The sequence below is a fragment of the Schistocerca cancellata genome, chromosome 1, assembly GCF_023864275.1.
Source record: "Schistocerca cancellata isolate TAMUIC-IGC-003103 chromosome 1, iqSchCanc2.1, whole genome shotgun sequence".
Taxonomy (NCBI): domain Eukaryota; kingdom Metazoa; phylum Arthropoda; class Insecta; order Orthoptera; family Acrididae; genus Schistocerca; species Schistocerca cancellata.
In genome coordinates, this window is record NC_064626.1 from 356,470,156 (window position 1) to 356,542,244 (window position 72,089).

At 40.7% G+C, this 72,089-nt stretch overlaps 1 protein-coding gene across 1 annotated transcript; it reads right to left on the reverse strand.

Moving 5' to 3' along the window:
- Positions 1–380: 380 nt before the first annotated feature.
- On the reverse strand, positions 381–26,460 carry LOC126174233 (ATPase inhibitor, mitochondrial-like). The gene is made up of 4 exons (XM_049921019.1): positions 26,305–26,460; positions 23,173–23,323; positions 5,449–5,593; positions 381–588 (listed from the first exon to the last, which is right to left on the reverse strand). The coding sequence occupies exons 1-3, from the start codon at positions 26,358–26,360 to the stop codon at positions 5,462–5,464; spliced, it is 339 nt and encodes a 112-aa protein (XP_049776976.1). The 5' UTR covers positions 26,361–26,460; the 3' UTR covers positions 381–588; positions 5,449–5,461.
- Between the last annotated feature and the right edge of the window lie 45,629 nt (positions 26,461–72,089).

The window sequence follows — 72,089 nt, forward strand, 5'->3', positions numbered from 1 at the left end:
ACAACAACCATCATCACGATCTGGTACTGATATCGATTAAGTGTTCTGAATGAATGAAGATTTCTGCTGTATGGCTCATCTTATGCTGAAATTTATAAAGGTTACATGCAAGCAAATGAAGAGATGTCAAGTTGGCTCACAATGGGCTGTGAGAAACAAGAATTATTATTTGCAGAAACTGCTAATGGTATTGAGATGACTAACATATTGCCTGTTATCAGGGCATTACTGGACAACAATTCATTCTAAATAGCTATTTGACTTGACAATACACAAAATGTCAACAGCTTCAAATCATTTTCTGCACAAATATGAATGGGCACTACAATGAAATAAGGTCATATTGGGACTTTTCAATGAAGTTAAATACTCAAACAGTGTATCATTCAACATTTAATTAGTTATTGTAGTCAGTCAGTAATGAGTATATACCATTCAAAGTTTAACATCACAACTGTACATTACAATATAGCTATAGTGCCACACTGCTGCCAAGTAAAATTAATAAGTACATAAAAATCTGTACTTTTGATGAGGCTTACTAATGAGTAAAAACTCCAAAATATCCATTCCAGCTAGCCAAGCATTCTGAAAACAAGAAAAGTAACTGTATTCAAAGCACCTGACGTATATTACATTCACAATGAAATACTCTTGGATGCTTTTAAATTCACTTATAATACTGAACTTAAACAGTAGCTTACCTCTTCAAATATAATAATAAATATGAATATTTCATAAATTAAGATTTTTCACAAACTACTTAATGATACTACAGTAAACACTAAAAATTACATAAATAATTGTTTGCATTATTTCATTAGACCCATTATTACTTTAAAACCTGCACGGGGTCTCACTTGTTACACTATGTTACTATTATTACTATCATATGAAAGGAAAAACAACAGAATAGACACTTTATGTGAGTGAACTCAAATGATAATGGCAGCTTTCAATAAATGAAGAAAAAGCAATGTAGATGATATCCAGAACTACAGTGTATGTGAAATCTGATGTTTATTGCAGGTAAGTCATGTTACATTCAGGTCAACAAACTATGAAATCTAACCCATTTCACAGACTAAATTTAAAAAATATTCAGTAATTGTTAGATTACAGCTTTAGCAATGAAAAACACAAAGACCATGAATTATCTAAACTACTAGACAAGACTGCTCATAGCTTGTGATGCATTCCTCGGATTATATTACCATATAAAATTTTGTTTTGTCCAGTGGTGGAGGAAAGACCAATTTGGTGATTCATAACAAAACATGTTTCACATAGTTATGTACTACTTCCTTCACAATGCTTTTCTTCATCATTATATTAAAAATTTCAAGCTACTGGAATACTTTACGGAAAGGGCACATGATTAATACTCTTACCTTTATCTACAGAAGTACTGAAAATATTTAAATAAAATGAAATTGACCATAAAGGCGTGAACAAAAATGCTTCTCTACAGTGTAGGATAGAGGGGAGAATAGGGGGTAGCGTGGGAATCTGAGCACGACTATAGAAAACCCATTCCTAGTGTCTTAGTTACATAAATTCTCAGCCAGTGTAGAATTTTGTGATGAGTGATAAACTGCTGTACTTATGAGGGGGATCGATGATTGGTTGGTTGGTTCAGACAACAGAAAATCTATATGGACATCAGACTGGCACAGTAAATGCACACTGCAATGGCTAACTATCTGCATGCTGAATTAGCATGTAACACACAGTTAACCCAATTATCAATGCTATAAAAGAGGAAGGGTTACAGACAACAATGAGTTACTAGCTTACTAATGGCTCCTTTCTTTTTAAATTCTGTGGAACTTCAATTTTACTTTTTTCACAATTCTTCACTATAAATTCATAGCCCCTGTGCAAACTCTTAAGATAAATGCTAAAAATTCCACGTTTTTACATTAAGGGAATATTTTAGGCTGTTTTGGAGAGGGGAGATTTGAGAGAGGAAAAGATGATGTAATCCAGTATTGGTGTAGCCAACACAACCTGCAAGATTTAGCTTCATCACATAATTATGATACAACTACTGTTGGGTTGCAGTGGTAATGGTTAAAGAAGACTATCGACACCAAGTGTTCCAGATCCAGCCAGTACAAGACGAAAGGGTCCAACCTTCACCTTTTCTTGTGCCACTTATAACTCAGCTTCATCTTTTCGCATGTATTTCCGGTGTGCTGTATTCACCAACAAAATCAATTGTTAATTTTAAATTCAAACACTGAATCTCTAAGAATATGCTCAGTCATAATCAAAGAAACGTCGCCCGTTTCTGCCTAGTGAACTCTTACTGGCTGGTGACTTTTTAAGTCACCCAATAGCCAGCGCAGCCACCGCACAACACTAACACATGTAAAATGAGCTCACCTACTGGATGTGTGGAGAGGAGGAATAGGCCTTGAGTGATGGGAGTGCAGGTAGAAGTGAAAGCATTTTGTGAAGTGCTGAAAATATACTTTTCATGTAGGTGATGTGCTATGACAGATGTCACACAGAAACAGAACAAAGATTTTGCGACATCACATTTTAAAGAACTTTGTATTCTAATCTGACATGATACAGTTGCAACAACTGCACACACTAATCATGTAAATACTTTGAACCACACACTGTAGGTCATAAAGATTAGCAGCGGTGATAGAGGGCATGAAGCCAAATTGTAGCACCTGAGCTTGCTTTCAAATTTACATTTTACGCAGTGTACAGAAATTCACTGAGCTGACTTCTAATAAGCTTGTAACATGAACTGGTGAAGTAAACTCAGTTTTTCGCATCTGTTTCTCCCATAAAGCCTAAAATAACACTGACAGTGGAGAGCATAAGAAATGTGGCTCACGCGAGGTGCGACTATAAAGTAATGAGACTGATTTTCTTTGTAAGATATGGCAACCCTGCAGGCTTGCATAGGCACAATATCTTTGACCTTCGTCTATAAGCTGCTTCTAGTCCAAGCGGCACATCGATGCAACTTCTCAGTCGTGAGTTGTGCTGTAATAAGTTAACATGTGTTTGTGTCTCTCGTCACAGAAATGGAACAGCATAATATTGCACAACGGTATGCCATTTCTTTTTGCCTTAAATTGGGTGAAAACATGACGACAACTTATGGTAAGCTTCAGAAGGCTTTTGGAGAGGGGGTTATGTCAAGAGCTCAAGTTTTTCGGTGGCGTAAAATATTTAGTGAAGGCAGAATGAATGTTGAAGATGAAGACCACAGTGGACGACCATCAACCTCGTGGACGGATGTCAACTTGGCCAGGGTGCATGTACTCTTACAATCTGATCAAAGATTACCTGCAAAAAAGATAGCAGAACTACTGAACGTCAATCGGAGAAATGGTTCATCTAATAATAAAAGATCTTGGTATGAGAAAGATTTGTGCAAAAATGGTGCCCAAAAATCTCACACCACAACAGCGAGAAACACGGAAAAATGTGGCAGGTGATGTGTTAGAGCAAATGGGAATCAATTGAGAATTGTTGAGCTGTGTTATCACTGGTAGTGAAAGTTGGTTTTCTCAGTACAATCCAGAGACAAAAAGCCAAAGTTCGCAATGGTTCTCAAAGGGATCACCTAGACCAAAAAAAGCTTGCATGTCAAAGTCAAAAGTGAAATGAGTGCTTGTGTGCTCCTTTGTTCATAAACAGTGGGTGCCTCCTGGACAAACAGTTAACCAATATTACTACAAAGAAATGTTAGAAAGACTTCGTAAAAGAGTTCTTTGTGTTCGTGCCAACATTGCTGATAACTGGATTCTGCATTAAGATAATGCGCCATCTCATACTGCTCTGTCAGTACAGCAATTTTTAACCTCAAAACAAATTTTAGTACTACCACAGCCACCTTATTCACCAGATATCACTCCGTGCGACTTTTTTCTATTTGCAAGAGTCAAAATGGTGGTCAAGGGACACCATTTTCAAACAACACAAGATGTTCAAAAAGCTGTGACGAGGTCTTTGAAGATATTACAGAAGATGAGTTCCAGAAATGTTACCATCAATGGCAGAAGGGCTGGAAAAAGTGTGTGCAATCAGAAGGGAACTACTTTGAAGGAGACAACACTAAACTTGACTAAAACGGTATGCAACATTTTTTTTTCCACATCAGTCTCATTACTTTAATGTCGCACTTCATAAGAAAGGCATTAAACAATAACAGCAATGGTGACAAAGTATGTCACTAAACATAAGTCTGCATTTATGCTTATGGTTTAACAATTTCACTGCTGCGATGTTTTTGATTTTATTCAATGTGCTCATTAGTTTTTGCTTTTTTCTGAATGAGTACCAAGGATGATCTCTCAAAAAAGCATGTTTTGAACATATAATTTGTAGTCTTAGCACATCAGAAAATAGCTCCATTACCTTGTACCCTTAAACCAATTTCAATTTCTTGATGAGTTTTTACTTGCTGTTACCCATCTGTGATTTTTTAAGAACTAATGAAACCACAAGTTATTGTATAAACATTGTATTGTACATTTAATTTCCTTCACTTGGACAGATTTCATACGAAGTATTGGAGAGGATTGGAATTTTTTAATCATATATACCAATTACATGTGTTTCTGCTCAGATTTATTTTTTTTTTTATTTTTTTTTTTTTGGGGGGGGGGGGGGGTGGTGGGGGTAACATTTTCCTCAATTTTGCATTTTTTAAAGCCTGGACTGCACGAAAATGTAAAATAGGGGCTTCCTTTACAACACTTTTACAGATACTGCATATTCTCCATCTTCTCTGTACACACTTCTCTCTGCCCATAACATCTCAATATTATCCAATTCAATCTCGGGTAACTTTGCTGCACTTAACACCACCCATTTCTAGTTGTTTAATTCTTTGTTCCACGTGCCACGGTAATTCCTTTTAGTAACTCTTCAACAAAAACTAATGTTCTAAGATTAGCTGTCTGCCAGTTCTTACACTAAATATTTATTTCCAGTGAAATATCCAACATTAAGGACACTGTAATTCATTATCTCCCTCACCTCCCGCTCTCTTTTGCAATTCTGAAGCAAACATGAATTCCATTACATGCATGTAGGCACTGAATTTAATTATTATTTTCGATTTTTGGGGAGGAGGGGGGGGGGGGGAAGTATGGTTACAACAGAATGGAATATCACTGATGCCTATATACAGGTGGTTAACGAGGTTGTGGAAACCCGGGAATTAGCTCATAGCCTCTTTTGTAGTGAGGGGTGGTGGTGGTGGTGGTGGTGGTGGTGGTGGTGGTGGTGGTGGTGGTGGAGGAGGAGAGAGAGAGAGAGAACACAAAGCATTCTGGCCAAAGATGACATTTAATAATTTCCTATTTTCCATCTAACAGCAGCTTTGTGTTTCATTATATGACTTAACTGAGTTAGAAGATGGCAAGCGTAGCTTATAAAATACCATTTAAAAACATTTTACATAATACTTACTGCTTGAGGTTTGCTAATTGTCATCAATTCCCTCAACCCTCTTCTTGTGGCGTCTAATTGCCTCCTGATGACGCTTTATTTGTTCTTCGTGGAAACTTATCTCATCCTCAAGGTCTGATTTTAATTTTGTGAGCTGTTCTTTTTGCTGAAGAAAAAAAAATTAATATGGTAAACATACTAAGTATGAAAAAGCAATTTAGCTAAGCAAAACCTCTGAATAGAAGACAGGCTGGCTAAATTATATGTTCAACATATCACAGTTCCATATGCTGAAGAAAACAATTTACATACTAAATATTTTATAATTATGAATTTTAGGAAATACATGGTACATGTAAATTCCATGAACACAACAATGAGATTGTACACAACCTTCAACAGAGCTACTTTTTCGATAAGCTGTGGCTAGTGCCTCAGTAAGTTTCATACTACAAATCCACAGGTAAAGTTACTCATATTTTACATTCAGTTTATTGTAAACCAGCTGTGTGCAGCGTGTGTTGTAGTGACTTTTTCTCTCTCTGTAAGTAACTAGGAACGAACGAACGCACACACGCACGCATGCACGCACGCACGCACACTTGCACAAGTAATTCCCCCATATATACTGAATTTTGCACTGTAATTTCACCAACATTCTGAGAAAATTTATAATTTTGAGATTAACTGGTTGTTTGACAAAGAACAGTCGCTGGCAACTGTCCAATTCTCCAGTGTTTTATATCATGCGACTGTAGAGAAGACATTAAATGTGCCTATAGTATAGAGTCTGGTGGCACAATTTTTGGTCCTGAAAGATGATGTAATTGATGCACTGAACAATGCAAATGAGACAAGTGTACTTCATACTTTTGTAGTATTCCAATTCAACTAATCACACGAAAGATGTTAAAGGACATTTTTGGACATTTCTACATGTCAACCCTTCTCATTGTCACCCCATCTCTAGTGGTAGTAGGGATATCCTACACCAGCAGTATTTTTATGCATTTAGTGTGTCATTTGAAATTGCAGGCATTCCCAAATTAATATTTACTATCAAAAACAGTCTTGATCACAAATTATTTATTCCGGCGACCGGTTTAAACCACAACTGTGGTCAGCTTCAGACCAATGAGGAAGAACCTCCATCTGGTGGCAAATCAATTTGTGATCAAGACTGTTTTTGATAGTAAATATTAGGAATAACACTGATCACTGGTTGCTCCCACAATGTATTCAAAAGTAATTCCCCACCTCTGCAGGTGGTAGGTGGTTCTTACACCAACAGGAACATGTGCAGGTGTGAGTACAACAACTCACTGTAGTTTCATCGTTATTTGATTAATGGCACAGAAACACATAGATGACTGAAAGACAAATATTCATTTTTATGTATTAGATTGTTAAAAAGGCCATAAAATTTCCCAGCAGGTTAAAACTGCGTGCTGGGTCGAGTCTCAAACTCTGAATCTTGCGTTTCACAAACACTGCTCTTATCAACTGAGGAACCGAAGCATTATTCAAGACCCACCCCTCACAGCTTGATTTCTACCAGCATCTCTCTCACTCACAGAAGTTCTACTGCACACCTCATCGGGCTAGCATTCCGGGAGAAAGGACATTACAGAGAAATGGTTAGCTACAACATATGGAACTGGTTCCAGTATGCATCAGGATAGCTACTCAGTTGGTAGATCAAGTCCTTTTATCTTTTGGCCAATTTTAGTGCCAAGATAGTTTCCTGTGACACACAAATGTGTTGTTTTCCTCTAGAAATTCATGGTGGCAGTAGTAGTTTCCCATCAATAGTGAAAAGCAAAAATTCTGAACATGGTGTGTCTCAAGCATTAGGTGCCCATGGTCTGACCACCACCAAATGCACAATGCCATGTGCTTTATCTTTAACTACATATACACTGTTGAAGTCATGTACAGTACATCGAAGAGTGTACTTTGCAGTAATAGTAAAGATTTTCTGTCCTGTTCCAGTAACTTACTGATAAGGGGAAAAATGACAGGTTACAATTCTAAAAACAGTAATACCTCGTCTTACTCTCATGAACCCAAAATTATGCAAACTTCCATAAAATATTGCTTCTCTAATATTATGCAACAGTTATTGCAAGAACATAAACTTCTTCCAAATATTACCATTTCAATTCCACGAATATATCTGTTACACATTCATATGGTCTACAAAAAATGTTAAGATTCTATCAGCTCATCCCTGAATACATCTGATATCTGCTGTGCTGCCTTCTTGCAGGCTTCAAGCAATGGCGCAATACTCTAGAAATGATCACACAATAGTGTTTTACTAATTTCTTCACAGATGCACTGTACTTCCCAAGGAACTTCAAATACATTCAAATCTTACATTCACCTTCCCTATTAGTGGCTTTTTGACAGTACCATTCTTCCTGCTTGTTGGTACTATATGATGTTGTTGTTGTTGTTGTTGTCTTCAGTCCCGAGACTGGTTTGATGCAGCTCTCCATGCTACTCTATCCCGTGCAAGCTTCTTCACCTCCCAGTACCTACTGCAACCTACATCCTTCTGAATCTGCTTAGTATATTCATCTCTTGGTCTCCCCCTACGATTTTTACCCTCCACGCTGCCCTCCAATACTAAATTGGTGATCCCTTGACGCCTCAGAACATGTCCTACCAACCGATCCCTTCTTCTGGTCAAGTTGGGCCACAAACTTCTCTTCTCCCCAATCCTATTCAATACTTCCTCATTAGTTATGTGATCTACCCATCTAATCTTCCGTATTCTTCTGTAGCACCACATTTCGAAAGCTTCTATTCTCTTCTTGTCCAAACTATTTACCGTCCATGTTTCACTTCCATACATGGCTACACTCCATACAAATACTTTCAGAAATGACTTCCTGACACTTAAATCTATACTCAATGTTAACAAATTTCTCTTCTTCAGAAACGCTTTCCTTGCCATTGCCAGTCTACATTTTATATCCTCTCTACTTCTACCATCATCAGTTATTTTGCTCCCCAAATAGCAAAACTCCTTTACTACTTTAAGTGTCTCATTTCCTAATCTAATTCCCTCGGCATCACCTGACTTAATTCGACTACATTCCATTATCCTCGTTTTGCTTTTGTTGATGTTCATCTTATATCCTCCCTTCAAGACACCATCCATTCCGTTCAACTGCTCTTCCAAGTCCTTTGCTGTCTCTGACAGAATTACAATGTGATCGGCGAACCTCAAAGTTTTTATTTCCTCTCCATGGATTTTAATACCTACACCGAATTTTTCAGTTGTTTCCTTTACTGCTTGCTCAATATACAGATTGAATAACATCGGGGAGAGGCTACAACCCTGTCTTACTCCCTTCCCAACAACTGCTTCCCTTTCATGTCCCTCGACTCATAACTGCCATCTGGTTTCTGTACAAATTGTAAATAGCCTTTCGCTCCCTGTATTTTACCCCTGCCACATTTAGAATTTCAAAGAGAGTATTCCAGTCAACATTGTCAAAAGCTTTCTCTAAGTCTACAAATGCTAGAAACGTAGGTTTGCCTTTCCTTAATCTTTTTTCTAAGATAAGTCGTGGGGTCAGTATTGCCTCACGTGTTCCCAAATTTCTACGGAATCCAAACTGATCTTCCCCGAGGTCGGCTTCTACCAGTTTTTCCATTCGTCTGTAAAGAATTCGTGTTAGTATTTTTCAGCTGTGACTTATTAAACTGATAGTTCGGTAATTTTCACATCTGTCAACACCTGCTTTCTTTGGGATTGGAATTATTATATTCTTCTTGAAGTCTGACGGAATTTCGCCTGTCTCATACATCTTGCTCACCAGATGGTAGAGTTTTGTCAGGACTGGTTTTCCCAAGACTGTCAGTAGTTCTAATGGAATGTTGTCTACTCCTGGGGCCTTGTTTCGACTTAGGTCTTTCAGTGCTCTGTCAAACTCTTCACGCAGTATCATAACTCCGATTTCATTTTCATCTACCTCCTCTTCCATTTCCATAATATTGTCCTCAAAAACATCGCCCCTGTATAGACCCTGTGCATACTCCTTCCACCTTTCTGCTTTCCCTTCTTTGCTTAGAACTGGGTTTCCATCTGAGCTCTTCATATTCATGCAAGTGGTTCTCTTTTCTCCAAAGGTCTCTTTAATTTTCCTGTAGGCAGTATCTATCTTACCCCTCGTGAGATAAGCCTCTACTTCCTTAGATTTGTCCTCTAGCCATCCCTGCTTAGCCATTTTGCACTTCCTGTCGATCTCATTTTTGAGACGTTTGTATTCCTTTTTGCCTGCTTCATTTACTGCATTTTTATATTTTTTCCTTTCATCAATTAAATTCAATATTTCTTCTGTTACCCAAGGATTTTTACTAGCCCTCGTCTTTTTACCTACCTGATCCTCTGCTGCCTTCACTACTTCATCCCTCAAAGCTACCCATTCTTCTTCTACTGTATTTCTTTCCCCCATTCCTGTCAATTGTTACCTTATGCTCTCCCTGAAACTCAGAACAACCTCTGGTTCTTTCAGTTTATCCAGGTCCCATCTCCTTAAATTCCCACCTTTTTGCAGTTTCTTCCGTTTTAATCTACAGGTCATAACCAATAGATTGTGGTCAGAGTCCACATCTGCCCCTGGAAATGTCTTACAATTTAAAACCTGGTTCCTAAATCTCTGTCTTACCATTATATAATCTATCTGATACCTTTTAGTATCTCCAGGGTTCTTCCATGTATACAACCTTCTATCATGATTCTTAAACCAAGTGTTAGCTATGATGATGTGCTCTGTGCAAAATTCTACCAGGCGGCTTCCTCTTTCATTTCTTAGCCCCAATCCATATTCACCTACTACGTTTCCTTCTCTCCCTTTTCCTACACTCGAATTCCAGTCGAATTCCAGTCACCCATGACTATTAAATTTTCGTCTCCCTTCACTATCTGAATAATTTCTTTTATTTCATCATACATTTCTTCAATTTCTTCGTCATCTGCAGAGCTAGTTGGCATATAAACTTGTACTACTGTAGTAGGTGTGGGCTTCGTATCTATCTTTGCCACAATAATGCGTTCACTATGCTGTTTGTAGTAGCTTACCTGCATTCCTATTTTCCTATTCATTATTAAAGCTACTCCTGCATTACCCCTATTTGACTGTGTTTATAACACTGTAGTCACCAGACCAGAAGTCTTGGTCCTCCTGCCACCGAACTTCACTAATTCCCACTATATCTAACTTTAACTTATACATTTCCCTTTTTAAATTTTCTAACCTACCTGCCCGATTAAGGGATCTGACATTCCACACTCCGATCCGTAGAATGCCAGTTTTCTTTCTCCTGATAACGACATCCTCTTGAGTAGTCCCTGCCCGGAGATCCGAATGGGGGACTATTTTACCTCCGGAATATTTTACCCAAGAGGATGCCATCATCATTTAATCATACAGTAAGGCTGCATGCCTCGGGAAAAATTACGGCCGTAGTTTCCCCTTGCTTTCAGCCGTTTGCAGTACCAGCACAGCAAGGCCGTTTTGGTTATTGTTACAAGGCCAGATCAGTCAATCATCCAGACTGTTGCCCTTGCAACTACTGAAAAGGCTGCTGCCCCTCTTCAGGAACCACACATTTGTCTGCCCTCTCAACAGATACCCCTCCATTGTGGTTGTACCTACGGTATGGCTATCTGTATCGCTGAGGCACGCAAGCCTCCCCACCAACGGCAAGGTTCATGGTTCATGGGGGGGAGGTATATGATGGGTATACATTTTTACAAACATTCGATATGCGGCCCATGAATGACCTGGCAGACATCAATACGGTAATCTAATTCTTGCCACACCTGTCCCAGCACGGCATCATCGACTGTGGCAGTCACTTCCTGTAATCTCTCCCAGAGCTCTGCTACATCATGTGGTAGAGACAGTACATACATCTCTAATGTGTCCCCATAGAAAAAAGTCATACGGAGTGATATCTGGTGATCAGGAAGGACATTTCATGAAACGGCTGCCCCTTCTGTAGCATGGCTGATCCATCCACATGGCAGCTCCATGTTCAGGTACCCACGGACTTCACAATGAAAATGGGGTGGAGCCCCATCCTCTTGGAAGATGAATGGGTCTCAGCAAAGAAGTATGGCCCATACAGTTTTTGATGTGAAAAGGCACAAAAAACATGTACCTTTGGGGAATCATGCTCAAATTCAATGCATTCGTGTGGATGCTTTGTATCCCAGATTCGACAATTATGCCTGTTCACTTTACCATTAGTGTGAAAAGTGGCTTCATAGCTAAAAAATTAAGCAATCAACAATCCTTGTTCAGTTGTTGCAACTGTGAACAAAACTCGAAATGCTTGCCTTTGTCATAGTCATTGAGCTTCTGCACTAGCTCCAATTTGAATGGTTTCATACACAGCTTCTGTCGTAGGGCTTTCCACACCATCGCTGAAGTCATTTTGAGTTCACGGGATGCATGGCACATCGATTTCTTTGGACTCATTATTAATGTCTCTGGTATGCACTCCACATTCACTTCATTCACACTGGGATGTTCGCTTCTCTTTGCCGGGCACAAGGAAGCCGTTGTAATGAATTTGTTATGCCAGTGGTAAATGGCCTTCCTTGTTGGTGGCTTCTTACCATACTTGGTTCTAAACGTCTGTTGAGCAGCTGTAGCAAACTTGTTTTTGTCAAACTCAAACACACACAAAGCTCACTCCGCACCTGAACTCGCCATGTTTGCGACTAGCGCTGACTATTGGCAAATTACCAAACTGCGCTGTTGCAGTATAATTGGGGGCGTGGGGGTGGGGGGTGGGGGGGAACTTTCAGGGTTTCTCTTCAAAATGACATCTGTATGATATCTGTACAATGTTTGGTTCTCGTGCAATAAATAACTGAAAGTGATTGTGGACTTTATGTACACCCTGTATTTAAATGATGTGACCACACTGATTTTCCTTTCATTGTTTCATCTTTCAGTTGGTTCGTTGGAGGTTAAGTTACTAAACAGAGGTCATTTGTCACTCCGTCAAGAGTTAGTTCATTAGAAGTTAGTAATGTCCACCAGAAATTCTGACTACATTACAGAAGTATGTAGTAGTGGGAAATATGTGACACTGAAAACAATATTTTGCCAGAACAGAGGCATAATTGGAGAAGTAAAAGTATTTGGGTTGGGAAAGTACTTAGGTTAGAGCAAATGAGGGTTCTCCCAGGGTTCATCTGTGGCAGAATAAAATCCACCCACATCTGACCCCTTGCTAGTGCTGTTAAGGCTGACAAGTTACACAGTAACAGTTCAACACAGGAGAGCAATAACAATAAAAAATGATACGGCTGACAACATAACACTTATCAATTGGACCTACAACAATAAAAAAATGTGTGAGAACTAAGCAGGTCAGCGATGGTGTGGGGTCATGTGAGCTTCCTCCAGAGCTCTGCATGTGACGGTTTGTCCCATCCCCAATAGGTTACTGGCAAAGTGTTAAAGACGGGTACAGCATCCACTATTGATTGGAATAGTACCCCTGAAACAGCTAATAAAGTGCAAAAGAAAAAGGGACTACCAATGCAGCTGGTAAAAGAGAGATGCTTGAGGGTTGCCAGTCTTAGCATGCAGTTGGAGACGCCCCAAACCCAAAGAAGCAACCCCCACCTCAAAAGCAGTTTAAAACATTGTATCAGAGAGAGAAAACCTCTTAAGGAGAAAATGACGAACCAATTCAATTGTGCATGACTCGCTTGCCAATATCAGAGGCAAAGAATCTGGAAGGTTATGCTTAGCATGGAGGACCAGGAGGAAGGAATATTCTAGCAGGATGTGAATGATTGCCTGTAACCACAACATAAGGAGCTTCACTGCATAATATAAATGTGTGGGTTAATACAACATGACAAATGTGGAAGCAACACACGCACAGAGAAGCGTATGATAACATGCTGCTTCTGCGAATCTAGAGACATGCCAGCCATGGATCAAATCTGACTGGCGGGTTAACAATGAGGGCATGTGTGCCGGCCAGCCTGGATGTGGCTTTTAAGTGATTTCCCCACATCCAACGAGATGATTCTGGGCTGGTACCTGCATTCCAATGCTCTTATACCATTCACAAATGTTGCAAGAACTCACTCTCACTTTCACATGAGAACACTTGATGCAGACAGATGGAGTACACAAATTCTACGCTGATGTGTAGGAGGGGGAGAACATGGTGATAGGAAGGACATCTGACCATGATCTACCACTAACATTGCCAAATCCATATCAACATTCTGATCACAAGATGATATGAGAAGACGACAGGAAAAAGAAGAAAGGCCACTGCTGAGGTGACGTAGGATTGTGTGTTCCTTCTGGGAGAAATAGGAGGAGGAGTCCCATTCAGCAGTAGTTACCTTGAGAGTATGGAACCGATTAGAGGGCAGCAGCCCACCAGATGCTCCATTTCCAAGTCATAAGAGATGAGGTTTTATTTGAACCTGCAAATCCACACCTGGGGTCATCAAAGAGAATATTGGGTGAATAATTGCTTCTTGGTCCAAATGGTCCACCAGTTCACTCCTTGAATACACAAATGTCTTAAGAAAAGAAACAACTGAACAGGCTGCACAACTAAGGTCAAATAGAAGGTCATGAACAGGCTGCACAACTAAGGTCAAATAGAAGGTCATGAACAGCAGGTATCACACAGTGACAAGAGTAAATAATAGCCTGGAGACTGCTTACTGAGTCACAATAAATTAAAAAGCACTTGAGGGGAATATTTTTAATATAACTAAGGATTCCATCAATGGCTATTAGCTCTTTAGTAAAAAGACTACATGTTCCCAGCAACAGATATTCCTGAAAAGTGGGAGATGTCCTATTCACGATTTTAGAGCCATCAGTGTAAATTATGACAGCACCCTGATCTTTAAGAACAAGAGGAACAGACACTGAAAGGTAATAGGGATGACAAACTTTAGGTCCTTGAAATATATTGATCCAATTTCATTGTCTGGGTACTACCCTAGGGAGCACAGGAGAAGGGGTGTGGGGAACACAGAGAGCACATTCTGAGGTGGTTAGGCAGAGACTTCAGCAAAGGGCCTTGAGGTGCTTACCAACTAGTAATCTCATTGAGGGCAGGTTTTAGTGGTCATTACACCAGGTGTGCAAAAAGAATTTAATAATGCTGACAGCAAAATTGCTGGGTAGTGACTGCATGAGTTGGCACCCCTAATACAGAAGAGAGAAGATGCCTGCTTCAGGAATGAGAGTGTCTACAGGATCGGTCCAGAAAGTGTCAGTGGACTGTCTTACTCTATGATGATGGACTAGGTTCAACAATCTGAAAGCTGAAGTTGCTGCTGAGCCGTATACTCAATCACAGTCCAGTCAACACGAGATCATGGCCTGGTAAATATGGAGGTCAGCAGCCCAATTTGCAACCCAAGAGGTGAGGGCAAGGAAGTAGATAGTGTTAAGCTTCCACACACAGCTAGCCTTTAGTTAATGAATATGAGGCAGCACTGACAGCTTTTTACCAAAGAGAAATCCCAAAAATATGGACTGCAATAATGTCCAAGTGCTGCAGTGGTATCCATGTAGAACTGTGGGTCAGGATGGACCGAGACATGATTATAAATGTTTAATTTGTGTTCTTGCAACAGAGAATTGGAAGCTATGGTAAAGAGCCCACATGGAGACCCTTTGGATAGTACCTTTAAGTTGGCATTCAGTGAGGACCACAGACAGAGCTATATCAAATACAAAAGTCATCAACTTACAGTATGGGGGAAACAGTAGCCTGACAGAGGTCACTAACCAATTTGAGGGGTGACGAAGGGGTGTAACAATCAGCACAGAGCCCTGCGGGTGGCATTTTCTTAGCCTCGCGGGGTGCTGAGTAATGTACCAATTCTAACCTGAAAAAACCAGTGAGATAAAAACTGATGAATAAAAAGTATAGGGAGCCTAAAAGCTCCAGTCATAGAGGGTAAGCAAAACAGGCACAAAGGGGTGTCGTATGCCTTATGTAGGTCCGACAGCAATGAGGTATTGGCATTTAGGAAAAGTCTGTCAGACTGCTGTTTTCAACTTAACCATAGTGTTACTTAAACATCAGTTAATTGATAATACCTGCACTATCATCACAATCGGTCACCTGTTTTTAACTATCCATAGTCTATGCTGTTTATAAATTATGTTGTTAACAGAGTGGTCGCTGTGGGGGGAGGGGATGAGAGAGAATTTTCTTGTTTGTCTTCCAGTAATTACAATTCAAGGGCTGATCCTTATGGTAAAATCTACACATGTAAATAACATGGACTAGTGAATGCGAATTATACAGATTGTCATCTTCAATTGAGAGAGCTTGCTTGCTTGTAGCAAGGAATAAAAATGTAACAAAGACTGGTGTAATAGAACAGTTAGTAAAGAGAAAAAAATGACATTTTTAAGATTTGTTAAGTGTTTGTAATTAGACTGCATAAAGCATTTTAAAATAAATACAATTATTATCAGTGTTAATTAAACAGACCTGCTACTGTTCTCTTCTGTTTCGAGTCCTCATTGTACATCCAAGTATCAGTTGTATAATGGTAATGTATAAGATGATTCGAAAACAAAAAACACGGACAAAATCCTAACACCCCTGTGTCACTTCTGCTTTTTTTTTTTTTTAGAAACACTAATATCATTCATATGTTAATTGCCTGTGTTGTGTTCAGTTAGTGGCACTTGTTCCTTCAAAGACACACTAGCTTCCGCAGAACTGAAGATAGTTAAAAAACAACCTGTCAAGTGTTAAGTTTTTTTTTATTTGTATCGTGGCTGGACATAGTCATTAAAATATACAGCTGTGTTCACATTCTATCTGATTTCACAGTATTTCAGGGCATATTCATAAATAATGCACGCGAAATGTGAGTATTTCAATGGATATGAGACAAAACTAATCTCTTTTGTCAAGAGTAGATGGCGAATGTCTGGGAATGTTTTGTAAAAACTCTTAATCCTACACATATCTTGAGCTCTTGCCCATTGATGGTGAAAACCGTTCCAGAATGAAATTTTCACTCTGCAGTCAAGCGTGTGCTGATATGAAGCTTCCTGGCTGATTGAAACTGTGTGTCGGACGAAGACTAACTCTGGACCTTCGCCTTTCGCGGGACGGTTCATGAGCCATGCTTGGGTAGCTCGGTTGGTAGAGCACTTGCCCGTGAAAGGCAAAGGTCCCGATTTTGAGTATTCATCTGGCACACAGTTTTAATCTGCTGAAAAGTTTCTGAAGCCCCTTGTTTAAAACTTGTGGAGTTGGTGGATTAGCTCACCATAATTTCTTTTTATGTTTTTGAGTTGACATCATTGTGCGACCTGATAAATAATTTTTCAAGCATTATGAGGAAGAATTCTGCCTCTAAAGCTTCTAGCTCTTCTGTTAGAATAACTCTTTAAGAGCTTCTCAATTCTTTCGGTTGCACCTCTTGCACTGTATCTAGATCACAAGTTCGTCAATCACATTTCAAGGCCAGTTCAAAAGTAAAGAAAGAATTTTATTCTCTTTATCCACAAATGATTGCTACTGATACCATTCCATACAGAACTTCCGACCATCTGGGTTTGAAAAAATTTGTTTAGAGAGCAGATATGAGTTGCCAGATAAAACCACACTTAAATGTTCATTGATCTCAATAACAATATGAAGACAGAAAAAATAAATTAGAAAAAGACCTTACAAAAGGTATTTTTTTTAGTGTTACAATGGACATGTAGAAAAGCAATGCAAATGAAGGTATACTGGCACTGGCTTGCCACTTAAGATGATGAAGCTCAATGTAACATTGACAAGTAATATGTTGGCCAAAGTTTTATGTGAATTTTTTAAAAAATATGAAAGTAATTTTTCAGGTTTCAAGGATTGAAACAAACTTGTTTGACAATATTGTGCAAAATTTTGGACATACTGGCAGGTGATTTTAAAATTACATTTTTTCCAGGTCATCATTCAGATCTTAATGGAATACAATACTCATGATAAGACAGTAGTAGTGGTCACAGAAAACTCTACAGTATGACAATGCTGTCGAAATCCTAAGCATTTGACATTCACCTGTTTCGCCCACTGCATCAATTTAACAGTACAAGATTGTTTCAAAGCAGAAATATTTTCCAAAATTTTAATGAAAACAAAGGATATTGTGACTTTCAAAACACTACACTAACCAGCTACAAACTGCGCAATGTTAAAAAAAGAGCAAACAAAAAAGAACCGAGATTGATACAAGTGGTGCTGGCTTGATGGAAAGCTCACACTACATGCTCAAAAGAATTATGAAAGTACGAAGTGAGCTTGCGATCGCGATCAATGAAAGTTCAAAAGCACTGCCTACTCTCACAGCAGAAAATTACTTAGCTATACATGAGATAATAGGTCTTCTGAAACTTTTGAAGCAGCAGCAGCAGCAGCAGCAGCAACAACAACAACAACCTCAGGGGAGCCGTATCACTGCTTCCTTAATTTCCATGAACAATATGAGACTGGAATAGAAGGGGGAACCGATAGAGGTACTCAAAGTACCCTCCGCCACACACCGTCAGGTGGCTTGTGGAGTATGGATATGTATATATGAGGTATTGCTGCAAAGTTGCCAGTCTTGGAAAGCTTGATAACTAATGAAGTGCCACATGTTCTGGATTCCTTGATTAAATTAGTCAAAGAAAGAGTGAAACCATTTAACTGATTGTTAATATGCTTGTGACATTATTAGAGCCCAGGTTTAAGAAACATGTTTCAGATCGTTTCAAGAGGCAGAGACACTGCGCAAGTACTTCAGAAAGAGCATGCTGCTATCATTGTATCAACACCAAGAATATTACCTGAAACAGAAGCATCTTTGAGTAGTGCTAATACATCTACTGATATGTCTAACAGTTCAAAATATGATCTACTTTTTCTGCCCAATTAGCAACAGTGTAACATTGATGTCATTACACCAGCCAGTGATTCTGTAATTGACTTATGTCAGTACTTTGAAAAATCTGTAATAGACAAACATGCTTGTGCATTAGAATATTGTGGAAAATCTAATAGTATGATGTGTGTAATAGCCACTAAATTTTTGTGCTGTCCAGTGACTTCCGTTCCGGTAGAGTGTGCTTTCCCCAGCGCAGCACAAATAATAACTGAAAAATGCAATAAACTAAAGGATAAGAATTTAAATACCTTACCTTTATAAAAACAAAATTTACATATCCTGTATTATTATATTTTAAACAATAAAAATTCTTAGAAAGCTATTTTTCATTTGAAACACCTGCACAAAACAATCAATAGTTAATCAATATATTGACAGTATTTAAGAATACTATTGATAATATCGCAAGAGTCAACTATTGATGTTTAAGTAACATTACCTAACCAGATGGTCAGTTGTGGATTGTCCGTCCCAGAAGCCACGATTTGAGAACCCAGAATAATACTCAAGCTACAATATTTCCAAGGAGTTTGCAGAGGCTAATCGGTCAGTAGCTGTCGAGAGACATTGGGTTTCTACTTGGCTTAAGGACTGGGGCAATTATATCTCACCGTTGCGAAGGGAAGGCATTTTCGAGCCAATTATTGTTGAAGACCCTGAGTGGATGTAGCCTTTGCATAAAATTCACATGTTGACTCATCTGATTATGAAGAGTCTATACCAGTTTCCGGTCAGCAAAAGGTTCATTACATAATTGGTGCAGTGGCAGAGAGGGGGCATTGGCAGCAGGGAGTGAAGGACAGTACGTCCAACTCTTTTATACATTATAAAGGTAGACGTATAACAAGAGGACACCGATGTCATCACAAGTGGGTTGTAAGTTGTTTAAGGAAGGGCAGATGCACCGGTACAAATAACAACATGGAGATCTGCAACAATTGTTCACTTTGTCAACCCCGAAGATTACAGAGCTTGGCCCACACTTGGGATGACAATGGACATGTTCCCAAGGAGGATAAGTAGTGCTTCTTGTACTCATTCTTACTGCATTTACATGGTGTGCTCCAAAACTAAGGTCTGGTAACCAACATTTAACTGATGATAGGCCTGAATGAAGTGTCACACATGCAGTGCTTTCTACAAACTCTTTAGAAAGCTACTGCAGTTTTGGTTTCATTCAGAAGTCATTTGGCAATCAGTGAGCAGATCGCAATGGCCAAGACAATCTTAGATCCTGCCAGTTGTGAGGTGTGCAGTGCAATTAGATTTCTGGAGGCAAAGCGATCTTTAGATGCTGAACTCCATCTTGAGTTATGTCTAACATACAAATCAGAAATAATGAGTGACAAACAAGTTTTAAATTGGTGTCAAGAATTTCAAAATGGCTCTGCGAATGATGAACAGCAGAGGGCGGGCACAGTATTTGGACCAATGACATAGTTTATAAAATGAACCAGAAACTCCAAAGTGATTGACAACTGACAATTAGTGGTCTTGCTAATGAATTCAAAAATGTTGCTCAGACCTTAATTTACTGGTTTGTCATGGAACAGGCTGACTACCATAAATTTTGCCCCGGGTTCCGAAAGTACTCACTGAGCAGCACAATGAACAAAGAATGCTTAGTGTATGCCAGTTTTTCAGTGCTATAGATAAGACAGAGATGGCTTGTTTTCCCACATTGTTACTGGTGACAAGACGTGGATACCATTACACCAACACAGAATCTAAACAACAGTCAATGCAGTGATGCAACTCCAGTTCATCCAAACCAAATAAGTTTATGTAGTCTCCAGTCTAACTGAAAAAATGATGGCTACTGTTTTTTGGGACAAAAATAATGTCCTTTTGATTGATTTCATGGACTGTGGGTCAACAATTACAGCAGAAAGAAATTGTGAAATACTAACCAAACTGAGACATGCGATCCAAAATTGATGCCAAGGGAACTGTCGCCTGGAGTAATTGGCCTCCATGACAATGCACACCCTCACACCTTTGAAAAAACCAAGAACATTCAATATTTTTGTTGTGAACTTTTTGATCACCCTCCATACAGTCTCAACCTTGCACCTAGAGACTATTTCCTTTTCTTGCGTTTGAAAAAGTGTCTGCATGGACAAAGTTTTCAAAACGACAACAAATTCTAGACTTGTGTTACCAACTGGTTCAATTCCCACGCAATACACTTTTATGTGCAGGAGTTAAATGTGTATGAATTCCTAAGGGACCAAACTACTGAGGTCATTGGTCCCTAGACTTACACACTACTTAAACTAACTTATGCTAAGAACAACACACACACACCGATGCTGGAGGGAGGACTCTTAACATCTGGCAGGAGTGGCCATGCAATCACTGACATGGCACCTCTAACAGTGCAGCCACACAGGGGTTAAAAAAGCTGGTGCAGTATTACAGAAAACGTATAGATGTGAATGGCAATTATATGGAGTAAAGTAGATATGTCGTAAAATATTACTGTCAACAGAAACCTTTCCCCCCACAAGTTTTTTTTTTAACCTAATGCACCTCAGTTTTGGAATACACCTCAGCACAAAGCCCCTTAAAAGTGATGACATCAGTCAGTGAAGGATATAGGTTTCGATTTTGGGGGCCCCTTTGACTATTTTGAGTAGCTGTAGCAATGTCCTATGCACCAGCAGGCAGCAGCATGGGATGGGGGCTGTTGAAACAACAACAGTTCCAGCGGCACAGGAGCTTGTGTGGGAGGCACTTGACATCTTCCACAACCTTGCTGATGGAATCTGACTGTAGACAGGGAAGAGGTGGAGCAATATAACTGCATGCCAACTGGCAGTCTGTCCTTTGGAGAGCCAAACATGGTAATTCATTAAGTTCTGACACGGAACTGACAGTATCACTGGAAAGTAGTCACCATCACAAAGCTCATCATGTAGTGACCATTGTAGTGAAGCCGCAAGATTGGTTGTAGAGATCGAAAAGTCGATGGCTGAAAAGGTGCCTTGAACAGTGAGAGGGCAGGAGTACTGTCATTTAAAGACAGAGGTCAAGATAGGGAAGAAGATGGTCAATCAGAAGGCCTCTACCATATGAAGTGGAATTTTGTCACAGGAGGTGGTATGCACTGAAGTCTCCAAGTAGAAGAGGAGTGGGAAACGGTAGTTTGATTAACATGGTGATTCAAAGTTAAGGAAGTGCATAGTCTGGATGAAACTTAACATTACAGATGTTGCTGGCTGGGAGTTTGCACACTCACTGCTACTGCTTCCAATGTGATATGGAGGGGAATGTACTCGTGGACGACATCTGTGGAAACCAAAGTATGGACCATCCTGATACACTTTTGGGGCCAATACAGTTCCAACGTAATGCACAGTAACCTCAATGAGCTGGGAGTTGTCACCAATGAAGTGCACGCCTCGGGGACCAACACAGATTGAAGAACAAGAAGAAATTAGTTGTTGTAGTTCCTGCAAATGACAGTAAATCTAAAACAGTTCCATTGGATCACCACATTGAGGGTTGTCACACAAGAAAGGATCAGGAGGGCAGCAATGTCCTGTCACGAGTAGGGCAAGATCATATCAACATTGGTTCTGAGTACAATGGTGTGGGGACATCTGTGATCTCCAGGGTTACCGGAGTAGTTTTCTCCTGGGATTTCTTCTACTTCTTCTCCTCTTTTACAACTTTTGGTGTTTACAATTATAGTGAGAGCTTGTCCACTGTGAATGTAGGAATGGAAGGAGAGCAGGCTCCCTCAACCAATGACTGGTGTCAAGCCTCTGACCTGCAGGTTTCCAGAGACAGGGTTACTGAGATGGAGCCCTGTCAATGGTAAGATAGAGGAGAAAGCTGCTTCTCTAGATGGGTGCGAGGAGTTGTTCCCAAAGATGGTGTCACAGGAACCATGAGAGGGGAGTGTCTATAACCTAAACAGTAACGTTTATTTGTGCAGCTTTTGAATGTTGATGCAAGGGGAAGAAATACACCAGGTATTGCTGATGACCTGGTCACAGTAATTGCAAGTGTGGGTATCGCTGGTACTGGCTACAAACAATATTTTTCCCAGCTTCAAAATATAACACACTGTCTACAACTTTCAGTTCCTGGATTCAGAATTCCTTGAGTAGGTTAAGTCAGTTGGAGGATTACAGAGCATGGCTCTTCCTGCAACTGAAATACAAGTGGTAGTGCTCTTAGTGAATTTTCATGAGGTGGCTGGCTACAGCCTCCACATATCAACTTGTCTGTACACTAGGATGACAAATGCCCGAAGTGCTGGCATTTAAAACACTGCACACGAGATGGAAAAGTATTCCGATCTTTTGCTTACACTCCATTCATTAGAAATCAAGTGCATATGGATGCCCAAAATCTGTCTCTGATAAATATTCTTTCAGTTTTCATAATGAAAGTATTACTAATAAAAACGGTAACTTCCCTAAGATGTATTAGCTGTTTCTTATTGACCTCCATTTACATCTTTTTTGCACCCTAATGACCACATTCTGAATCGCCAAAGCGTTTACTGCGGTGTTGCTGCAATGTCTCAGTTCCAATGCAGATTTCATGTCCTACTCACAAATGACTTAAACCACATTAAGAATTCTAGTAACTACTAAGAATTCTTAATTGCTTTTTACAAGTACTCAAATTGGTCAGCATTCTAGGATCCAACTCAGTAATGAATCAAAGGCACATTTTGAGGATAGGCTTAGAAATGCTGATAACACTCGCTGCACACTACCATGTAAAAAAAAACATCAGTGTCCATCATAGAAGTGTTTGCATACCTTCCTATAGAAATATTCTTCTTCCTTGGCTGCTTCCCTCTTTCCAAAGGCTCCTCCAGCCTCCCTGATAGCACCTCCACCACCACCACCCTTTCCGGCACCACTGCCCAGGTCACCCAACTGACCACTGCCATTACTGTACTGCAATTGACTGCAACATAAAAATGAAAATCCTTCAGAAAAATACAACACAACCATACAAACAGCAAATCTTCCTACTAGAAAAAATTGTGTAAGAATGTACCTGGTAGACAGTTGTGATAATGTTTCGTTCATTTACAGATTTTGGACAGTCTAGTCACATGCTAGAGTAACCACTTTTGTCAGTCTTTGTAATTAATGGCATCCCAGCAAAAAAATCTTATTCATGTAGAAAAGCACCGGGAACATATTTAGGACATAACTACCAGTTAAGGTTGCACTTCGCTTAAATACTTACCAAGTATTTAGGTGGCAGTATAAAATATTTTGGCATAGTAGAGGCCTTTAAAGTTGATTTGGATCAACCTTCCTTCATGTAGGAAATGACTTGCAACAACTTTTGTAAAGAAAAGTGATGGGAAATTCTTTGTTTGTAGTGAAAATCTATATAAAGAGTACTAAACTACTGATTGTGGCAAGCTGTGTGACTTTCAGGCATACAAAGCAGCAGCCATCTCCAGACAGACAGATAACTAAGCTTCACACTGTTGGTGAAAGAGCTGTACAGACAGCTAATCTTTACAATTATTGATAGTGAAGGGTCAGCTGCACTTACACTAGCATATTCAAATACGACTCTTTGGATTACACCCCACAAACAAACTGGAAACACCTCTGTCTCTGGAGATACGTTATTGGCAATTTCCAGTCTCCTACTGTTTATCAAATGGTTGACAATGGGCATGTAACAATACTATGCTGTCCTGTCCTGGAGTAATTGTCCACATAATACTTATCTCTCTTCAGACTGACTGGCACACCTAGTTGACTTCATGGCTTCAATACAAGTGAGTGTTTTCTAATATGAACAAATCCTCCTGTAGAGGAGATGCTATGTATTAATTTCTACCAAGTGGCAAGCACACACCCATCCTTCTCTGTAAGATGGGGGAGAAGAAATTCACAGTTTAATGCCACACCAACAAAAATGTCATTAGAGGTAGGGCACAAGCTCCAATGGGGGTGGCGAGAGTGGGGGATGAAATTGGCAGTATACTTTTCAAATGAACCATACAGCATTTGTTTTCAGCCATTTATGAAAACCACAGAGAAACCAAATCTGGATGATCAGAAGCAAACTTGAACCACATCCCTCCCAAATAAGAGTCCAGTGTCTCAACAATGGGCCACCAGAGTCTGTATTCTCCACGGAGACAAATTCTGCATTGCGTACATCTCAAGTTTGTGCATCTTCCACAAACACTGTTTCATGGGTTTTAGTACAGAGTTTGACTAGAAACACAGACACTGATGGCAAATTCTTCATCATTTTTGTCATGATCTTCAGACAAACAAATCCTACATTTTTAATAAAACCTACTACACGCAAAATATCACACATTAGAGGAAGGTTGGCGTAAATCCTCTTCTACTTTTGCACAACAGACGTTATACAGCCAGTTCCAATCCTGGTACGTACAGTGGCAAGGGAGAAAATTCAAGTGGTCAATTCTGCTATAGATGTTCAATGAGGTACATTCACTTATATGGAATGTGCACTGGGCTTAGGAACTCTTGTAATGGACCATTATTGTTCTTCCTAAAAACAAGCCCTATGTCTTGACTCAATCCTTTTAGCTGTAGTAGGTTCTCTTGCAGTTTCTGTGAGTACAGATGGTTTCAATTTTGGCATGCAATACAAAAAACCTCCTTTCTTGCCTCTCAGTTATCTAAACCTATCCCTCCACTGGCCACATGAAACTGACATATCGCCATCTACATACCATAGAGGCAAAGTGTCCTGGCTGACATTTTCTTTGGTGATCTTTGGTAGAGAGGTTGCTGTTGCAGTGAGGAAAGTAGGTAGGTTATGAGTTAAACTCACAGACAAGGTATGAGTCTGAGCTGAAGTTTGGATATACCTAAAATGATAACGGAAATTATGTTTCTCTTGTGCAGCAAAATAAACTGAATAATGCAAACCAAAGGAAATCTAAATAATGACATATCAAGAATAATAACTTCTAGTCCTGAATGAGAGTTAGTGCACAAGTTTCCCACATCACTCTGTAGGTGGAACAGTGTGGAGTAAACGTCAGTAACTTATCTGACAGTTTCACACATAATGATTACTATTATGATGTGAACTATGCTAATGTTGCTAGAGATGGCACGGGTTCAGATTCGTATGGAATAATACACCCACCACACACCACTGCACTGATGCAAATTTATTTATGGAAATCACACTTAAGCATAAGATTGGCTGGCCGCTATGTGAATCCCACTGACTCATCGGTATGTATTTCAGTACTGCAACACCTTGCTTCTTTTCAGGAAATAAATCTTCATCTCATCCCTTCCATACAAATGTTGGCTACATGATCCCAATAGGAATTTCTGAATCAGTGCATGAACAGAAGTGTATATTTTATCTTTACATATGCCTCACAACATTCGTCCTTAAAGTAGTGACACCGAATCTGGTGAAACTAATAGCCTACACATTAAATACGCTGTGCGTAATATCTGCTGAAGAGCTTAATGCAGAACATGTAACCGCATAATTTTTTTTTATAGTTTCCACTTGGTAATGAGGATCTTAGACTTTTACTTCATGCAGCTTGTCTCGTTTAGAGCACAAGAAAATAGTAATGACTGTCAACTAATTCTTTGTTCTTTGCTTGGTACACACGCAATTTCCCATTTTTACATCGTCTGCTTCTAATAGTCTACTAAAGATACCCAATTAATATAGAGTTTCATCCCAAAAACTTCGCTCTCCGCAATCTTCTCTAGCTATTCTGAAGCTGTTTCTGCGTCTGTACTGGAACACAGAACTTTGTAAGTACATCGCATGAAAGAAAAATAATGGGGGAACCAATTCTGTACTTGTTTGCTCGTTTTAGAATAATTTTAATCATCTTTTATTGAATACGTTAAAAATAACACGGTGACATACTTAGTGAAGCGTTGAAGTACAGAAATTACCTCATCGCCGACAAAGACGGCTGCAAACGCTTCGAAATCAGTCTTATGGAAAGCATTTCATCCACCTCTTATTTTTAACTACGTATCTGACCGCAAGTACCTTCGGCAGGGATCAAGTAAGTCAAAGATACAAAACGTACAGATATTTCAATTTTGAAGCTTGAGTTTCAAGCTTCGACCATAGATACTATGGTCGAAGGTTTCAAGCGTATATAATAATGGTCAAAGAGCTTGGTTTCCTCAATGCCACTTGACGAAACCACAGTCTGTGTCACGACCGCAGGGGGCCGCCCACCTGCGGGTGTTGGTTTCCTTGTGAAATAAAAGACTGTGCACCTGGGGATGTTAGTTTCCTCTTGAAATATATGCCGAGGACAAACTTTGAAGAGTCTGTATCCGATCACAGGAACATATGTCCAATTTTCAGCAGTTACCAATTAAAACACGCCGATTAGACATTAATGATGTAATTGAACCAATTTAATCACTGACACTCATTTTACTAAGGTTCGAAGCTCCTCTTTTCGTTCTTCCGTGTCTGCGATTTAAAAACTGGGTTGTTTTGGAAATCAGTCTTATGCAAACACAATTAGTGTTAAAATTACTGTGAACTGGAGTTACTTGAGGCACCAGGTATATTTGAACATTAGGGATTATTATTGTCATGAAGGCTACACTTGACATGTATTTGATTTATCGCTTATTTTTACGAGCTGCCCGTTTTCAGAAGCTTCAGGTGACAATCTTCAGTTCATTAATAGTTGCATCTATTTTTTGGTATGCATTTGTCACTTTGAAGTTGACTTAAAAAAACTAAGTAAAAATCTTACTATACTGAGTCAACTATAATACGTGCACAGAGTTTAATTTGTGATGAAAACGTAGGCAAGAACATGCTTTGTAATATCTGAATAAAAAGTTTGAGTAGGAACTATGTTTCAATTATGAATACTTTTTCCTGTGCAAATGAAATATAAAAATTTTGGGTATACTTGAACCACACTGCCAAGTCTAAGACTGTAATATGTTGTTAAATTTTATAAATTAGAAAATGTATTTCCTAGTTAGGTAATTACAGAGTATGGAAACAATGTGGCCAAGCTACAATCTTGGCTGATGTACCTTCATTTCTCCCTTGTATAAAAATCACACACTAAATTTTCTGGACTTACAGACATACTCCATTATTCATCTTCACTGAGGAGGTTATTTGGGCTCCGTATTGAATTATAGCTTTTTGATCTACAACTTAGCGACAATAAATAAATATATATGTTGTCCATATATACTGACAAACGTTAATACTTGAGCTGAATATGTTTTTTAAATCAACAGTATAAATAGCATGTGGTATTAGAGTTTGTATCCCTTTTGGGACAGACCTTTTGTCAAAACATGAGGCCCATTCATTTAGTTATTCTGTTTACAAATATAAGCAATTGGTTTATGATACATAGGAATACATTTGAAATATTTAGAGTGTTCAGTTTCTGGATCAAAATTCGTATGCTGACATTGTCATAAGAACCTGGTATATTTATGGATACAGAAATTCTATATTTATTCAGTAAAAATGTTGTTCCTCTCAACAGCCAACATGGTCACGTTCAACAAGAATGCTTCTGAAATTACAAATGCTGGATCGTGTTTGCAGCAGCAGTTGATAGTGTACTAGCCACCATTCTAGGCATTTTTAAACAGACTTTCAGAAGTTGTGCAGGACAAGAATGTAATTGACTTTTATGTTGTTACTTAGCTGGGTTGTCCTCCCTGATAGCTGAGTGGTCAGCATGACGGACTGCCATCCTACAGGCCCGGGTTCGATTCCCAGATGGGTCAGGGATTTTCTCCGTTCAGGGACTGGGTGTTGTGCTGTCTTCATCATCATTTCATCCCCATTCAGCTCGTAGGTCGCCCAATGTGGCGTCAAATGTAATAAGACCTATATGAAGGCGCCCTGGCCTGCCCTGCAAGGGGCCTTCTGGCCAATGACACCAAACGCTCATTTCATTTCCACTTAGCTGGGATCGTTCCCTGTTTTTAGAAGTGGCACGACGACTTACATTGTCCAGTTTCCTGGGAATGTTATCCAGAGACCAGTGAAAAATTTAAACCAGAATGCTAAGTACTTTTGTGAGATACTGGCAATTATGGTATAATGAATTTGCCTGAAACTGCTGTGTCACATGAGAGCTTCAGAAATTTCTCCAGCTCATTGGTTGTAAATGGGTTAATGAGGACACTTCTTTGTTACGTTATAGCATGAAGGTAATTTGTTCTTATGACAGTGAGATGGAAGATATAATCTTAGCAAATTGTTCATTTCAATTCCGTGGTGTCCTAGGGGGCTTACATTGTCCAGTTTCCTGGGAATGTTATCCAGAGACCAGTGAAAAATTTAAACCAGAATGCTAAGTACTTTTGTGAGATACTGGCAATTATGGTATAATGAATTTGCCTGAAACTGCTGTGTCACATGAGAGCTTCAGAAATTTCTCCAGCTCATTGGTTGTAAATGGGTTAATGAGGACACTTCTTTGTTACGTTATAGCATGAAGGTAATTTGTTCTTATGACAGTGAGATGGAAGATATAATCTTAGCAAATTGTTCATTTCAATTCCGTGGTGTCCTAGGGGGCTTACATTGTCCAGTTTCCTGGGAATGTTATCCAGAGACCAGTGAAAAATTTAAACCAGAATGCTAAGTACTTTTGTGAGATACTGGCAATTATGGTATAATGAATTTGCCTGAAACTGCTGTGTCACATGAGAGCTTCAGAAATTTCTCCAGCTCATTGGTTGTAAATGGGTTAATGAGGACACTTCTTTGTTACGTTATAGCATGAAGGTAATTTGTTCTTATGAGAGTGAGATGGAAGATATAATCTTAGCAAATTGTTCATTTCAATTCCGTGGTGTCCTAGGGGGCTTGAGTTTTCTCTTTAACACATTGACCTCTGATAGAACTATGCTAATATGGGATTTTTTGTCTTTCTAGCATTCTGCTCTATTTTTCACACTCTGAGAAATTGTTTGATGATTGCATTCATCTATCTGTAAGCCAGAGAAGATTTTTTTCCATGGTATGCTTTTTAAAAAGTCTGAATGCCTGTTATCTCCTTAGATCCATTCTAGAGCACTTATAGCCCTACCATGACACTAGTGCGTGTGTGATAGTTGTTAACATTTTTTTCTGTGCGATAGATGCAGTACACATCATTACTGAGATTCAAAAAGATGTATCATTTATCACATGTGTATCAAATGTAGTTTGTAATACACTGATGCACCAAAGAAACTGGTATAGGCATGTGTATTCAAATACAGAGATATGTAAACAGGCATAATACGGCGCTGCGGTCAGCAACGCCTATAAAAGACATCAAATGCCTGGTGCAGTTGTTAGATCGTCTACTGCTGCTACAATCACAGGTTGCCAAGACTTAAGTGAGTTTGAATGTGGTATTACAGTCGGCGATGGGACACAGGATCTCCGAGGTAGGAATGAAGTGGGGATTTTCCTGTACAACCATTTCACGAATGTACCATGAATATGAGGAATCTGGTAAAATATCAAATCTCCCACACCGCTGCAACTGAAATAAGATCCTATTAGAATGGAACCAATGACAACTGAAAAGGATTGTTCAGTGCGACAGAAGTGCAGCCCTTCCACAAATTGCTGCGAATTTCAGTGTTCGGCCATGAACAAGTGACAGCATGCAAACCATTCAACAAAACATCATCGATATGGGCTTTTGGAGCTGAAGGCACACTCGCGTACCCTTGATGACTGCACAACACAAAGTTTTATGCCTCGTGTGGGTTTGTCACACACTGACATCAGACTGTTGATAACTGGAAACATATTGCCTGGTCAGACGAGTCTTATTTCAAATTGTATCGAGTGGATGGACTTGTCCGGGTGTGGAGACAACCTAATGAATCCATAGACCCTGTATGTCAGCGGGGAACTGCCCATGTGTGCTGGGTACCCAGACAAGAACATTATTTGTCATATCTGGAAAGCCTTTCAATGTGATGTTCAGAGGAGATCTCCACCCCTCTCGTTCCCTTACGGCTTTATGGACAGCCCTGTGGGATTCATGGTGTCAGTTCCCTCCACCACTAATTCAGACATTAGTCGAATCCATGTCATGTTATGTTGCGGTACTTCTGTCGCCTCAGGGGGGCCCTACACAATATTAGACACGTGTACCAGTCTCTTTGGCTCTTCAGTATATTATACCTTACTATTTTTGAATCTGACTTTTTAACACTCAGCTTGTCCTGTGGTTTGATACTAATTGTCGAATTTTGTGAAAGGCCTATAGAAATCAATTGCTGTTTATTAGAGCCCACTGTGTTAGGAATTACTGTCCATTAAAATTCCTTGGCTGTAGTTGCTGAGCATGATGTTAAATCTACAGCTGAAGTTCCTTTTCCTTGAGTTGGGTAGAGTTTTGGAGATTCACAATTAAAAACAATTAGGTTGATTTACTATTTGGTATTTACATGAACTTTCAAAATTATGTTACAGCCACAATCTCACTAACATGTGTGGTGCTTCCAGTTGTTACATATGTGGATTTTATACCGGGAAAGGGTGAAACCAAAAAACAATAATGGCAAGGTCAAGGACAAAATCCACTTTATTATTTACAGCGGTACAACCCGATAAACATCCATACAGGCACAAAGCTCAGAACATACTACTCTGCTCTCTAGATATTTCAGTAATGGTCACTGCTGCACTGATCAGAGAGCCTTATCTCCTTCCCTGCCGCTACCACTGGTGAAATCACTACAGAGGACCCCCCCCCTCCCCTCACTCTGGGAGTGCAAAGCACTGGGAAAGGAGCTATTCAGAAGCATTTGATGCTGTGATACTGTCTACACACTTGTATGTGTAACCAACATCTTCTGGGCCGGCTGCTATGGCATGGCTGTGGTAATTCTTCATGAGCAAGGAGAGAGAACACGATGATGTTCACCTGTATTGGTATTGGTTGAGGTTGTTCAGAGTGGATGCCATAGTGGTAATGATGATGACGACCAGGGGCGCCAACTTAGAAAAAATACTGAGGGGGATACTGGAGGTCTTGCCCCAGAAAATTTTCTAAATTTTTGATGAAAAATAGTGAGTTTTAAAGTTTTTTTAAAGCCTTTTAGAGTCATATGATCAACATTAGAACCCCAAAAACTGGACTCTCGTTAACTCGACACTCTGGGAAACTCGACAAGCCTGACACATTTTTTGCCTTTGAAAAAAGAAACTAAACATAAACATGCACGCTATTTTCGTAAAAAGCTAATTTAATTTACTGTAATAATCATGCTTATAGATTATTACAGAGCCATGAATATATAGCTCTGAGAAGACTGAAATTATATTTAAATAAATCCTAAACTATCATTAAAAGAATAAAACATAAAATATTGCTGTGACACAGTAATAGTACTTTGATCAATAAATGAAATAGATAATTTACGCTTACTTTGAGTAAGGATCAGAGTTCATTAAATAAAAACAACATATCAAAGTTAATGCTTTAATATAGTTGATAAAGTCAATTAAGTTTGCTGATTTCTTTCAGTCAAAAAGTATGTAGGTAGCGGGTTTTAATTGGGTCTTATGCCCTAAAAATATTTAAGTATTTGAAAATAACTAATGCAGTACTACAGTAATAATTCAGTACTAAACTAGTACTAATATTTCGAAACTGAAAATTTAACTTGTATATATTTAATTCTCTATTTAATAAAGATTTTTAATATTGCTCTACATGCCATTATTAGGCCTAGAGTGTCTTTAGAATGGAGCAAATTTCGACCGTCTGACTGGAATACTGAATATTAAGTCATTGATGACTGGTCGGCTATCCCGTTCATCCAAAACATCTTGGTGGGCATGAAGAACAGCCAAGTTGTTCAATCACTTCTTTCCCATTGTTGATCAGAGATATCACTTCAGATGTCTAAGGAGGCTAAATGACCCTTCAGCTGTTTGCTGTCATGATTGGAACTACTTGGAGAAGCTTAATGCACTTCACTACTTCACATAACATTTCTCCAACTGCATGCTTGTGTGTAATGTACTTTCTTACATCACACATGTTTTTTGAGACCAGTTGTTTTTTATTAGCGATATCGGCTAACATAGTCAAGTATAAGCGCAGTATCTCGACGTCTATTTCGTTTTTGTAAAAGTCAGTTGATTTTTCCAAATTTGTTCACCTTTGTTTACTAAAAGCAAGCACTCTTGCTCAACTGCAATGACCTGTGTGAGTACAGTCGAAGCAAACCGCTCAGTAGTGCAAGATTGCACCGTTTCACAAACTTCAATGTAAACAGCTTTGTAGTATTCATTTGGGGTTTTGAAAGTGTCTGGTGAGCTGGCTTCATTGTTTTCATACTTCTTTGGTATGCTTCAATTCCGAGGAAGCTAAGGATCATCAACTTGTGAAGGTTTTTCTTTTAAACACAATTCCCAAACTATCACACCTTCCATTCAATATATAAATCAAGCCCTCATATATTTTTCCCAGATCAGCAACACTTAGATGAGGGCACTGAATTTTTTCATCCTCTTCTGGGTTCATTGCATGGCAATAAAGACATAAAAAGAAATATGTCTTGAATTGTAACACTGACTCAAGGTAGCCTGCACATTTGTAACCTGCCTCTGTTTTGTCCTCTGCAGAAAATGTTTCAAAAAACTCTAGAAGTTCTTCAAAGTTTCACAATATTTTCAGCTCACGTAGTCCATTGAGTCAAGCAAAGGGGTTGTAGACCAGCTTGATCGTTGGTGCTCTCACAATGTATGCTTCTGAAAAGTCTCATCCTTTTGTTGGATTCCTTTACAGTGTTTATTAAGTCCTTGGCTAAAGCCCTAATATCCTCCATGTATGATAGATGGTGGAGACTGTCTATAACTGCCAAGTCTAAACTGTGAGCAGTGCAGTGCATATAACGTGCTTCTGGTTGTATATCCAAAACTAGCTTTTTTAGTCCTTTGAACTGACCATTCATATTCGAGGCACCATCATAGCACTGTCGTTTTAAGTTATCCATTGACAAATCAAGAGGAGCAAAAACGTCTTTTAAAATACTAAACAGAGTTTGTGATTCAGTTTTGTGGGTCTAATATAAGCCAATAAAGTCTTCATTGATGATTAAGAAATCATCGACTGTACAAGTACAGAATGACACTTGTTCATGAATGAAAGAATCACTTCTTTCATTAACCATAATAGAAAAATGTTCAGTCTTCTTGACTGAAGCTAATACCTTCCTCAACACAGACTTTCCTAGTAGATCAAAGATCTCATTTTGAATATCGTGGGACGTCTACTTATACCCCAAATGCCCTAACCAATCTTTAAACTCAGTTATGTCATTCTTTCAGAGTTCTAACAATTGAAAAAAAATTGAGTTTACATCTTCGTGCCCTCTTATTGCTAGTCCTTGTTGGCATAGAAATTGCATGGTAGCAAAAATTGTCTCAAGAGCTAAATGGCCTTTCTTTATATCACTATCTAACTGTTCATTGTCTGCCTCCATAGTGCAGCGGTAGCGTTACTGCCTACCGTGCAAGGGGGTCCAGGTTAGATTCCCGGCAGAGGACTGGGTGTTGTGTGTCCTTCACCATCATTGACATGGAAGTAGGCGAAGTTGCTTCAACTAAAAAGCTTGCAATAAGGTGGCCTAACCCCAAAGGGGATATACCGGCCAACAAATGCCATACAATCATTTCATTTCACTGTTAATTCAATTGCGATGCCACACTTCGGTTAGTGACAGAATTTTGTTTCAGAACACCTTCTTTATGCGTAAAAGTATTTTCATGAAAACATAATTTTTCCTAAGCCTTTTTCCAGTTAGAAACCTCAACAGAAGGAAGTGCATCTTCTTTTTTTGAAGAAAATTGTAATAGATTTGTAGCATCTATTTTTTTGCAGGTTTTGCAAAAAACTTTTTCGGTTGATGCTTCATATTCTAGCCACATATATTTGATCAACCAAGGTTTTGCAAAAAACTTTTTCGGTAGATGTTTCATATCAACCAAGACTTCTGAAATGATCTTCCCTCACAGGATTGTCCAGGTTTTGGCAGTGAACCATTCTCGCCTGAAGATGATGAAGCAATTGATGACGCAATAACTGTTGGAGGTTGAATTGCAGTATTATCAACTTCCAAGCGCGCCTTTTTGGTAACAAATTTATCCATTGCAAACTTAATTCACAATACAGTAAGTGACTAAAGTAAATGAATAAAATATAGTCATATAAAATAGTCCACTAGACAGTGAATTCAGAACACTAAACACGTCTGCAGCATGCACCGAACGAAACTATCCACACTGAACGACTGCGACAGCAGTGTGGCGTTTATATAACTGTGGCGTTGTAATGTCTCGAAACGTCAAGGCGACGCAAGGCGGAGGGTTCCTGGCACTTCTGTTCCAGTTCTTTTGATGTTGCGGCGGCCGCAACGCTGGCCCACTGTCGCCAGCCTTTACCTGAATGTTTGCACACCGGGAAAAATTCTAAGTGTGTCTGCAGCACCTTAACACTATTACGATTCACACCACTCGTTTTCAGTTAACCTGCACACTACCGTAATGACTATTTGTTTTAACTCAGTACTGAATGTATTTTAAAAGGTAACTAGTGTCAAACAAGGAAAATAAAAAATTTCAGCATAATTTTGTAATTTTACAAAACATAATATAACTATTAATTATATTTTCTTAAATTAGTGGGGGCTCCGCCCCCCCAAACCAATTTTTGAGGGGGCTCGGGCCCTCTCAGGCCCCATAGAGTCGGCGCCTGTGACGATGATGATGATGTTTGGTTTGTGGGAGGCTGAATTGCAGGGTCATCAATGCCCTTACAAAGTCCCAATCTTTACACAGTCCAATGTAGCCACGTTCACTGATGATGATGATGAAATGGGGAGGACAACACAAACACCTAGTCCCCAGGCATATAAATCCTCAACCCAGCTGGGAATCGAACCCGGGACCTCATGATCCAGAGGCAGCAATGCTAGCTAGTAGACCATGAGCTGTGGACATAGTGAAAATGATCTACAATGGTTGGCACTAACGCAAAACTGATTTCTGTGTGTGGCAAGGAAGGGGAGGGGTGATATCAGCATCCATAGTAATTGTAGTAGCTGCTCATGGTGTTTTGGGGGCTGTAATGGTGAGAAAACCATCAATCGAAAAAATCCATGTTATCATGGCTGAAGTTAGTAACCATGAGTGATATGTCTAGTGGTAAAGCCAGTGTTGACTTCATGTTCCCCATGTTTCCCTTTAACCATGAGGAAGTTTTCTACCAGTTTGACCTGAATATCATCCAGCAGGCATTGTTGTATATCGAGTTTTACTATGAGTGTGTTGTTGATATTTGGAGTGGGGGAAGCGCTGTTGGAGTCTGGAGTGACACATATGGTGACATCAGTTTGTGCAGCTTCCATGTCATCAGTATTTATGATGGTGTACAAGATCCATGTGGGTTTAAAACAGTTGACGGTCATGGTGGTGTGATTCCCTTGGAGAATTGTCTTGGATGTATTGGTACCCCCTTTAACGACTTTGTAAGCTCCAGGGTAAGGTGTCCACAGTAGGAATCAGCTGGTGTCAACCTGTAACATGATGGAGTCACAGTCTGCCAGTGCTTTATGAATAAAAACTTTTGTTGTGCTGTGCACCTGTGATGGTGTTGTTGTTTAGCCCATTTCATGCAGGAAGGAAGCTCTATGGTCTCTTGTGGTTGTACAGGTATCACAGTATCTGTTGGCAGTTTGAGTGCCTCAGTGTATAGAACCTCTGCTATGGACTTGTGGAGATCTTCTTTGTAAGTGGAGCATACACCTAGCAGCACCTAAGCTAATAACTCAGTCCAGTGGCCAGCGTGACTCATTAGTGCAGCCTTAAGTGTATGGTACCACTAATCTGTTCCTTTGTGCTGCACACTACAAAGGTTACACCGCTCATTAAAAGCGCCAATTCAAACTGACATCCTTGGCAGCTGACGTGTAATATCCATATACCAGTTTATGCCATTGCCATCATTTCTGCTGTTATGTCCATCAGGGGTGTGGTTTCTGCCCTATGCATCATGTGGTTGTTGACTGACAGTAAGTAACGAAAGCCCTTGGAAGCTGGGAGACGACCTACCAGATCAAGATGGGCATGCTGAAATCGAATTTTAGAATGTGACTTAGTGGCAGCTGTGTGTGTCAACCAACTTTGCTGTGCTGACAAGCTGCACACGTTTGCATCTGCACTCAGGAGTCTTATTTGACATTGGAACTGGTTTGTTGCAAGTCACATTGATGGTTGTACACCAGAATGAGGCAGATTGTGTAATTGGTCAAATATAGTCTTTCTTATGGGTGTATGCACAAGACATTGGATCTGGTTTTGTGAAACATTGCACAGTACTTGTGCAGTGGATGCAGGGACTGAACAGCATTCTGTATGTAAGATAGTTGCAGTATCGCATAATTTGTTTGTTGTGTTGCTGCACATCCATTAACTGGTCATAGTCGATATGCATGGTAAGGGTGTTTATTCTCGACTAATTGTCTGCCATGATGTTTCCCAGTCTGTGAAAATGTTTGGCGTCCATTGTAAACTGCGTTATATAGTCCAGATGACAGAACTGTCATGGGCAGTTATCTTTCAATGGGTTTCGTGTAGAGTCTGCCAAAAGATGGTAGTCTGTGCAAATGATCTGAGGTCTAACCTCGACATCAGCTGTAAACGGGTGCACACCCTCATACACCACCAATATTTCTCTACCACAGACTGACCGCTTGTGTTGAGAGTGTCAGTTTCTGAGAAAAGAAATGTAGGGGTTGCTGTTTGCCCACCACTCCCTGCTGCAGTATTGCTCCAGTGGAAAAGTCACTCAGTTGTGCATTGGTAGTGGGTGTGCTAATGTCATAGCATGTGTTAAACAGTCCTTGATTTGGTCAGAAGCGGTTGCACTTGTGGAATCCAATCGATATTTTGTTTTCCAGCTGAGTTCTTCACTGCTAGCACATTAGTCAGTCGTGCCAGAAAGGCAGCTGTGTGAGAGAGATGTTGACAGTTAAAGATAATAATATTGAGAAAATGTCATAGTTCATGAGGTCCTGGGGCTGAGGTGGTTGCTTGATGAACTTGGTTCATTGTGCTGTAGGTTTAATACCAGCGGTATTGACCAAATGGATGAGGAAGACTACTTCAGGTTGATGGAGCTGGCACTTGTCATTACTGAAGATTACACCAGAGTCATTAAGAGTATCAAGAACTTGTTTGGGCTATAATTAGAGCTCTTCCAGTAAGCAGAAAAAAATCAAAATGTCATCCAAATGTGCAAAGCAAAAGGAAAATTTGAACAAAGTACCTTCCATAAATCGTCGCCATGTCTGGGCCGCTTTTTTTGGGGCAGAAAGGCATGTACAGAAACTCGTCTAGTTCAAAGGATGCGATAATGGCTGTCTTTTGAATGTCCTTCTGACTCATTGGGATCAGCAGATACGCCTTTTTTTCAATTCAGCAGGCTGAACACTGCTAAATTGTGGGTGAAATCTTGTATGTTAGGGATCTGATAATTATCCAGGATCGTGTGAGATCCCGTCGTTGCATAGTAACTGTACCGTCTTACTTGGGCACCAATTTGATAGGTGAAGTCCGCGGACTATCGGAAGATCCCACAAATCTGGCTTGCAATAGTTCATCAGCAGCTGCTTTGGCTGCACGGAGTTTACCTAGTGCTGGTCTCTGCACCTTGTGTTGGAATGGAGGGGTGCGAGGGATGGGGTGGTGGTAATGTTACTGACAGTAGCATTTTGTACAGCAGTCTGAGTAAACTGCAGTCGTGGATGTACTATGTCGATGCTGAAGGAACATAAACAGGGTGCACTGTACTAAATTGAGTTGGATGTGGTGCAGGTGCTGCTGTGTGCACTCCATTGTAAGTGTCCCTGTCAGATGACACTCTGGGTGCGTTGCCTTGTTGAAGGTGATGGAATCAGAATGTTAAGATTGTTCCATCATAATGTTATCCATGTTGGAAGGCGTAATAGCGAGTTCGTCCATCACTGGACGAATTGTTTGTCATGTGGTACCACTTTCGTCAAGTAGGAATAACGTCTTTAATCTCATGTTGAGATTATGTTGGTTGCGCTGTTGTAATTCCGACACTAATTTAATGCCGTCTTTCAGATCTCATTGGCACTGTTCATGTGAATCACCATATTCATTGCTTTCTGAAAAGCGGTTTGTGGCAGCTTGCTGCAGCAGTGTAGGTATGGAGCCGATGGCACGAGATGGAGTGACTGCTGTCCTGACATTGGAATGAGCTGCTTGTTAAATCCAGAGACAGACAAAAATGGCAATGATAATCTGTCCTGAACACAGGTTTCTTGATGTCTGCAATGAGGAACATGGAAATCTCTTTGAAGCTAAGATCTAAGGTGCAAGCTGAGGATCTGTAGATGGGAATATTGCAGTCATTGACCACTTGGAGTTGAATGAGAGGTATGTCTGTTGTTGCTGGTGAGCCTTTGGAAGGTGAGGTACACGCTTTCAAACCTGTGTCAGTGAGGAAATATTGGATTTGAATGCTGTCAAGGACATAGAACCTGGCACACTGTGGGAAGAATGCATACGAGTTGTTTTGGTGATGTGTGCCTTGAACTCCTGTTAAGATCTGGTGCACCACTGTGGGTGCTTACATTTTGTCCAACAGGTCCATGCTGCATCACGAAATTGCGTGTGAAACCAGCAGAACCATGTTCTTGAAAATAATTCTGTGTGTGATATGTTGTTTTCAGATGTGTGAGGGCTTGTTTTGATTGTCTGGAGGACGCCGACTTATGGGATGGGGTTGACGTTATGCTCTATGGTGTTTGGGTGTGGTCAGATCAGTTCTACCGCTTCTAAATGCTTGGTGCGGCATAGCTGTTGTGTGTACCAGTGCAGGGAACTGGCACTGATACATTGTCTGTGTTGCAGTACTATGAAAATCCCACCTGTATACCGATGTCTCTGCTTTTCTTGTTTCTTGATCCCAGCTTCTCGAGATCTCTTGTGAATAGTCACAATATAAAAGGTTAGTAGTGGCGTGGGACAATCCGTTGTGGGTGAATTCGTTTCCGCTAATAATATGTCCAGTTAAAGTGAAATAATAATGTATGGTAGAAGTGTTCTGATAAACCTTATTACACTTCCACAAGATTTTCATAATTCGACCTGGTACAGTTTATCCTAGAATTGGGAGCTTATTGCTCTGTTTTAATGACATAATGCCCGTTCAGTTATATTGGCATTTATTACTGGTTGTGGTGTGAACTGCTGCTTGGCAGTGTTGGCGAGCATTCAAAATCTACTTGCAATTAATGTTCATTTATCAATAAGAATAGTGTTCGACAGTGAAATGCAGTATCAATGAAGTTACATAACAGTTGGTAATTTAACTTTTGAAACATCCGGTTCATTGGCATTTCTGGAAAACAACACTCTTATATTCTCATTCGATCATTCCATGTAACAGTTTGTATGTGTAATGGGACTTATTATGTCGCAAATCGCTTTAATGAATGAAATGATTTGCATTACAGTGTTCCTAAGCAACATGACCAACAAGGTGATATGTGTCCTAATGAAAACAGAACCTCGATATTTTGAATCAATTTTCGCTTCGTTTTCATCAAAAATCAGTAATTGTCTCTAAGAGTAATTTAGAACTTCGTTCATTAAGTCCAAGCACGTCTGCAATTATTATATGCAATTTAATGGAAAGCTCAATCACACACTAGCGTGTAATGTGCTTCAAATTGAGCGCACAGGTTTCAATTTTCCCTGATGGAGTAAACGACTTTTTGTAATAACATGATGTGTCTACCTCACGTAAAGTCTAAATGAAACTGGATTTGTCTCTATTCGGCTCAACATCACAAAATGCAATTCACCGCATAGGTCAGCGAACTATACATGTGCACTTTTAGCACCCTAAGTGGTAACTCGTCTAAGAGTAAAAGCTACACATAAATTCGCACTTTTTACATGCATACAAAAATCAAAACACCTTTATATTAAACTGATAAATTATGTCATACAATTACTAATTAAACATATCCTATTCTAAATAAACTTCAAGAACTTGTATTTCAAAATCAATAAATTTTTATGCCATGAAAGAAACTATTAGTCTGCTAAAACGGATTCAGATTACTGTCAACTCATTTCTGGATGACGACATCATCAATTGATTCTTGCTTGAAATGAACGAAACACCTGTACTGAAAAATAATATCAGATGAGTTATTTACGGACTTTATGACAAATTTGGTACCCCTTTGCATCGCTACACTGTCCCCCTATCTGTCATGTAGCGATAAGATCGAAGACGTTGCAGGATTCACTGGAGCGTGCTAGGGTTGTGTACTGTGCTGTTGTACCTCAGTTCAGCCATCCCAAGATTCGTACCACAATTTGTAACATACACTGCACATCAAATTTTACATGAGTAATTGTAAATGGAGGCCTAACAGAAATTGCCCATTTAAATGAATCTGCAAAAGTCAATGGATTTGTTCGAATTTCACTTTTTGACACGATGCATTTCACACTCACTACACAAAACATACACAACACTTCGCTGTTTGGTGAGAATCCCTTTCAACTGACTGCACAAGGCAGGGATTGCAGTCAGTTCCGATGGAAAATGGATAGGATTGCGACCTCCACTGAGCCGTATACGCAGCTATAGTCGGCTCGATTATCACCTTGTTTCTATCTTTTCAAATGTGCCGCATGCAATGTCTGGTTGGATGACATATCAGATGCTAATATCATCTCTGTTTCTCTATTGCGTGTCTTGTGATTCTCTCTGTCTTCGCCTGATAGTGTTTTGTCAACAGAAAAACGAAGTGAATGCGTAATTCTGGACTGCTCAATTCTTCCAGTTATTCGGCGAATGTGTTTCATAATTTGTTTAAAAATATTATTTCCCTGAATTTTGGATTACAGCATTTGTTGTCTGTTTTACGGCTTGAAGTTGCTTTCTACAGGTTGGCAATATTCTCGTCGATGTGTGTATCGTGATATACCAATGTGTAATAGGCAGCATTGTCTGTCAATATTGTCTTCAGTTTTCCAAACTCTGTTATGAAATCATTGACAAATTTTTTAAACATAGTATGAACATGTACATTCCTCAAAGGATACAATTTCACATACTTCAAAAAAATATTGTAGAATGCCAGAATGTGCTTAAATCTTCCACAAGTAGTATGACATGATCCACACACGTCACAAGATATTAATGTCAAAGGCTGGTGTGGTATGATTGGATGTAATTTTGGAAATAGTTGATAGGTTTAGTTTTCTGACAAATTTTAATTTTCTTTAGAATGTTACTAGCCAAGCGTTCTAAATTCGGATGGTAGCAATATTGGGCTAACGTGGCTTTGAATTTTAAAGCTCAAAGGGTCCCCACTTCAGATGTGTGTACCACAGTAAAGATTCCAGATGTTCCTTTGGAATGCATACTTTCCATGCTTCAGTATGAGTTTTTCTTTAGAATAATATATTAGACTGTAAAGTATATAGACTATCAGACTGATTCATAGCTCCCTGGCTGATTACATCTCAAATAGGTTTCCAATAAGGATCTTGTTCTTGCAACTCCGACATATTGGGACGTAACTTTGAAATTTGTTTCTCACAAAATGCAATAGGCAGATTCATTACTTGGAAATCTAAAGTCTGTTCCTCAAATTCTTCATTATCCTGTCTTTTAGGCAAACGAGATAGAGCATCAGCTACAATGTTGTCTTTCCTTTTCATATATTGCGCTGAAATGTTATATTCTTGAAGTAGCAAGACACGTCTGGTTAACCATGAATGCAACCTTCTTCCCATTAAAATATAATACAAAGCTTTATTGTCACAAAATATGGTTATTCTTTTTCCACAGTCAAAATATCTAAACTTTTTAAGCATTCATACCACAGCTAGTACCTCTAACTCTGTGGTGCAGTATGCCCTTTCACATTTAGAGAGCGTTTTTCTTGCGAATTGTATAATCTTAATGGTATTCATATCTTGTGGATCAACCATTTGGAAAAGCGTAGCACCTAGGTCTGCTTCAGAAGCATCAGTGGCAATGTAAAAATCCTGTTCAAGTTTCAGATGACATAAACGCTTGGCTACTACGCTACACGCAGGGGTCCATTTCCACATGATGTTTTCTCGTAATAACTGTAATAAACATTATTGGCTGATTAATTGATTATGCAAAAATCTCCAGATAAATGATACTAATCCCATGAAAGATTTTAATTCCTTTTTACACTTAGGCCATGGACACTCTTTGATAGTACTGATTTTCTTAGGATTCGGCATAATACCGTCCTGCGTAATTATATGTCCTAGAAACTTCAGTTGACTTCTGGCGAATCTCGATTTCATTAAATTTACTGTTACTCCATACGCTAAGAATTTCGTAAATATTTTTTCAAGCAGATCGAGATGCTCCTCCCATATTTTGGTAGCGATCAATAGATTGTCCACATACGAGTACAAGGTAACTCTATCGAGCAAATCTCGTCCAAGTACAGTGTCTAGCGCCGATATAAATACACCTCCACTAATATTTAGTCCAAATGGCATATCAGTGAATTGGTAACTTCTGCCCAGAAAAATAAAAGCAGTATACTTTCGAGATTCAATCGAGATTATCGTTTGCAGGTACGAACTTCTCATATGAAGGGATGTCAGGAAGTGAGCACCACAGAATTTCTGAATTAACTTATCCAAATTCTCAGGTCTTGTCTGTACTGGTATGATATTCTTGTTTGTCTCTTTGGTGTCTAGAACTAATCTGACGTCGCCATTCGCTTTGAGGACTGCCAAAAGAGGACTACAATATTCGGAAAGAGAGGGCTCTGTAATTCCCCACTCTAACATTTTGTTAATTTATTTCTTAACTGCCTCTCACTTTGACCAAGGAACATAGTAGGAAGTGTGACAAAAAGATCCGTGTAGGTACGTCTTAATGTCGTATTTAAAACATTTAATTATTCCAAGACGTTTCCTAAATAGTGGCAGACAATTACTTAACAAGCAACACAAATCTTCTCGTTGACTTGCCGACAGGTAATCGGATTTGGAGATTTTCTCCTGAAGTGAAACTTGACTTATTCCTTCTGCAATATATTCAATATAGAAAATATCATCAACTAAATTACAATCAATATCAATATAGCTAACCATTAACTTCATGCAATACTGATCTGGGACTGTTTTGCCCTTTATCATAGAGACTATCAAAACGTCACCTTTGGAGTCCAAGGTGCATGTTCGTTCTTTTAAGTTGATGGCTGCTCCAGCAACACACAAAAAATCATGATATGGTCATTCTTGAAACAATTAAGAATATACATTCTACTGAAGCCCCCCCACATCATAATGTTGACTCATACCTGCTACCTTTTACACTTTTACTCCGTATGCTCCAGACACAGTACATCCAATAACAGGAAATGTAAGTACTTTTGCTCCTCAACTAATTTGTTTAAAACAATCCTGCATCATCACGCTAATGGTTGCTCCAGTATCAATCAAAATTTCAACATCAATACCATTTATTACTACTTGAATTACTGTCTGCAAAATTCGTCCACATTTATTCGAAATGTATGGTGTTTCTTCAATCAGTTCCTCTCTTAGGTCCAAATCATAATTATACCTCAGTACATTCACTTTAAAATGATACCTGCCCTCTTCATCCTCTCCATTCATCCTAAGAAAGCTTTTGTTGTCCGGTTCTAGTTAAATCTTTCGATAGATGTCATATTCGGTGGTTCATGTACTTCAACAATACATACAGTATGGTCGGAATTTGGTAGTTGTTCCCTTCGCGACTTTATTGCTTCATTACCAAGTGGTATTGGTCCTTGTGGTTGTTGCGCTTGTTGAGTCACATTTATATCTACCCATCTAACTTCGGTTGTTGAAGGGTCTCTCCAAGATTGTATACTATCAGGATTGTCTTCTGGGTATATACCATGTCTGTGTGAATTACCATACTGATTATTCGAATCATTATATTTGCGTTTACGATTTGGTTTTCCTGTACTAGTCTGATTCACCTGGTTATTATTTCCATAGGTTTCTTTAGTATAATAGGTGTTACATTTATATTGATTATTATTATTAGCTTTACTATAGCCATAAGATGTCGCTTGTCGTCCTTCATGTAGTACAGGTTTAGATTTATATCACGGTTGTCATTACTGTTATTTATTATTATTATTATTATTATTATTATTATTATGTTGTGAGGTAGATGTTTGATTATTATTCCATACTCGGACAACTTCTAGTATCATATTGATGGAATTGACTACAGACAGAAACTGTTCCATGTCATAATCAGAGACATTTATAAGTTTCTCATGTATATGAATAGGTAATCTTCCATTCAAAATACGTATCACTTCCCTATGGGAAATAGGATCACTCCAGTACCTCGTTTTACTAATGTATTAATCGAAATACTATCTTAGTGAACTTCGTTTACTATTACAAAACTCCAACTGATACAACTCCTTTTGCAACCTCTCATGTTTGCTACTTGACCAGTATTTTGCTAAGAAAAGTTGTTCAAACTCTATGCATGCATTACAATTCTCACTCGCTTCTGCAGCCCACAGTGCTGCTTCACCTGTGGTCTTGGACACAATAAATTGAAGTCTATCAGGCGAACTGTGAGGAAAAATACGCTTAAAATTGTTGACGAAAATATTTAGATGGATGTTATCATTTGAGTCAAAAGGTTAGGAAATTGTCTGCTTTTGCATATGCTTGTCTCGACCTTTAAAGACGACAAATACCCTCTTTGGACAAAGTGTCACTTTCATTCCATAGCAGTCGCAAAATTTATGGGTGTATTCTCACAACAGTTACATTTTACTTCACTATAGGGTTTATTATTCCTAAGCCTGTCTTCGGAATGGTTGTCTTTAGTCAATACATTTCGTGTAGGTTTTTGTTTTAATCCTGACAATTTACAATTTGTTTCATGTTGCCACTTAAGTAATTCTTCAATTACTTTACCTTTAATGGCCTTAAACTCGCTAGTAAATAACTTGATAAATTCATTATGCCCATCTGTTTTTCCTTAACTACCTCAGCTTGTTTGAAATCGAGAGTGGTACTGACTTTCTCTTCGATTTCCTTATTTTTAACTTTTATGCTTTCAGAAAGTTCATCATGTAATTTCCTAGTTTGGTCCTTTAAATATTTATCTATGCCCTTGCAAGTGTCTATTTCGAATTCTGACATCTTTTTAGACAGATCCTCAATTTGCACATTAGTCTTCACCTGCTTTCATAGTTGCAGATTTTATCTGGCACATCACTATGCCCCTTTGAAATAGCTCCACATTTATTCTGCATCTCATTAATTTTATCAATAAATTCGGTGTGTAGGTTAAACTTTTATTTGTAATTCATTAAATTTAGTATTTAATCATTCTTCACACTCTACTTTTAAGTTATCGAATTTCTTATTTAATTGTCTATTATCATCTTTAAGTGAAACGATTTGACATTCTAGTGACTCGAACTTGTTGTCAGCTTTTTCATTTAAAGAACCCATACTTTCTTGGAGTAAACACATTTGAGTGTTGAATTTTTCAGTTTGGAAATCAAATTAGTATCAAACTTATCATCTAAACATCGCATATTCTCAGTTATCTGATGTTGCATACTCGCCATGAATTTAATAATAATATCATCTTTAAGCTCTGTAACATTTGATGTAAGATTCACACTTTGCTGCATAACTATGGTATTTATAGACTGCTGTACATTACTATTTCTACTTGTACTCAGATTTTCTTCTACTGTCACCTCCACATCAGTGATATTACTATCACTTAAATTATGTGATTGCTGTGCTACATTTACTACGTTTGGCACTCCTTCACCAAGATTTTCCTCACTCAAATTACGTGATTGCTGGTCCATACTTGGTTCCTTAGTGACCTTATCACGAAAATTATATTCACTTTCAATTTCCTCACCCATCACTTTCAAACTGTGGGTTGCAGTATCCCGTGCTCTCCTTGTTCTTGTGTACATTTTCCCTAATATCTTTGCGAGGTGCCGGGGCTAGCAGTGTTTTTAACACTCAATTCTTAGAGAATTTACATATGTACATGATGCTCTAAGCCCCCCCTTTTCTAACTCCAACTTTTCCTGTTGCACAAGGATAAAAAAAATACGCGAACTGACTCTAATCAACCCTGCCAGTGGAGTAGAAGAGAGTTTGGCACCTGCAATAATTTAATTTGTTAAATAAGTTAATTAAACGAAGGTTTCATTAACATAGTGAGGAATGATGGGGTTGCTCTATCTATTAACAGAATGAAAGTTCTGTCCAAAATAACAATATGATTTATTAAGACTAAACACAAAATAATAAACAACAACACATGAAACATTAACAATATATCAAATTGGCTCTAATTGGATACTTAAACAAACGCTGTGAAATTGAAGTTGTCCCTAAACTAGATTGTGAGGATTATGACGAAGTGGTATGTGCAGCCAATTCCTAGCAACTCAATTCTTAGAGAAAACACATAGCCAACCCACCATTAATTGCTGCTACCCAAGACAGAACAAAGTTAGGAAAAAAAAAGACGAACAGGCGCACTCTGCTGAGCTCTGATTGTCACCTAGGAAAATCCCTATCTGCCGGTGCTGCGGACATACATTACCAAACCGACTTCTTGACTCCCAGAACACGATCTGCCATACCGGAGCCGTTGGCTGGTTGCTTCGACGTCCTCGACCGAAAGGCGAGAGACGACTACCCACAAGAGCACCCGTACAAAAACCGAACACAGAACATTCCCGCCCCCACGACAGTGGCCGTGGTTAAACGTTCCAATCAGCAACTCGAAAACCGGCGGAAATTCCACTCCATTGCCGGAACGCTACCATTCCACCAATGGAGATTCTTGGCGCCAATTTCTGCGCCGATCTTGCTACGTCACGGAGCTATGCCCTGAGCAAGCCAATCACAGTTACTATTTTGCAGAAAGTGCGGGAATTTTCCCGCCACAGCTGCCTGGGTACACAAGTCATTCCCACGCCTCGCTGGTAGCCCGCCAGAAAGTGTTTTCGCTACGTTTCTGCGAAGTAACGGAACCTCTAGCCCAGCCACTACTTCAAGCTCTGCGGGCGTGCCTCTTGACAATGTCGGTGTCTGCAAAGCATTCACTCGACTTCCTCACACCCGTCGGCTTAAAGCTTTCCAGATCAGCAGAGCCCGCCTGTCACCGGACCACCCGGGTGACGAGAGACGCTGCGTGGGAAGTCCGCGCGTGAAGGAATAGCAACTTTCCACCGCATGCAATTATAGAGGAGAATCGTAAGATAGAAATATGAGAGGGGGCTCATGCCACCTCTCATAGCCCCTACGCCATTTTAGATTGTAATTGGTGAGCGGTTGGCTCACTTAGGAGCAAGGTAGTGAGTCAATCGCCCAAGAACAATCTCGCAAACTGGCTGCACATGCCGCACTCTATAAAGAAAATAACTGCAACTGAAAAATGCAGCTCATAGAGGGAGGATTATTTATGATGTAGCCAACTTCACCTTCTTAATATGGAACACTAACACTCACATCACACATCCATACCCAGGGAGCCCCTTCCAAACACCGATTCACACAGACATTCACTCTCTAAATATGGCCCGGGCATGTGAGCCAAATATGGAGCAATTTATTCTTTACAATCAGAGTTGGAGTGCTCCGCAATTAAATGCCCAAGATGTTACAACAATTTTAATCATTAAACTAACCTGAACTCACTCACACATGATACTATTTAAGTTAACAATCTCTTTGTGAGCTTTCAGAATCTAATTACGACCTCCGATTCATTCTGTCTCCCTGCAGCAAGAATAACCTTTACAAAATGTTCCCTGAACTGATGGTCCATTCACAATGACAGAGGTGGTATCTGCTTCAGTTTATGGGGACTTCAGGCACACTGTTTCCATACACTCAACAATAAATACAAGATAAAAAAAATGGTGTGGAGAACAATACAGTAATTTGTAATGAGAATTACAGTGTAAAACAAACACATACAAGGTATCACATACATTACAAAAACAACACTAGAGAAAGAAATTTAAAAAAAACAAGGTTCATGGGACATTAAGTTGTGCGTGTACATTGCACACTGTTCACGACCGTGCTGAGAATGTGGCACTAAATCACATTGTTAGAAATGTTCGAAGCACTTCACAAATTCATTAGTTTCTCTGAGGGGGTTGGTATGTTGAGTCACATGCATTGATGCACGTGGTTCCATGTCTTGAGCATTGGAGGGCGGCTTTTGGGATGGGGCCACAGTACTGACATCACATAGGGCTAAACGTCGGGTGTTGTTGCTACGTTGTTGCAACAGCAATAGGGAGTGCTGGAGCGTCTGCAGTACGCTGTTGAGATTGTAGTCAGACCCACGCATATGATCACGGCAGTACGGTAGGAAGACACAGTGATAGGCCCTCCTCACGTCGATTAATTGTCTCTGATGTCTACTTGTTGGGATACATCACTAGTCTAGGTCTCTTCTCTCGCTGGGCAGTACTTTACGTTTCCCAATATTGCAGTTCGACGAGGGATGATGGCACGTGGAGTGACTCCACAAGTGTGTGAGGTCATCCATACAGGATCGAACTAGGAGCGACGATTGCTAAAAACTGCTCTCTAATAGAGAGGAGAAGTTAGAAATGAGACCATACATTTGTTAGTGTGGCACGATACTGCTTTGTGTAAGCAGATCGGCCAATGCTAGTGAGTTGTAAAAACCCAAACAGGTGAGTATATAGCGTCCCTTTCTGTCCTGAGGCACATGAGACGCCAGTTATGACACCATATGTGATCTTCTTCGTGTACTCACGACTACGTGGTCTGCCGCAGGGAATCCCTCCAAACGGCTGCCTCGTGTGGGTCGCGTGTCAGTGCCAACGGCCAGCCTCACTTTCGCTTGTGGCCCGGCGAGGATCCTCCCTAATCCCTCAGGTACACGGCCCGGTGACTGTCAGCTTGTAGGACCGGACGCCCTCGCGCCCCTCACGTCAGGTAGCGCGTCGACGCTCTCCTCCTGCAGGTAGCCGATGACCTCCGGCTGGCCTCTGCGTTGCCACTATCCCAGTCCTCTGCACAATTCTTACAAAAATCATATGCCTAACTTTTCCCCATGACCTTCTATGTTATAATAAATTTACATACAGATACATTGATGGTCTGTCATTTCAGACACTGTAATTTTAATTTTATAGTTATTTATCTGTAGCTATCATAACAAAAAATGGAAATAATTTATCTTGATATTTGTGTAGAGACCGATCTCAGTATTGTACATGGTGTGTGATAACTGATGCTATGTAATGGATGAACAACTAAATGTGCGGGCCCACACTAATATTACTATTAATTATATAGATCGACAGTAGACATGCTCAAGAATTAACTACCATTTGCCAACGATCTACATTCTATGTCTTTTAATTAAATTATGTTGTTATTCAGGTCTAAGTTTTACTGTGCTATAAAGAACATGCAACTATACTACTTTCGCTCGCCGGTCGTCCCTCCATCTCGGGTCTGTGATTTGATGACCTGAAAAATAGCATCCCAACAGGCGCGCGCCACACTTGTGGTAGAAAACCCCCACAATATTAATCTAGTTATTGTTAAATCCTACAGTTTAACTTATCCTAGTATAACTTACTTTCCCTTTTATTTATTTATTTATTTATTTATTTATTTTATTTATTTTTTTTTGTTTACCTTATACACTACTCTTACATAATTCCTGTTACGCTGAGATATCTCGCTGCTCGCCGCTATTGACGACAGTGATATGCGCGCCGTACGACACGGCCTCCGAGTTCTCACTACGCCTCACTGAAACTCCAGAGACTGGGTTAGCCATGGCTATACAAGACAATAAATTTATAGTTGAACTTAATTTTGTATGTGATGCAGTCTTAGCAATGAAAGCGCACCTTTCCAGAGGCAATGTAATTTGACCCAGCCAAGTCTGGTTCCTGTTGAGGATTCAGTCGCCCATCACACGCCAGCTACACAGTATGTCACGAATATCCTAGTATGAGTCACTGGTTATTCATCTGTGACAGTCGCAAGCAGCATGCTAAATCCCCAACCAGCACATTGGCATGGTAGGCTTTATGCCCGCATTTCTACCGTCTAGGCCCTAGGGCACCATTGGAGTCAAACGCTCACAGGTTCACCCCGACTTGCAAGACAACGATGCTGGCGCAGCTCTGCAAAAACTATACTGCCAATATTCATCCTCGAAATCTCGCAATATACCACAATCTTGCAGTGCACTGACGCGTGCCTGCAAGCATTGGTATGAACGTCTCACGAACTGGCTGTGGCCGCTATGGAGCGTATCACGACTTCTCAGAACGCTTCTAAGAGCACGTTCTTGTATGCGCCCGTTTGTGCGACATCTCGTCACTCATCACTATCCCTTAACATGGACACCAGATTGGAAAGGACAAAAACATTGCTCATGGAAAGGTAGTGCCTCTTATCGCATTGACAGTGGAGCTTGCGAACATAAACAGAAAAAAAATTAGCAGCAGTAAATTCTTATGCGAGAAAACGCAGCGTGTTAATACTTTAACAATCTTAATCTATTAATGCAACGATTATTGTTCCCCGAAGAAAGGTTCATATCTTTGCCTATTCTACTCTGTACACCACTTACACTACTACTATAGCAAGGTTCACGTATTTGCCCATTCTACTACGTACACCACTTACACTACTCTATTCCACGAACTCCTTTATGTGAGAGATGTGGTGGAGTCCTATGGACTTCTTTCCTTTCAGCGTCTCTAATTCATAAGCATTGTGGTGAGCTGCTCTCCTTATACGGTACGGGCCGTTGTAAATAGAATAGAATTTTTGGCATTTCATTTTTTGTTTGTTCGAAAGTCGGAAAGACTTAACGAGCACCTTTTGTCCAATGTGGAAGTGTCGTAGACGAGCTCCCCTGTCGGCACGTCTCTTCCTGACCTCTGCTGCAGCACGTATCCTCTTGAGAGCCAAATCCACTATGGCTTGGTGCTGCGTTCGCGCACTTGGTGGGAAGTTTACGACATCGGTTATCAAGTCCTTAGGAATCCGGTTTTTCAGTACTGTAATGGGTGCCAATTTTGTTATCCCATGGGGTGCCTCATTGATCACCTCCTGGAAGTCTTTAAGGAAAACGTCCCATGTCGTGTGCTGTTTGTTACAGTACAACCGGCACAAGTTTCCGAGTTCTTTAATAACCCGTTCTGCAGCATTCGAGCTCGGATGGTGCGAAGATATAAAAATGGGATCAATTTTACATCGACGCAACGTCTCCTTCCAAGTTTTTGACTTAAACTGTGGCCCGTTATCAGAAATAATTTTACTCACATGACCAACCTGTTGTAGGAAATCCCGGATTAGGGCTCGAGATACAGTTCGTCCTGTCGCCCTCTTCAGTGGCGTAAAGGTAACGTATTTGGACGTTAGTTCAACAAACACTAATACGTAAGTATATCCTCTTCTTGTTCTTGGCAAAGGTCCCATCAAATCTGTTGCTGCTAATTGTCTTAATTTGGTCGGTACGATTGGGTATAATGGTGCCTGCATGCTCACAGTGGTGTGCTTAGCCTTTTGGCAGTCTTTACACACCGACAGTACCCTCCGAATTCGACGCTCCATGTTTCGAAAGTAACACATGGTCCTTAGCTTGAGATTGCACTTGCGTGGTCCGAAGTGTCCATAGCTGAGGTGAGTATGCCATATAACCTTGTTTATTAGGTGTTCAGGGATGCATACCCCCCATTCAGTGTCATTGGCATAATTTCGGTGGAAAATTATGCCTTTCCGCAAGAGGTAGAACTGCCTGATGGTGGCGTGTCTTCTGTCTATCCATTTCTGTTTCAATAACACTAGGGCAGGGTCCTTGTCTTGCTCCTTCTTGATGTCATGCATACTACAGGTAATAAAATTTTCAAAGGCTACTTTCTGCATATAGAAAAGGCAGTAGTGATTTTCCTCCAGATCTTCTTCCATGTTGTGCTCAAATCCGATCGGTGACCGTGATAAGGCGTCTGCAATAATGTTCTGACTGCCGGGGATATATTCTATCGAAAAGTTGTACTGCTGCAGATATGATGCCCACCTAATGAGCCGCCTGTGATTAAGCTTTGCAGTCATCAAGAACTCGAGTGCCTTGTGGTCTGTGTAGACCCTCGTCTTGCGACCAAACAGAAGGTATCTGAATTTTTCAAACGCCCATACAATAGCCAGCGCCTCTAACTCGGTTACTGAGTAATTCCTCTCACTCTTGGCTAGTACTCTGCTACCAAACGCAATTGTCTTCCACACCCTGTTTCCTTCATGTACATAGTCTTGGAACACCATGACACCCAGACCTGAGTATGAACTGTCCGTTACTATGCAAAGCTCTTCTGCTAAGTTAGGGTGTGATAGGATGGGTGCTTGTAATAATGCGAATTTTAATGCTTTCCATTCGGATTCGGCCGCCTCATCCCATTCCCAAGGAATCTTCTTTCCTGTAAGTTGATGCAACCTAGGACTGCTCTGAGTTTTGACATGTATAAAGCGGTTGTAAAAATTTATGATCCCCAAGAACCCCCTTAACTGCTTCTTTGTCGTAGGAATGGGAAACTTTTCAATCGCTTCGATCTTTTCGGGATTTGGCGCAATGCCCTCACCCGTGATGATATGTCCCAGAAATTTGACAGAGGACGTCCCAAAATTCGATTTTTCGATATTGATAGTCACTCCGTATTCCTTGAATGTCGCAAGGAGTTCACCGAGGACCGCATTGTGCTCTCCCCAAGATTTCTCCGCGATCAGCAAATCGTCCACATAGCTGGTGACATGACGTTTCAAATTATCGCTTAGTATGCCGTCCAGCCCCCGAATGAATGCGGCAGATGAAACGTTCAAACCAAATGGTAGACGACGAAACCGGTAACATCTTCCAAATGCTAAAAAGGCTGTGTACTGTCTGCAATTTGGATGGAGCTCGATCTGCCAGAAACTCGATTTTAGATCAACTGATGAGAAGATTGATATTCCATGGAAGTTTTGTAAGAGTTCCTCTAATCGTTCCGGTCTGTCTGTTTCGGGTTCTATTATGGTATTAATTTGTCGCGAGTCCAAGACTAAACGAATACTACCATCTGCCTTCTCGACTACTCTTAACGGGTTATTATAGGCTGAAGCCGTAGGTTCTATTATTCCTTCACTCAACATTCGCGTAATTTCGGCTGCTACTTTCTGTCGATATGCCAAGGGGATTGGATAGGGTGGCACACGAAACTGATTGTGCGGACGTACACGAAATTCATATTGGAAGTTCTTTATTGATCCTGTCTTGGGAATGAAGACCTCCGCATGTTCTACTAGTAATTTATGAAGTTCTTTGCGGTGGTCGCACCTTATATTCTTTATTGCTTCCACTTTTTCTCCTATTTTCTCCTTTATTTCCCCCATTATTCTGACTTCATTCTCATCTGTGTCCGCTCCCCTACCCGCAACGTCGACCTGTTCTTCCTTTCTGTCTTTCAGACACGCATAGTTTATCCGTACACAGTTAGACGGTAGTTGAGCTGGGATCAGCTGATCGTCGAATTTAATGTGGACGGGATTCCCTTTCCTCAAAACCACTTCACCTCGTCCTAGATCAACTATCGCTTCATGTTCATTTAGGAAGTCCGTTCCTATTATCATGTCGATCGCCAGATTTGGCACAATCCAGAAGTTAGACTCTATTTTGTGTCCTTGGCAGGAGAATTCCAGTCTTGTTTGTTGGGTGACCTCCGTACATTTTCCCGCTAATGCCCCTTTTATTTTGGTTTTCTTAACCGATAGGACAGGCCAGTCCATCTCCTGAGAGCACATCTTGTATGCTGCCTCAGATATTGCTGTTATGTAGCTTCCACTATCTATTATCGCATTCATACTCTTTTCAGCTATTGCTACTGTGATAAGAGGCTGCCGATCTTGTCGAGGAGTTGCTTTATGTTCCTCGAGCAGGATTTCTGATAAATCTTCGTAATGTATCATCCGTAGTTGGCCAGGTCCGAGATTACGTGCGAAATTCCGGCGGCCTGTGTTCGCACTAGTCTGGCGTCAATCCCTTGTTAAGCTCCCCCTCCTCTGACGTGCATTAGGATTTGCGGGTCTAGTTTCAATCTCCTGGTTCCACTGTTGTCCTTGGTTTCGCTCTCTCCAATTACGGTCGCTTTGCCGTTCGTTATTCCTCCTATCCCAGATTCCTTGTCTAGATTGACCCTGCTCCCTGACGTTCTGGTTTCCGTGTCTTTGGTTTCCATAACCTTGAATAGCGTAACCTTGACTTCCGTAACCCTGGTTTCCTAACTGACCAGTGCGATTATGCGATCTGTTGTCGTCTTCCCTTCCTGGCCCGTGGTATTTGTTACTTTGCCCCTTCTTCCTGTCCTTTGCGTCTTGTTTATCAAAGACTACTTCGAGTTCGCGCAATAGACTCTTGAATGCTTCTATGTCAGATCCACACTTGCCGACAAGTGTCTGTTGGTACCTAACTGGCAATTTGGAAAAGCAAAATTTAATGATTTCTCCGTTGCTATATGGACTATCTAAAAATTGATTCTTCTTGAGTAACTCATCAAGAAATTTGGTTGCGCTCCTATACCCGGACACTTCCAGTTCAGGACAAAATATTATTTCATCTTTAATCCTGTCCTGCGTTTCCTTTGACCAGTAGGTCCGCAGGAATGCACCAACAAATTCCTGATAAGTCCGACACGTCACTGCTACACCCCGCATCTTTTCCGCGGCTTGGCCTTCGATGTGTCCACACATGAATTCTAATTTTGCCTGGGTTGGCCATGATGCCGGTAATGAATTTGTAAACTGCATCACCCAGCTCTTCGGATGCATCGACCCTCCATTTTCTTTGAACTTCTGGAATTTTAGTATTGACAGGAAATGATTCTGATCAAAATCCTGTCTGATCCTCGCACTGGTGTTGTCACTCGTTTCCGATACTTGCACGTCTGCTGAGTGTCCTGTTCTATCTTGGTGATAACTGTGATGTGCTACCTCTGTATCACAGTGGAAGTGGCACTCAGAATTCACAAGTGGGCTACAATTATTGGAGCTATTACTCGCTGTTTCTGCGTGTGCATTGTTAGTTCCGCACTCGGTCATTGGGCTAGAGCACGGCGGGCTTTTCCTCGGAGACACAATTCTGTGTACTCCATCATTGGTATCCGAACGCGCAGTGCTCGTGTGCCCGTTTTGCTCTAGTTTTGCTATCCGACTCTCTACTTCTTCCATTCGTTTCGTGTTGTTCGCAACCGCGATATTACCCTGAATTTTTAAGAACGCTAGGGATTTTGAGTGGGATTGTGTTGTACGTCGCAAGCGCCCTGCGAGTTTAGAAGTTGCTTCCGCGACTTTCATTGCCCCTATTGCTGCCGTTTTAGCCAGGCCTGCTACTTTTTGTGCAGCCATTGACATTTGTTTTACCTCTCCACATTCTTTCTTTATTGTTAGTAATTCCCCACGAATTTCCCCTATATGCGAAATTATTGCCTCAGTGTCCTTCTTACGCTGTTCGTCAGCTTCTTCCTTCTCCTTCTTACGTTGTTTCTCCTCTTCTTCCTTCTCCTTCTTACGTTGTTTCTCCTCTTCTTCCTTCTCCCTCTTACGCTGTTCGTCAGCTTCTTCCTTCTCCCTCTTACGTTGTTCGTCAGCTTCTTCTTTCATTGATCGTAGGAAGCTCAGTATTGGGTTAATGTCATCATTTTGATCCTCGTCACCCATGGGTGATGTAACTCTGGACACCTGGGCGCTAGAGCTCTGACGTGGCCGAGCTGGCCCCTGTCTGCTCTCGTTCGTTTGATTATAAACTTCTGCTACCGTCTCGACCTGTGTGACTGTCTCTGTTTCATCCTCTACTTCACTATCATAATCACGGCCGCAACGCTGCTCTGAGATCGCGTCCAAATCACCTTCCTCATCAAAGACCCTGGCGTCCTGTCCTGCTAAAAATGTGCCCATCTCATCTCCGAACCTATTCCCGTTAAACTGCCCCTTATCCATTATGCTATCCTCTTTTGTTTTAGCTTCGCTCGATAATAGTCGTGCCTTACTTCTCGTTATCATTCATGAAAAACAAATTTATCTAAAATGCACAATAAAATTAATCTACTCCATATATTTTTACACATAGACACAAAATTTCAACAACGCTGTTCCAACGCTGTAATTACAAGCACAATTTGAAGTGGTACAGAAACCGCACACAAATCCGACAAAGTGCGATGTGGTACGGACACCACACCAACGAAACACAAAAAAACAATGAACAAAAAAAACAAAACAAAAAAAATATATACACTGAAAACAAAAACTGTAATCATGCGCCGCTACTTAAAACTAAACGCGGAACTACCGGAAAAAAAAAAACTTGGGTATTAATCAATAAAAAAAAAAAGAGAGAAAAAAAATTGAATGTTCCTACTAAGAATCCTGTTTGCTTATCAGAGATTCACAGGGAAGATCCGAGGCCAAGGGTCGCCATATTATGCGAGGTGCCGGGGCTAGCAGTGTCTTTAACACTCAATTCTTAGAGAATTTACATATGTACATGATGCTCTAAGCCCCCCCTTTTCTAACTCCAACTTTTCCTGTTGCACAAGGATAAAAAAAATACGCGAACTGACTCTAATCAACCCTGCCAGTGGAGTAGAAGAGAGTTTGGCACCTGCAATAATTTAATTTGTTAAATAAGTTAATTAAACGAAGGTTTCATTAACATAGTGAGGAATGATGGGGTTGCTCTATCTATTAACAGAATGAAAGTTCTGTCCAAAATAACAATATGATTTATTAAGACTAAACACAAAATAATAAACAACAACACATGAAACATTAACAATATATCAAATTGGCTCTAATTGGATACTTAAACAAACGCTGTGAAATTGAAGTTGTCCCTAAACTAGATTGTGAGGATTATGACGAAGTGGTATGTGCAGCCAATTCCTAGCAACTCAATTCTTAGAGAAAACACATAGCCAACCCACCATTAATTGCTGCTACCCAAGACAGAACAAAGTTAGGAAAAAAAAAGACGAACAGGCGCACTCTGCTGAGCTCTGATTGTCACCTAGGAAAATCCCTATCTGCCGGTGCTGCGGACATACATTACCAAACCGACTTCTTGACTCCCAGAACACGATCTGCCATACCGGAGCCGTTGGCTGGTTGCTTCGACGTCCTCGACCGAAAGGCGAGAGACGACTACCCACAAGAGCACCCGTACAAAAACCGAACACAGAACATTCCCGCCCCCACGACAGTGGCCGTGGTTAAACGTTCCAATCAGCAACTCGAAAACCGGCGGAAATTCCACTCCATTGCCGGAACGCTACCATTCCACCAATGGAGATTCTTGGCGCCAATTTCTGCGCCGATCTTGCTACGTCACGGAGCTATGCCCTGAGCAAGCCAATCACAGTTACTATTTTGCAGAAAGTGCGGGAATTTTCCCGCCACAGCTGCCTGGGTACACAAGTCATTCCCACGCCTCGCTGGTAGCCCGCCAGAAAGTGTTTGTTTAGAGAGGGTTGTTTATGATAAAACCAAAATGAACTTTTACCAACAGTAGAACTGTTCTTTTATACTATGTCTATACTACTCATAGCTGCGAGTATCTTATGTTAGCTGTGAGTACTTATCCTTTTTAATGGGCCGAAGTCTGTGCCTTGGGCCTGAAGTTGTTAGTATACACTTTTCAGGCCCGACGCTAGGCGCCAGTATACCAATGTCTCTTCTTTTCTTGTTTCTTGATCCCAGCTTCTTGAGATCACTTGTGAAGAGTCATGATAAAAGTTTAGTAGTGGTGTGGGAAAAATATGTTGTGGGTGAATTCGTTTCTGACTAATAATCTGTCCATTTAATGTGAAATAATGTAACAGTTTGTATGTGTAATGGGACTTACTATGTCGCAAATCATTCTAATGAATGAACTGATTTGCATTACATTGTTGCTAAGCAACGTGGTCAACAAGGTGATATGTGTCCCAATTAAAACAGAACCTCGATATTTTGAATCAATTTTCGCTTCGTTTTTATCAAAAATCAGTAATTGTCTCTAAGAGTAATTTCAAACTTCGTTCATTAAGTCCAAGTACGTTTGCAGTTATTATACGCAATTAATGGAAATCTCAATCACACGCTAGTGTGTAATGTGTATCAAATCAAGTGCACAGGTTTCCATTTTCCCTGATGGAGTAAACGAGTTTTTATAGTAACATGATGTGTCTACCTCACATATAGTGTAAATGAAACTGGATTTGTCTCTATTCGGCTCAAACTCATGAAATGAAATTCAGCACACAGGTCAGCAAACTGAACATGTGCGCCTTTAGCACTCTAAGTGGTAACTCGTCTCAGAGCAAAAGCTGCACATAAATTCACACTTTTTACATGCTTACAAAAATCAAAACACCTTTATATTAAACAGATAGATTACGACATACAATTAGTAATTAAACATTTCCAATTCTAAATAAACTTCAAGAACTTGTATTTCATAATCAATAAAATTTTATCCCGTGAAAGAAACTATTAGTCTGCTAAAACGGATTCAGATTACTGTCAACTCACTTCAGGACGATGACATCATGAATTGATTCTTGCATGGAATGAACGAAACACCTGTACTGAAAAATACTATCAGATGAGTAAGTTATGGACTTTTATGGCAAATTTGGTACCCCTTGCATCGCTACACCTACCAATATTGATTTCTGTTCCAGTGAGTCATGCTCATGTGAAATCATTGCCAGTTGCACTTGGTATGATAGTTTGACAATCCACAGAGTCCACAGTGTGTGGTGAAGCATGAAATTAATGTCAACAAGTACATATAGTTGATATTAAAGTTGTGAAGACGCCCTGATTACCAGACATTCATTTTGTATGAGATTTTAATTTATGTCCCATCGTATGTGAAAGACGTTAAAGTTATACTGACTTAATGGCGTCATATTTGTTATTATTATGGGGCGCCAGAATGATGTCACTGATAATGTCTGCTTGTTCACCTAGGTGGCACAGTAATATGATGAATTTTTCACTGTTGTCGTTATCATGAACCACATTGCTATTTGGTCCAGCTAGTATGGCGGTAACTTAAGGTGTAAACTAGGGAGTTCAGACATGCCACTGGTGAATAGCTGTGATAGTGTCATGTTGGTATCTAGTGGGACACAAAAGTGGATGAGTTCTCAATTTCTAGATATGGCACAGTTATAAATCTGACAGGGATGTCTGTAAATTGTCCGATTGGACCACATGGTGTGGTATGAACTACGTGATCTGATCTGCAAGCAGTGCAGTTGGCATAATAGCAATGGAGAACGTGCCGTAATATGCATTCATGGCAGTTTGTTACACTGTGTCTTGACGATATTAATGGGATTTACAATTATGAAAAAAAGTCGAAACTTCCTGGAAGATTAAAACTGTGTGCCAGACCGAGACTACAAGTCGTGACCTTTGCCTTTCGCGGGCAAGTGCTCTACCAACTGAGCTACCCAAGCACGACTCACGCCATGTCCTCACAGCTTTACTTCTGCCAGTACCTCGTTTCCTCCAAACTTTACAGAAGCTCGCCTGTGAACCCTGCAGAACTAGCACCCCTGAAAGAAACGATATTATGGAGACATGGCTCAGCCGCAGCCTGGGGGATGTTTCCAGAATGATATTTTCACTCTGCAGCGGAGTGTGCGCTGATATGAAACTTCCTGGCAGATTAAAACTGTGTGCCGGACTGAGACTCGAACTCGGGACCTTTGCAAAGTCTCGGTCCGGCACACAGTTTTAATCTGCCAGGAAGTTTCAAATCAGCGCACACTCCGCTGCAGAGTGAAAATCTCATTCTGGAAACATCCCCCAGGCTGTGGCTAAGCCATGTCTCCGCAATATCCTTTCTTTCAGGAGTGCTAGTCCTGCAAGGTTCGCAGAAGAGCTTCTGTAAAGTTTGGAAGGTAGGAGACGAGGTACTGGCGGAAGTATAGCTGTGAGGGCGGGACGTGAGTTGTGCTTGGGTAGCTCAGCTGGTAGAGTACTTGCCCGCGAAAAGCAAAGGTCCCGAGTTCGAGTCTCGGTCCAGCACACAGTTTTAATCTGCCAGGAAGTTTCATATCAGCGCACACTCCATTGCAGAGTGAAAATCTCATTCATGAAAAAAGTCACCCAGTAGATTGTCTATAGGTACTTATTGCTTGGTAGTGTAGGTAGCATTGTCATGACCAGCAGCACTGCAGTGAAAGTATCAATTTTTGCTCTGTAAGTGTCAGTTGTTAAAAATGTTGATATGAAGCACTGAATGCATGTATATGGATGATTCTGTCCAGTTGTAAATGTTCTGGTACACTACAGATGAAGATGGCTGCAGTATTTTAGAATGCAGCAGGGTTTGTATTTTCTGCACACAGTTCTCACAGGCCACCAATGTGGATTTTATCCCAAGGAAAGATAAAGCCAACGACTTATAATGGCACCGTCGTGGATAAAATGCACTTTATTATTTACAGTGGTATAACACAATATACATTTGTACAGGTGTAAAGCTCAGAGCTCACTGCTCTCATCTCCATATATTCCAATAGTGGATACTGTCACACTGGCCGATCTCCTTTGCTGCCTCTATCGATGGTGGAGGCCCTGTAAGTAACTGTAAGTGTGTACTATTCTTCTAGATGAATAACGAGATTTTGTTCACAGTATTTAAATGTGGTTTTTATGTCCTGAGGAGGAGCTGTTATTTGGACTACCACCATCTGAAAATTACCTTTGTGGTCTACTACTACTGCCATTTGCCATGTTACATTATTAACTATAATTTCTATCCCACCTTCTCCATGATTCCTGCAGTTTCAGTAGATGCAATATCCTCGAAATTAATGTACATTTTGAGTGTGTAACAAGTTTCTGATATAGCTGGAACTACGATTTTCGTCTCTCACAATTAATGATCTGAAACACTTTTATTTTCAATAGTAAATCTGGCGTTCTGCTGCGGTATACTAAGATACATAACTGAGAACGATTGCATAGCTTCTGTGTTTTTATATTCTTGGTGAAGTTACATGAGTGTGTCCACGTATTGTCATATTGTATTTAATATACTCTATCTTCAATTCTTTTCTGGGAGAGCATATCTGGAGCTTTCCATGTCCTATTGGTATGGCCTGTATGAGTCTGATAGTAGTGGCAGCATTGACCTCTGGCTGGGGTACAAAACACGCTAATAACCTCTCCACCGACTTGATGATGATTGTTCAATATTTTGTTTTGGTGTAGGTAAATAATTGACCTCAGTAGTGGTGGTGCATGGTAGTCTACTGTGTGGGCTTTCTGATAAACAACAGTATTCTGTACCTTAGGAAGAAGCATGGATGGGAGTTCTCACTCATTGCAAAAGTCTGCAGAAGTTCTCTTATTTTTCTTTTGTGCAACAACTGTAGTATAACTATAAGATTCCTTTAATGCTGCCTCTGCTTCTTGGATGACCATATTCTTGTATGTTCTTGTTTTTGGAACTGCATTCTTTTGAAGTGCTCTGAAGTAGATTTGTTAGTTGCTGGCTGTTGACCACGACAGCAGATGCCTATTAAGAACTTTGACATACATGGCTGAGATATATGTGGTCCACCACACTTCTCATAGCATATGAGCGTGTGCTGAAAAGTAATGCCTCCGAATTTTTAATGTGATAACTCTTAAGGCTTTCTAAACAAAACGAACGTTGAAACTCCGCTGCAGAGTGTAAATCTCATTCTGAAAACGAACGTTATTTTGCATTCTACATCTTTATTCTTCTTGTGTACATATTTTCAGCCCTCTGCCGCTGAAAGACTTCGAATTGTAGTGCGTAACATGGTGATGTGTAACTTAACTACATACATCGGCGTGTAAGAAACAGATTGCCGTAATCGATTTCTGAATTCAAAGTGTTTGTCCAGATCTGAGTTACCCATTTCTTCAGTATGACAGTGCCAAACTACACACGAGCACTGACATAGCTGAAACAATCCGATGCCTTAGGTTCACTATCATCAGTCAACCTCCATACAGTCCTGACTTGGCCCCTTCCGATTTTTATCTGTTTGCAGAACTTAAAGAATACCTTTGAAGACTTCATTTTGATAGTAATGAGAGAGTGCAAGCGTAGGTGAGGCTATGGATCCGTCAACAAACATTCTCCAGTGACAGTTTAAAAAAATTGGTCTCTCATTTGGAGAAATGTGGTCATCACCATCATGACTTCGTTGAGAAATAAAAATCTAGACGTGAAGAATAAAGACGTAGAATGTTAATAACGCTTGTTGTATTTTAAAAATACTTTAAGAGTTTCGACATAAAAAATTGGATGCATTACTTTTCAACATGCTCTCGTATTTGACGTATCCTCTGTCTTTTTAAAAGACATAAATGTACACGATTGAAGTATTAGTTGACTCGGGCAGGATGTGGTCTTACTTTCCATTTCCACGCGGGATTAGCCGAGCGGTCTCAGGCGCTGCAGTCATGGACTGTGTGGCTGGTCCCGGCGGGGGTTCGAGTCCTCCCTCGGGCATGGGTGTGTGTGTTTGTCCTTAGGATAATTTAAGTTAAGTAGTGTGTAAGCTTAGGGACTGATAACCTTAGCAGTTAAGTCCCATAAGATTTCACACAAATTTGAACATTACTTTCCATTACAAGCTGTATGTAAAGACAATTTTTCATATTTTTGAGAGTCAAATGGGTATAGACATATTCGGAAATTCCTATATTTTCCTCATGCAGTTCTCTTAATGTCTCATCTGTCATGTACAGTTTTGTAAACATGGTATGGTTCTTCCAGTAGCTTCGGATAACCCATCTATTTATACTCCTAATAACATCTAGTTTATCTACTAAATGCAGTCATGTTTTTAGCTTCTAAGTTCTCATCTTTCCTTTCATTTAATTCTTGTCTTTCAGTGGTTGCTCAGAGACAAATCTATCTGATGCCTTTCATCAGTGAACTCTAATGTACTTTATTGTTGTAACGCGAAAGTCTTTTACACTATCCTTTAAATAAAGGACATAGAGATGAATTAAAACTTCCTGAGAGATTAAAACTGTGTGCTGGACCGAGACTCGAACTCGGGAACTTTGCCTTTCTACCAACTGAGATGAATTAGTTTTGTGAATGACATTTCGTGATGTCCAACATTTGGGTTATGCTATTTACATAAACAAAATACGGCCCTCTATTTGTATTTCTGCATCGATTTTCTAGTGAATTTTTGCGTGATGTAACTTCTTGCTCTCTGGATTGTGGAGGAGGATGTTTAACTTCTGATTTGCAGACGTAAGGTGAAATTGTTCATTTTTGCTACAGTTTACTACCTTGGAATATGACCCTTGGATTTTACATCTACATCTACATTTATACTCCGCAAGCCACCCAACGGTGTGTGGCGGAGAGCACTTTACGTGCCACTGTCATTACCTCCCTTTCCTGTTCCAGTCGCGTATGGTTCGCGGGAAGAACGACTGTCTGAAAGCCTCTGTGCGCGCTCTAATCTCTCTAATTTTACATTCGTGATCTCCTCGGGAGGTATAAGTAGGGGGAAGCAATATATTCGATACCTCATCCAGAAACGCACTCTCTCGAAACCTGGCGAGCAAGCTACACCGCGATGCAGAGCGCCTCTCTTGCAGAGTCTGCCACTTGAGTTTGTTAAACATCTCCGTAACGCTATCACGGTTACCAAATAACCCTGTGACGAAACGCGCCGCTCTTCTTTGGATCTTCTCTATCTCCTCCGTCAACCCGATCTGGTGCGGATCCCACACTGATGAGCAATACTCAAGTATAGGTCGAACGAGTGTTTTGTAAGCCACCTCCTTTGTTGATGGACTACATTTTCTAAGGACTCTCCCAATGAATCTCAACCTGGTACCCGCCTTACCAACAATTAATTTTATATGATCATTCCACTTCAAATCGTTCCGCACGCATACTCCCAGATATTTTACAGAAGTAACTGCTACCAGTGTTTGTTCCGCTATCATATAATCATACAATAAAGGATCCTTCTTTCTATGTATTCTCAATACATTACATTTGTCTATGTTAAGGGTCAGTTGCCACTCCTTGCACCAAGTGCCTATCCGCTGCAGATCTTCCTGCATTTCGCTACAATTTTCTAATGCTGCAACTTCTCTGTATACTACAGCATCAACCGCGAAAAACCGCATGGAACTTCCGACACTATCTACTAGGTCATTTATATATATTGTGAAAAGCAATGGTCCCATAACACTCCCCTGTGGCACGCCAGAGGTTACTTTAACGTCTGTAGACGTCTCTCCGTTGATAACAACATGCTGTGTTCTGTTTGCTAAAAACTCTTCAATCCAGCCACACAGCTGGTCTGATATTCTGTAGGCTCTTACTTTGTTTATCAGGCGACAGTGCGGAACTGTATCGAACGCCTTCCGGAAGTAAAGAAAAATAGCATCTACCTGGGAGCCTGTATCTAATATTTTCTGGGTCTCATGAACAAACAGAGCGGGTTGGGTCTCACACGATCGCTGTTTCCGGAATCCATGTTGATTCCTACATAGTAGATTCTGAGTTTCCAAAAACGACATGATACTCGAGCAAAAAACATGTTCTAAAATTCTACAACAGATCGACGTCAGAGATATAGGTCTATAGTTTTGCGCATCAGCTCGACGACCCTTCTTGAAGACTGGGACTACCTGTGCTCTTTTCCAATCATTTGGAACCTTCCGTTCCTCTAGAGACTTGCGGTACACGGCTGTTAGAAGGGGGGCAAGTTCTTTCGCGTACTCTGTGTAGAATCGAATTGGTATCCCGTCAGGTCCAGTGGACTTTCCTCTGTTGAGTGATTCCAGTTGCTTTTCTATTCCTTGGACACTTATTTCGATGTCAGCCATTATTTCGTTTGTGCGAGGATTTAGAGAAGGAACTGCAGTGCGGTCTTCCTCTGTGAAACAGCTTTGGAAAAAGGTGTTTAGTATTTCAGCTTTACGCTTGTCATCCTCTGTTTCAATGCCATCATCATTCCGGAGTGTCTGGACATGCTGTTTCGAGCCACTTACTGATTTAACGTAAGACCAGAACTTCCTAGGATTTTCTGTCAAGTCGGTACATAGTATTTTACTTTCGAATTCACTAAACGCTTCACGCATAGCCCTCCTTACGCTAACTTTGACATCGTTTAGCTTCTGTTTGTCTGAGAGGTTTTGGCTGCGTTTAAATTTGAAGTGAAGCTCTCTTTGCTTTCGCAGTAATTTCCTAACTTTGTTGTTGTACCACGGTGGGTTTTTCCCGTCCCTCACAGTTTTACTCGGCACGTACCTGTCTAAAACGCATTTTACGATTCCCTTGAACTTTTTCCATAAACACTCAACATTGTCAGTGTCGGAACAGAAATTTTCGTTTTGATCTGTTAGGTAGCCTGAAATCTGCCTTCTATTACTCTTGCTAAACAGATAACCTTCCTCACTTTTTTTATATTCCTATTAACTTCCATATTCAGGGATGCTGCAACGGCCTTATGATCACTGATTCCCTGTTCTGCGCTTACAGAGTCGAAAAGTTCGGGTCTGTTTGTTATCAGTAGGTCCAAGATGTTATCTCCACGAGTCGGTTCTCTGTTTAATTGCTCGAGGTAATTTTCGGATAGTGCACTCAGTATAATGTCACTCGATGCTTTGTCCCTACCACCCGTCCTAAACATCTGAGTGTTCCAGTCTATATCTGGTAAATTGAAATCTCCACCTAAGACTATAACATGCTGAGAAAATTTATGTGAAATGTATTCCAAATTTTCTCTCAGCTGTTCTGCCACTAATGCTGCTGAGTCGGGGGGTCGGTAAAAGGAGCCAATTATTAACCTAGCTCGGTTGTTGAGTGTAACCTCCACCCATAATAATTCACAGGAACTATCCACTTCTACTTCACTACAGGATAAACTACTACTAACAGCAACGAACACTCCACCACCGGTTGCATGCAATCTATCCTTTCTAAACACCGTCTGTACGTTTGTAAAAATTTCGGCAGAATTTATCTCTGGCTTCAGCCAGCTTTCTGTACATATAACGATTTCAGCTTCGGTGCTTTCTATCAGCGCTTGAAGTTCCGGTACTTTACCAACGCAGCTTCGACAGTTTACAATTACAATACCGATTGCTGCTTGGTCCCCGCATGTCCTGACTTTGCCCCGCACCCGTTGAGGCTGTTGCCCTTTCTGTACTTGCCCGAGGCCATCTAACCTAAAAAACCGCCCAGCCCACGCCACACAACCCCTGCTACCCGTGTAGCCGCTTGTTGCGTGTAGTGGACTCCTGACCTATCCAGCGGAACCCGAAACCCCACCACCCTATGGCGCAAGTCGAGGAATCTGCAGCCCACACGGTCGCAGAACCGTCTCAGCCTCTGATTCAGACCCTCCACTCGGCTCTGTACGAAAGGTCCGCAGTCAGTCCTGTCGACGATGCTGCAGATGGTGAGCTCTGCTTTCATCCCGCTAGCGAGACTGGCAGTCTTCACCAAATCAGATAGCCGCTGGAAGCCAGAGAGGATTTCCTCCGATCCATAGCGACACACATCATTGGTGCCGACATGAGCGACCACCTGCAGATGGGTGCACCCTGTACCCTTCATGGCATTTACTGTTCCTTAAAGGCTATCTGGCACTACACATAAAAGGAATGGAGTGGCAGGCTTTGCTATCATCAAACTGTGATGTGTTCGCACTATATGCAATGAACAAAGCTTTGATTCGTACTGGACCTTCGATATAATTTGTAACATGGAAGCTTTAGCATTGCCAAGAAACCGCTTAATTGGAACAATAGCCTGCAACATAACTGAAACACAAGATTAAATAATGTCATTGTATTCACAAAATGTTATACTAAATTAAATTACTCAGACACATTAATTCTGTTGCTGTGTGTAACTATGAGTACGCCTAGTGAGATTGCGTCCCATAGAGTAATGGCCATGTACCAGATAATTATCTGCAGCGATGGCAGATGTGCGTCCGATCAGGACGGCTTCCGGAACAAAAAGGTGCCGTCTCCTCGGCATGACAACTGAAGTGCGTAATTATTCTAATGTTTCAGTGGTTGCACGCCACAATCGATACAACTGCTTATACTAACTAATATCTTATGACATTCTTTATTTATATTCTGAACTTATATCTACATTTTTGCTATATATCCACGCCCATCCTGCAAATGTGTCTTTAAAAGTTCCTGTAGCCTCTACTTAGGATAAAGCCCGGCTGCGAGTGTGCAGCTACACTGCTGTGCTCTCTAATGCACGCGTAATAACGACAATAGAGTTTGGCCTACATTTTCAATTTTGCTGTGGAGTCGACTATGATTCCTCAGCATTTGTTCCCAAGGTCCAATACAAAACTGCGCGCAGTAATTACGTGAACGGTCCCAAATCAGCAAAATGCGCATTTTACAGTTATCTTTCAGCCACTGTAAACTTCAAGCAATAATCGATACTTCGTGAAGTTAACTCCTCTAAACCTTCAGCCTCCTTAAGGATGTTTTACATAGGAGTGAACAACCAATCATATACACTCCTGGAAATGGAAAAAAGAACACATTGACACCGGTGTGTCAGACCCACCATACTTGCTCCGGACACTGCGAGAGGGCTGTACAAGCAATGATCACACGCACGGCACAGCGGACACACCAGGAACCGCGGTGTTGGCCGTCGAATGGCGCTAGCTGCGCAGCATTTGTGCACCGCCGCCGTCAGTGTCAGCCAGTTTGCCGTGGCATACGGAGCTCCATCGCAGTCTTTAACACTGGTAGCATGCCGCGACAGCGTGGACGTGAACCGTATGTGCAGTTGATGGACTTTGAGCGAGGGCGTATAGTGGGCATGCGGGAGGCCGGGTGGACGTACCGCCGAATTGCTCAACACGTGGGGCGTGAGGTCTCCACAGTACATCGATGTTGTCGCCAGTGGTCGGCGGAAGGTGCACGTGGCCGTCGACCTGGGACCGGACCGCAGCGACGCACGGATGCACGCCAAGACCGTAGGATCCTACGCAGTGCCGTAGGGGACCGCACCGCCACTTCCCAGCAAATTAGAGACACTGTTGCTCCTGGGGTATCGGCGAGGACCATTCGCAACCGTCTCCATGAAGCTGGGCTACGGTCCCGCACACCGTTAGACCGTATTCCGCTCACGCCCCAACATCGTGCAGCCCGCCTCCAGTGGTGTCGCGACAGGCGTGAATGGAGGGACGAATGGAGACGTGTCGTCTTCAGCGATGAGAGTCGCTTCTGCCTTGGTGCCAATGATGGTCGTATGCGTGTTTGGCGCCGTGCAGGTGAGCGCCACAATCAGGACTGCATACGACCGAGGCACACAGGGCCAACACACGGCATCATGGTGTGGGGAGCGATCTCCTACACTGGCCGTACACCACTGGTGATCGTCGAGGGGACACTGAATAGTGCACGGTACATCCAAACCGTCATCGAACCCATCGTTCTACCATTCCTAGACCGGCAAGGGAACTTGCTGTTCCAACAGGACAATGCACGTCCGCATGTATCCCGTGCCACCCAACGTGCTCTAGAAGGTGTAAGTCAACTACCCTGGCCAGCAAGATCTCCGGATCTGTCCCCCATTGAGCATGTTTGGGACTGGATGAAGCGTCGTCTCACGCGGTCTTCACGTCCAGCACGAACGCTGGTCCAACTGAGGCGCCAGGTGGAAATGGCATGGCAAGCCGTTCCACAGGACTACATCCAGCATCTCTACGATCGTCTCCATGGGAGAATAGCAGCCTGCATTGCTGCGAAAGGTGGATATACACTGTACTAGTGTCGACATTGTGCATGCTCTGTTGCCTGTGTCTATGTGCCTGTGGTTCTGTCAGTGTGATCATGTGATGTATCTGACCCCAGGAATGTGTCAATAAAGTTTCCCCTTCCTGGGACAATGAATTCACGGTGTTCTTATTTCAATTTCCAGGAGTGTACATTACCATTCGCTTGTATTGTTTATGCTAGAGGAAACAGAAATGAACACGGTCAAAGAGATTCTGGTCATACATAAAGCACATCAGTGGCAGGACGCAATCAATACCTTCACTGCGCGATAACAACGGTGAAGTCATTGATGGCAGTGCCATTAAAGCAGAGTTATTAAACACAATTTTCAGAAAATTCTTCACCAAAGAAGACGAAGTAAATATTCCTGAATTCCAATCAAGACCAAGATGAGAAAGACAGAAATAAATATCCTCGATGTTACAAAGCATCGTAAATCACTTAATAGGAGCAAGACTTCCGGTCCACATTGTATACCAGTCAGGTTCCTCTCAGAGTTTGCAGATACAATAGCTCCATATTTAGCAATTATATATAACCGCTCGCCCACAGAGAGATCCGTACCTAAAGACTGAAAAATTGTTCAAGTCACACCAATACCCAAAAAGGGAAGTACGAATAATCCGTTGAATTACAGGCCCATATCACTAACGTCTATTTGCAGTATGGTTTTGGAACATATACTGTATTCGAAGATTATGAAGTACCTCGAAGAAAACGATTTATTGACACGTAGTCAGCAAGTCATTTAAGTAGTTTTCTCAATCTCCGTAACTATAATAGATAAAAATCTGAAATTTTGACAGGATCCCTTCCTTAATAACACACGAGTGCGTACCAAGTTTGAACAAAATCGAATGATAATTACTATGGTTTATTTAGATTCGTAGGGGGTATGAATTTGCGTACCGACTGAATGTTACTTGAGACCTTTCTTACGGCCGGTAGCATCAGCTGCGTTGTGAGTCAGAGTGAAGGAAAAAACGTAGCCATCCTGAAGCCACCGTGCTACATGGCTGCGTGCCTTACTGCAACGAATGCTATTTCGTAATAACTTGCTGTGTTACAAGTTGCGCAACTCGATTCATGATTTTCTGTCAGAAAGGTCACAGTTCGTAGTAATAGACAGAAAGTCATTCAGTAAAACAGAAATAATATCCAGCGTTCCCCAAGGAAGTGTTTCAGGCTCTCTTTTGTTTCTGATATATATTAACGACATAGGAGACAATCTCCGTAGCCGTCTTAGATTGTTTGCAGACGATGCTGTCATTTACTGTCTAGTAAAGTCATCAGATGACCAAAACGAATTGCAAAATGATTTAGATAAGATATCTGAATGGTGCGAAAAATGGCAGTTGACCCTGAATAAAGAAAAGTGTGAAGTTATTCGCATGAGTACTAAAAGAAATCCGCTAAATTTCGATAATGCGACAAGTCACACAAATCTGAAGGCTGTAAATTCAACTAAATACTTAGGTATTACAATTACAATGATCCTAAATTGGAACGACCACATAGATAATATTGTGGGTAGAGCCAACCAAAGACTACTGCGGTTCATTGACAGAACACTTGGAATGTGCAACACGTCTACTAAAGAGACTGCTTATACCACGCTTGTCCACAATATTCTTGAGTACTGCTTTGCGGCGTGGGATCAGGATCAGATGGGACTGACGGATGAGATCGAAAAAGTACAAAGAAGGGCAGCTCGTTTTGTATTTGTAGGGGAGATAGCGTCACAGACATGATACGTGAATCGGAGTGGCAATCATTAAAACAAAATCGTTTTTCGTTGCGACGGGATCTTCTCATGAAATTTCAATCACCAGTTTTCTCCACCGATTGCGAAAACATTCTGTTGGCACCCACCTACATAGGGAGAAATGATCATCACGATAAAATAAGAGAAATCAGGACTCGCACTCGAAAATTTAAGTGCTCGTTTTTCCCGCGCACCATTCGAGAGTAGAACCGTAGAGAGACTACTTGAAAGTGGTTCATTGGACCCTCTGCGAGGCACTTTATTGTGAATAGCAGATTAATCACGTAGATGTAGATGCAGACGAGAAAAACGAGCGTAGCCCATGAACACAGGTAATTGGCACACGAGATACAACACAACATAGTTAGAGCTACGATGCAAAACTTTCAATTTTTGTCCGTATTGTTCTAATCAAATTTTCGTTCTCTCTCATTGTTACAGATAAGCATTGCCTCATACATTATCAGGTCTTTCCATCTTACAGCAGAAGCCTGGAACCAATTGCCCTAGCAAAGAATTGCAATGTTGTAAAATTAATTCAGGATGTGTCCACATTTTGTCTTTATGACGGCTTTAAATCTGCTGAAGCCTTTCAATGAGGCATCTGGATCTCTGTGGAGGAATAGCAGCTGAGTCTTACTCAATGGCCGAAACCAGAGAACGTAATAATTTTGGATGTTGAGGTTTCGGGCAAAGCTGACGTTCTAACTCACCTCAAAAGTTCAAAAATGGTTCAAATGGCTCTGAGCACTATGGGACTTAACATCCGAGGTCAGCCGGCCGATGTGGCCGAGCGGTTAAACCGCACGACCACTACGGTCGCAGGTTCGAATCCTGCCTCGGGCTTGGATGTGTCTGATGTCCTTAGGTTAGTTAGGTTTAAGTAGTTCTAAGTTCTAGGGGACTTATGACCACAGCAGTTGAGTCCCATAGTGCTCA

Excerpts from the sequence above, each read along its gene's own strand:
- LOC126174233 (XM_049921019.1), bottom strand. The coding sequence starts at position 26,360 with ATGCTTTCCATAAGACTGATTTCGAAGCGTTTGCAGCCGTCTTTGTCG. Across the intron at positions 23,324-26,304 it reads CCGTCTTTGTCGGCGATGAG|TCAATTGCAGTACAGTAATG; the intron begins GTAATTTCTGTA and ends TTTATGTTGCAG. Across the intron at positions 5,594-23,172 it reads AAGAATATTTCTATAGGAAG|CAAAAAGAACAGCTCACAAA; the intron begins GTATGCAAACAC and ends TTTTTTCTTCAG.